Below are 72,089 nucleotides of genomic sequence, written 5' to 3' on the forward strand. Positions count from 1 at the left end.
ACTCTCTAGACCCTGTGAGGCTGAATGTGGGGAAGGGAGTTATTACTTAAGCCATTCTGACATTTCTTTTGTATTCCCTTAACACATCCATAACACAAGACATCATCTTCATCTCAGAAAATGACTCAAAACTTGGCTCTTTAACCCAGAAGAAGAAGAAAATTACTATTAAGCAAATAAACACCGGGAAACAAGAAGCCCAGAGAGGGAACCCATCATCCCTAACTTCCTTCCTTTATCTCCACTAAACTGAAGGCGTGGGGAGGATACCACTGACGTATACCATAATGCCAAAGCGAAAATGTAGATAGACTAGGATCTCACCTCAGAACAGGCAAGCAGGGACATTGAGGGGAGAGGGAGCGTGGAATACCCACATACTGCTAGTCTACAGAGGAATCATAGGTGGGCAAAGACCACCAACACGGAAAAGGGCAGAAAGGGATCTGAATCCTGCAATCTTTACACACCAACACCAGAGAGGGGGTTGGGGGACATGCATGCTTCAACGAGCTACACAAATCAAATGGTCACCCCATCAAACCTTCTAACGAGACAGACATAGTACAATAGCTAACTCGCAGGATAAACGCAAATATGGTACAAAGAACAAAAACGCAAAGATTAATGAGATGTTATAAAAAAATAAAAATACTAATCCAAAACTAGAAAATCTCAACTGTCCCCATGCTCTTGTCACACAGAAACCCACACAACCACTTCTCTGCACAGCAATCCACACGTACATCACCACACCGCAATAACAGACAAAAAACTCAACCTGCCTTCAACAGCACATGGGAACTCTCACTGATCCAACAACCGCACTCAAGCTCAACGCACAGTGAAAACCGAACTGAAGCTGCCAACAGAATATCACAGCTATCACTATCCTACTCCTGCTTCACCCTACTAACCCCACACCTCCTCTTTCAGATCCACCAGAGCGCCTGGGAACCACTTCCGGTGGTGACGGCGCACAGTACAAATACCTTTAACATAACATAACACACTAACTCATAGGATACTATACCCCCACTTTTCTAACCCAAACACTTTCCTACAATGTTACAGACAATGGACTAACACTAGAGGCGTTTACCTGGAAAGTCCCAACACAAGGGTCAGGCAGACTCAAACATTTGACAATAACAACACCCACCTAATTGCCTTTTTTTGCTACTCCACAGGGATAACAAGCAGAGCACAACAGCACTTTTCGAGCAAGGCAAACCGCACGAGGAAGCAGCTATTCCGGACCGGCAATTCAAACGCAGGAGAAAGGCGGAGAGACCTGGAGGGATGAAGAGGAGGGAATTGCCCTTGCCCTTTGCAACTCAGATCCATGAAGCCTCTGAAAGGGAAATCATAATACCGGGAAGTCCAGCTGGTGTGTGGTGTGACAGGTGTCAACAGCACACGGGGCCTGCTATGCTGATAGCTAAAGCGGGGAGAAGTGCTTGCCACTGTGGTGCCTTCCTTGACTCCCAAGACAAGAAACTCCAACAGTTCAGCACAGCCGGTGAGTCGGAGAAGACAGATAATAAAACCAAACTGTGCTGGGACCAAGGTTGCAGGCAGCAAGCTTGTTGAACAAAGAACATGTGTAATTGAACTTTAAAGAACCCCTCATAAAAGGTTCAGAAGCAAAGTGGTCATGCGATGCGGGGGTGCTCATTCGAAGGACTCAGACGGAAACACTTTTGGGGTTGTGTTGTTTTGTTGAAACTACAAAAACCAAGAGGCTTTAGGAGAGGCTCATGTGAAGTGTCAAAGTGGTCTTACGAGGGTCGAGTAAAACCCCTCGTACACTTGAAAGTCTTTGACATATTGGAGAAAACTGATTGAACTGTTAAAACGGCAAATGTGAACCCGACAGAGGAATGCCTGCTAGTTGAGATTAAACAGTGATATAACTGTGAACATTGTGACAACAAGTATAAACCCAGTTGAGGGATGTCCACAATGAATAGTTTAAAAACGGGCAAATGTGAACGCGACAGAGGGATGCCTGCAAATTGAGAGTAAACAGTTATATACCCCTGAGCATTGTGTCGACAAGTGTGACCCCGGCTGAGGGATGTCCACAATAAATAATTGTTTAAAAAAACATTGAGACTTTTGGATGATACAATTTTGAGTGAAAGGCCATAGTGAACGCGATTGAGGGAGACTAACATTGCAAGAAGAATCAAAGCCCGGCTGGGGGGGATCCAAGGGGCAAGAGAAATCGGCCAACGTGAATGATTGCCAAAGAAACTTTTGTTTTGTTTATGGTCCAGAAGGCCTTCTAAGGCAAGAGACTTTGTAAGATAGAGACTTTGCCCCAGAAGGTCCTGGCATAGTTGAAAGGAGCTATAACCTCATGCTGGCGAGGCCCAGGATTGTGCTGTGCTTCAAGGTCCTGCCTTGTCCCATGCTAAGAACGTGGGGAAGGGAGAGCCCGGCCATACCATCCTGATTTATCATTTGGTGAACACTTCTTTCTTTTCTTGAAAATATTTTCCCACACTATTTTGTAACTTTGTTGAAAGGATTGGCAATAGGTATTTTAGTATAGGCCCTTTAATTTGACAATACACCACTAGGAATGCCTTATTATTATTTGATGGTTGTAGCTTGCTCCCCTATTAGATTTAGGTTTAGATCAGGCATTTTTCTCACCGATTATACAGTTTAATGAACACCCTTGAACTGTGATCACTCGTGTCTGTCTTTACCATTGCCACCATGAGTTCCTTACATAATGCACATCCTCTATTATTTGTGGTAAGAGACATATTCACGGCACTGTTTGGGGGTATGCAAGTGCAGCAGGATTCTCCTATTTGTTTTACAAACGCCCCCTTCCATGGCTGTAAGCAGATCAAGCACATACCAGTTCTGCAGCGTCATTAACTAGATGCTCTCAGGTCAACCTTGATTGCATTAAATCCTTGTTCAGTTTTGTTCGCCAACTGTATCAGCTCCCACCTAGCTATTTGCAATAATTTGGCATTGGCTGCTGTTTGTCCTGCTTGTACTAACACAGAAGCAACAAATGTCTATTCTTACTGTATACTCTATATTGATCAGGTATTTCTTTAAGCAATTCAGCTGAATTTGTCAAAAGATAGTTAGACCTCGTTTTTCATTTTTTTTTTAAATCTTCTCCTTTTTCTCAGACAGGATCCGGCTGTAGTGGCAATGCGGAGGCAGTAAGTAGGTCCTGGGTGTGGAGTGGGGTCACCAAGCTCCATGGTCTCATAATTAGGTGTGCTTCAGGGACCACGAGGAGAGCTGAGTGCAACATGGTCAGCAAGCATAGCCCCTCCATGATGGTGGGGGGTGCAGAAACACCTGCTGGCCACAGACCCAGTACATGTCCATTACTGCTGATGTTCCGTTCTTGAGATCTTGAATGTGCATTCTCACATTGCACTTGTCATTGGTTCCAAAAGAGCCACTGACTCCATTATAGAAGCACAGTGGATGTTCCCTTCTGGAGATCTTGAATGTGCATTCTCACATTGCACTTGTCATTGGTTCCAAAAGAGCCACTGACTCCATTATAGAAGCACAGTGGATGTTCCCTTCTGGAGATCTTGAATGTGCATTCTCACATTGCACTTGTCATTGGTTCCAAAAGAGCCACTGACTCCATTATAGAAGCACAGTGGATGTTCCCTTCTGGAGATCTTGAATGTGCATTCTCACATTGCACTTGTCATTGGTTCCAAAAGAGCCATTGACTCCATTATAGAAGCACAGTTGATATTCTTCTTGTTTCTGCACCTTCACTGGCTTTTCCTTTGCTTCAATCCATGTTAGATTTGCCACACGCTTCCCCCAGTACTATTGACATGCTTTGTTTAACCTTTGAGTCACTTCTTCTTTGTGCCCGATACGTCCTCTTGCCATACAGCTTATCACAATCTCTTCACATATATTGGCCACGAAAAGCCACTCCATCTAGCAGCATGTATGGTCTTTCTAAGCACTGCAGGCTTCTGGTATTCCAGGCACATTGCTGTTCATCTGGAGACATCATTACAAGGTGTATGCTGTGCCCTTGAAACATGCTTCGCAACCTACATAGTGCTAATTAGACATGAAATTGAGCATCCAAAAACAGAACCTCTTGCGATATGAGTAACTTGGAAGCTCCGATGCGTGTGGCATTCAGGAGCATATATAACAACTCCCGTTTACCCTGTGTTTCCCCACCAAGCTAATGTCTGTGTACCAACTGTTACTCATCTCTGGATGGTGCGCGTCCTCTCTCATGCTGAAACCTAATCCTTCAAATTCATCATATTTATTCTTAGTTTGTCTTCTAAAGCATTTTAATGTGCTGCATATGACTTAGAGAACTTTGCCTCAGATAATATATCCATATTAATTTGGTGTGTCATCACATTCCCATTTGTTGGTGCATTAATGTTAATACCCTGTACTGTGTTATATGCTCCAGCCATATAAAATCACATACTATAGTCCTAAACCAAACATAAAAATGCAAAATATTTTCAAAGTGAAATGCACCAAGCACAAATACATAGGAAAAAAACACAGTTTTATTAGATCTTTTAATTTCATTTCGCACATCAGGAAGAGGTGCATCGATAAATACTTGTACTTTCATTATTAGAAAAAATGTGAAGAAAAAAGATAAGTTGCCACAGTAAAAAAGCTAGCACATACAACAAAACATAAATTAAAACATCACTCCATTAGTATAAATAATTTGTAAAATTCAGTGAAATGCCCTACACATTTCTGCTCACTCTTAGTAGCTACTACCCATGTACTATGGTCTGGCTTGTTAGTGGGGGGTACAGCATTCAGAGCCTTTTGGATATCAGAATGTTGCACCCAATATTGCAGTTCCGGGCCTTCACTGCAAATGGAGTGGCTTTCACAACGGTAAAAGGCTGGGTGTTTCCAGGTTCACTCCACCTGTGTATGAAGTTCCTAATTAAAAAGTGATCACCTGGAGACAACTGAAGAGGCTGTGATGTCGTTGAAGCGTTTGCAGCACTGGTTGTTTCTTTAGATCGCTGTGGTGCTATCTGTTAAGAAATAAATCTTATCGATTGAGCATCAGAGGCCTTCCTTACAGAAGATAAAGGTACATGCATATGCCGGCCTGTTACCATCTCATGTGGTGATAAGTGATGATCCTTAAAGGGCTGCGTGCACAAACTGAATGAAGCAAGAGGAAGACAGTGCACCCAGTTTCTTTTAAGGGTGACGCACAACTTAGATAATTTGGCCTTTAGCAACGCATTGATACTTTCCACATCCTCGTTGACCCTGGGGATGGTAAATTGTGCACATCTGATGCTTGATGCCCAGTTACGCAGTTACTTCATTAAACAGTGTGTTAAAGAAATGGGTGCCATTGTCTGACTGCAGCACATCGCAAGCACTGCAGCGAGGAAACACCTCTCTCACTAAACATTTGGCAGTGCATTTAGTATCTGGATGAGCACAATGACCTGCCTCAACCCACCAGTAGATGGAACAAACCACAACAATCATATACCTGCTCCCATTGCACTGCTGTCCCATATCAGTGTAGTCTACACTAAGATCCTGAAACTGCCCAGTAGTGTGAGGTAGTGTACCTTGTATCATTCTCAGTGTGTGGCCATTACTGTGGGTCTGGCATGTGATGCAATGTATCACCATTTTAGTAAGAACATTCTGTAGATTGGGGACAAACCAGTCCTCCTGTATATCTGCAGAAATGTTTTATTTTGACAAATGAAACGGATGATGCAACTGGTTAGGCGACCAGCAGAAATTTGTGCAGCATAGCAACTTTTACTTGTGCTTTCTTGTCACCACAACAAATCTGTGGGTATTGTGTGAAACCTCTTTCCTGTCATAGCTCCTTCTCTTCCTGCAGGGCCCGCCTTGTAATTCAATCATTTGTGCTATTGCAAGTGAAGTGTATGTTGCTGGCACCTGCTTGCATCCCCATGCTCAGAGATGTTAGGCACTGGAAGGTAAGCGGCTTGTTTGGCCAAAATATCTGTGCTGGCGTTATCAAGTGAAACTTCATCTGTGTCATTATTATTGGCGGTGCATTTGACCACCGCCATCATGGAGGGCTCGGAAATTGCATTGATCAGTTTACCCAATAATGCTGGATGTTGAACCGGGGACCCGCCAGCCCTCCGAAACACTCGTCTTTTCCAAACTAGAAGCCCAGAATGCACTGTGGTTGTCAACTAGGCCAAATCTGAATAAATGGTCACAGACAACCCTGAGATGCTAAAAGTGCTTCAATAAGCGCTATGAGCTCTGCTGCCTGGGCTGAATAATGCATGCGAAGCCTTTTCTGTGCCAGTACGACGTACTCACCATCCACTAAGCAGACAACTGCCACACCTGTATGCCTCAGGCCTGTCCCCTGTTCAATAGTTGCTGAACCATCAACAAAAAGTACTCCCTCCTCTCAAGTGGGCTATCTTTTGCTTTTGGTATGTCCACCTTCTCCCCCTCAAAGGTTAGACAGTCATGCCTAGCATGGTCTTCATCTGTACACTTTCAGGAAAGTAGCAACTGTTTTGTACCGCACTATGTGACTGGTTAAAATAACCTCATATGCGGATGCCTGCGATGTGGTCAACGTTGATTTAGATCGTTCCAATATAGCAAATACTGCATGCTCCATGTACAATGTTATGTAAGACCCCATGGTGATTGTGGAGATGTTTTCTATTGAAAGCGCAGCAGCGGCAAGTGCCTGCTTGAAGGGAACTGTCTCTGAATTAATGAATCTAGCACCCCACTGTAATAGGCCAATGGCTTGTGGCCCATGTGCTCTTCTGAGTAAGCACCACCTTCATCATCTGGCCATTAGAATGGGAGAACAAGTAAAGCTCTTGAGTGAAGTTGGGGGTTGCTAACAGTGGGGCAGTGGAAATTACCTCTTTCAGGTCATTAAAGCGTGTAAGCATGTCCTCTGTCCATGTTATTTTGTTGTCTTTCTTTTGTTCTTCTTTAAGGCCTTGCAACAACAGCCTAGTTATGCAGCATAATGTAAGATCCGCACTCTGCAGTAATTACACAGTCCGATAAATTTATGCATTTCCTTGACAATTTGTGGGTGGGGAGTACTGTGCACTGATGCAGCACATTCTGGTATTATTTTCTTCCCATGAACGGATATCAATATGCCCAAATAAAGAACATCCTGCAAACAATACTGTAACTTAGCCTTATCTACCCCTTATGTGCTAACAGCTGTAAGAGTGTGACAGTGTCCCTTTGGCACTGTTGTGCTGGGTACCGGGATATTTCCCAAATCTGCATGAAGAATTCTGTTGAAGATACTAGGGGATTCACAATACCCTTTTGGTAATCTCATGTGCTCATACCGCTTTCTGACATACTTAAACGTAGTGGGATGCTGAGATTCTGGGTGTACGGGTATGGAAAAGAAGGCATTTTTCAAATCTACAACAGTAAAATGTGTTGCTTGTTTTGGGATGATGCACAGAATGGTCACAGGGTAAGGAACTAACAGAAATTCCACCTGTACAATGTCATTCAAGGGTCAAAGACCCTGCATCATTCTGCAACTTGACCCTTTGCCTTTTTTATCAGGTATATAGCTGTATTGCATGGAGAGTTGGAGGAGACAATAATTTGTTGATTTAATAGTACAGAAATGGTATCCCTTATCCCCTCCTCTGCTTCTTTGGACAGTGGATATTATTTCAACCGGGGTAACACTGCACCTTGTTTAAGTGTGATTCCAATGGGTCCCACTCATTGTAAGAGGCCTACATTGTGGGCGTTGGTTGTCTATAACCTCTCAGGAACCTGTGCTAGGTCTTTTTCAGTGTAAGGGCGCACTGTTACAAGGGCCATCACAGAACACTGTATTTTACAGTATTGCACCATTATCCCACAGGGTATGCACTATCCAGTACTATTTCTCTATCATCAACACGATCCTCAAACAATTCGGCATCTTTACATCCTTTCAGGGTACTGTTGGCTCAATACACAATACAGTACCCCACTCACACCCATTTGAATTGGTCTCAATTGCCACAATCGTTTTCTCTGACACCACCAACCCTTGCAGTCCCAGTGAAAGTATGGTCCCTGCCACAAGCTCTGGGGTCACAAGAGGCCTGAAGATAAAATCAGATGGTATCCAACACACTTTTCTGATCTGGGGCTCGGCATCAAGTAAAACTGTAATCCCTTATACAAACATATCAGGTTGAATAGGTATGCTGCAAACCACCACCTCCCTTCCTCTGGCATGTATTATCAACATTGCCCTCGCAGCACACATTACTAGGATAGCACATACTATTCCTCGATCTGCAGGTTTGCTCGAGGTATCGCGCTGTAACAAATTTACTGTTGAGGTTTCTGAATATAGTAAAGGGGCACACACCACTTAGCCTCTAATTTTGATGGATACATCTTCTGTTAAAGGAACGTTGCCACAGCCCCAGAGAAGCATTGCCTGTTGAGGGTTTCCCCTGATAACGGGAAGTTTCCCTCACTAATGCATGATATAGTGGCACCCATGACGACCATTAAGATTAATTGTTTTTTTCCTATATCTGCACCCACAAAGGGTTCCTCATCTGGGTGGGTAGTCATAGACAGGACTGGGCATGGAAGAGCTTTCTGTGAGCTGTGTTAGTCAGGATATTTGTTTGTACCTGGGAACACAAAAGGGTTGCCTCCAATGATACTTACTCCTTGTTAGGCTTGCACTATTCCACTAGGGACATCATTGCTTCCGGGCATTTGGGAGCTATATGATTGGCTTGGCAACACAGTGTGTTTTGGGATGCAGGGTAGGGCAGACAACCGGTTTTGAGGGGGTTGTAGTTGCAGCTATGTATATGTTTGATATATCTCATATCGTATTGAGGTGGGAATCGGGGCACCAGAAAGTTCTGCCGCTGTAGTATTGGGCCCATGGGAGTGTACAGATTGCATCCTGCTCCCATCCTGCTTCTGCAATCCCATACAAAATGGCTGACGTTGTCACATCCCCAACAGTGAACTAGTCCCGCTCCCCCTCTCGGCCCCATTCCTCCAAATCTACCTTTACCCCCCTTTCTCCTTAAAACCCTCCTCTTCCATGCTGCTGACCTCCTTGGTAAAACTGAGGGTACTGTGACTGACACCCACCATTCCATTGCCCTATGCCTGGCCAAAACTCTGCTATTCCTGTGTCTGTTTGTGTTGTGCCTGCTCTTCTGTGTTCATTACGAGCTTTCCCTTCAACTGCTATTGCTTCTGTATTAGTTTCACTACCTCAGCCTGCAGCCTTCGTGCTGTTTCCTTCTCTCTGTTTTTGATACACTTACAGTAATGTATAATTATAGTCTGTATTTCAGCCTAGTCTTTCACCTCTATACCTACGATCTGTTAAATGACTGCAATCAAGCAATCCCACTAAGTCAGTAACTGGTCTGGGATGCCCAAGGGAAGCCCTTATTTATATATTTTTATGTCCAGTTCGTGTACTCTGGATGACAACCCTTATATAACACCCCTCTCTTAGAATCCCCCTGACCTCACTGAGCCAAGAAGTAAGTTTGTTTCACAAATTTAAAAGGTTTATTTGAGAATTAAACAATATATATATATATTGCACTTTTATAATAAATTAATAATTGATATCACACTTGTGAATATGAGCAGAAATCAGCAATAGGTAATCCTACAATAGCACAGTTCTGGTGACTTATGACTAGGAACAGGGGAATAAGGTATCAGAGAATGCTTTATGGTTTCAAGGAGATGCAAAGATGAATAAAAGGCAGTACAGAAATAAACTTGATATGATTTCAGCAAAAGATAATGTGATCACTTTTTCTTTGACAATTCACTCCCCCCCTATGCAATGTAAGGAGATGGAAGTGACACACACAATTCTCAGGAATACACACAAATGCAATACAAAGTTCCCGTTACCCCAGCAAGCTTAGAGGAAAACAGGTATGATTTTAAACACAGGCAAAATCCTTTTAAATGTGGTGGCAATGAAGTGAAAAATATACTCAAATTGCTTTTAATTCCCTATAGGAGGTTCAGGGTGAGTCATAGCTACTTTAAATTAGCTCACGATCACTTTAGCAATGCTCTATGAATGATTGTCAGGTTGCAAACAAATTTCAGCAAAGGAAAGCAAGGAGCTGCTATTTTGACACGTGAAGAAATTTGAGCCAAATAGCAAATCGCTGCAATTTACAGAATGCGTCGAGCGCAATTACGGAAAAAATTATTGAATAGAAAGTCGGTTCAGGGTCCGTTGGAAAGCTTAGAATCTTAGCTTTAAGATGAAAGTAACTTCCGCGCACCCCTGAAATACACATAACCTGCTGAAATCGCGTGTGAAACTTCCCACGCACCCCTGAATTTCGTTCGTAGGACAGACGGTTCCGGAGATACGAACGATTTTGTAAAGGTAGATTCTTGCAATTAAAATAAAGCTCAGAACGACAAATGACAGTTTTGCAACTTTAGAATGACAGAATGACACAATTTCTAGGATGCAGTTCTCAATAGGTTAAAATAGTTTGAATTAGATTATTTTAAACTAAGAGATTGGTTTTGCACAGTTCTGGCTGAGTACTCACACTATATTTGGACAGGAATGCAACTTCGTCACGGATCGGGTCAGGATTGGCTGCGGTTCTCTCGCCACTGGGTACTGGTTCTGCGCACAGCGATTTGGGACAGCTCTCAGCGATCTGGTCTGGGCTGGTCTCTCTGGATCTCTGGTCTCTCTGGATAATTCTGCCTTCTGGGTCTGGTACCGGTTCTGGCAAAAGTTCTTGGCAAAGAATTCAAAACAGCTCACCCGGCTGTTGAATAGTTTGCAAATGATTTGGAGGCCTGCTGAAAAAGGATTCAGCTTGTGGATTCAGGCCTCTCTGCTACAAGTTCTGGAGTTAAGCTCTGGTCTCTGGAGATTGATGGATTTGAAGTCTGGAGTCTCCCGGCAAAGCGTCCCCCAAGAAAGTGGAAAGTGAATGTCCCTGCCTGGGTTTCAGTGTTCCTTTTATGTCTTTAGAAAATGGGTGTGTGTGTAGGCATGACTAAGCCTGCCCCTCACAACATATCATTGGCCAAGTTCTGCTCTCTCCCTTGATTGGGGAAACTGAGTTGTGCGTCAGAGTGATGAGGTAGGTTTATGGTCGGAGGATCCTCCCCATGTCAAATTGCACACAAATCTATTTCTGATCCAAATACATATTTCCCAGATACACAAGTGGTTGACATTACATGTACATATTACTGAGTACTCATGGTACATTCTGTTCCAACTCTTATGTTTCTAAGAGATTGCATTAAAAAATTACAACTTATTTTCATTTTTAGTTGGTTTACCAATATCGGACGTTTACCAAAAATGGCACACATGTACACCGCCTTTCTACACATATTCCAGTAAATTTTCATTTTTCTAGCGTGAACCCAGTGTCTGCAATCTCCATAATTCATGGGGTTTTGCCTCAGAACATGGTACAGAGTTCTAACACCTCTTAAAATGTGCACAGAAAAATCACAAGAATGATGATGTTATTTATATAATTTTTACAAGTCTGCATTATGAATTATCCATCTTTTTAGATAATGGTGGATTTTCTGGTTTGTCCACTTCCCCCAAGCTCAGCTTGCTCACAGATGCAGTGCCCCTCCCATTTCCTTCCAAGAGGAAGCCATTTACAACCTCCCTAATTTAACATTTGCCTGGGCCAAGGACAGTGCTTTGTTTAGTTTCCTGCAGTCCCCAGGTGCCACTTCCCTAATTCAATCAGAGAGGTGTCATCTCCTATTGGCAGGGGCAGCGGAATGCAGCCAGGCCTGGGAACACAGCTGCTAATCAAGTTTCAACTCCTGTCGGGGGTAGTTGCCGGGCAGAATTCACCCTCTTCAAGCCAGGCTTCAGCCAAATGTCACTTTTGTTCCCAGTTTTTCTTCATCCAAATCAGACTTACAATTTTTACACATGGAGCTAGAACGCTGATTCTAAGTTCAAAACTATGATATTTAACAGTTGCAAAACTATGTGACACTCAACAGTAGGTCACTCATTTATTTTAAACATTTAGAATTTAGTGGCTTTCAGTCCAATTTAACTTAGACTGCTGACATCCACAGCTCAGCCAGTTTCATTATGAACATTATTTTAGGCTCTTTCTTTTCCCATATTTTGTATGCACACAAGTCTACCTTCTGCCAAATGTCTGCTGGTGTTCATTGAGATTTTTGAATATCTTGCAATGTTTAAAATAGGCATTTTTAGCTTGCATTTCAAAGAAACAAAGGTGATTGCAAAGCTCTTTTTGAGCCAACCGGCACTGCTGTTTTTCCTTTGGCACACATTTCACTCATGGCACTCCTGGCCCCTCACGCTCACACTGGTGGGTGGCAGGTCAGGCAACCATTTCTTGTGCGCAAAGAATGCGCGGTTCTCCAGGATTCTGGTGCAAATGTGGCCTTTTCCGCCCTCTTGGATTTCCTAAGCCCACACCACCAAGTGTTGCAGCATAATAGTCCAAACGTGGGTCATGACACCCAACAGATCTTATCAATAGCTTTCTCTTTTAATAACAAAATAAAAGAGCGGCACACTCATGCGCTCTGATGTTGTTAAAGTGTGCACCAGCATATTCATCTGTGTGGATTTTATATCTCCCACTGCTAAAGGGATACCAGCTGTTTGTATTTCAAAAGCATGCATCCATTTCCCAGCCACTGCAGTGAGGGGCGGTAGCGCTTTAATCAAGTCATTTTTGTTGATCTCGGCCTAAGGTAAATACTGCGTCCTCACAGGGCCTTTGGCCAATAATGGCAATTGTGTACCCACTCCACTTCTACCCTTCTTGGCGTCACACTCCTTTTCCTTGCCACTGTTGCTGGCCCTCCATTCATCTAGTCTGCACCCTAATATGCTCACCTTTCTTCCCTGAAGACCCTCAACTGTTCCAATTCCATTGATGCTGCCTTTAAAGCCTCTCCTAATGCCTTCTGTGGTTTTCTATCTGTTGGTAAGGCAGCGTTAGAATTTGTTTGGTATGGGGGCAGTAACACAGATGGGGGTGGTGCTGTGGCAGACAGGGACACAAACATTGGATTGGTATATCCGATGGCGGGAAGGGTCGAGTAACGACCTAATGGGGGTGAAGGTAACTGTTTTTCCTCGAATAATGCTTTAACTACATTCAGGGTTGGGCCATTGTCATGCTTGGATTTTCACTCATCTTGTTCCTCTATGTCCTCCACCATTTTCCCTAATTCTAAAATCAATTTCTTCCTTTCAAGCTTGTTACCTTTATATTTGGCTGTCAAAAATGTATACATGTGGCCGAATATCCCTCTGTAGTTTGTACCTGCTCAGGCCATGTGACAAGGCCCCTTGTGTCTCTGCTACACACTGCTGGTATTTCTGAATGTTATCCTTGTACAACATCAATGCACTCACTACACATATACTGTAATCAAGTATCTATCCCCAAGTTAAAATATTTTATGTACAAAAATGTCACAACATATGCAAAATATAGTTTGTCTTAAGCATTCCTACCGGTCCTTTGCTCCTGCTCTCCTGTCGCCCCTACTCACACTTCCTTTTGTTCCAATCGCTCCATGCACACACAAACACTTCCGCCACACCCAGTGTCCACACTACTACTTCCACAGGCCCTCCCTTTGTCCCCTCCTGCTGCACATTAAAAACAGTAGCCGGCCGATCCATGGAATTAATGTGTGCTGAAAATTTCGGCGCAAGCGTGCGAAAGCGTGGGGATCGCAGCGCAAGTGCGAAAAGCGCAGCGAATCCCGCGCACAGTGATTCATGGAAGTCCGTGCGCGTTTAAATCCCTGGATGTGCGCAAATATTCTGCATGGCGCACGCCGGCGCACACGTCTCCAAACAGCGTGCGCTAAGCGCACAGCGAAAGCGCACATAGCGCAGCGCACACAACACAAGTAGGCAGAACAGGGGGCGTAACACACGGAATGGGGAACAACGCATGAAAATGTGGGCGTCACGGGGGAAGTACAGGAGGCAAATGCACGGAACGCCCACACGCGCATCTACAACACGTATTCATGGAATGGAACGGTGCTAATGCGTGCGCCAAAAAAGACGCGCTAATCCAGAAACACATACACCAGCAGGAAGCAGGCGTACGTGGCCCGCACAGCATAAAAGTGTGCACAAACAACAAACAAGCTCAGACGCCAAGATGAATATACCATTCCTAGCAGCAGTGGTCAGGGGATACCGCAGGAGGAGGAGGAGGATAGTCAGGCCCAGAATTTTTACACCCAGAACCAGCCTTTTTGGGATGCCTGATGACCAGGTGTATGGGAGGTACAGGTTTCCACCTCACATAATACTCAACCTGGTGAGTGAGTGGGAGGATGACCTCACATCACCCAGCCTGTGCTCCCAAGCACTCAGCCCCCTGGAGAAGGTCCTCAATGTACTGCACTTCTTGGCCACTGGATCATTTCAGTGGACAACTGCTATAGTGGGGGGGGTGTCACAGGCCACGCAGTCACGCTGCCTACACCAGGTGTTGGCCATCATGACTGCACGCCCATCAGTGCATAGGCACATATACCTGCCCAGAACACCTGCAGAAAGGCAGGCTGCCGTCCAGGATTTCTACGGGGTGGCACAATTCCCCAAAGTGCTAGGTGCCATTGATTGCACCCCTGTGGCTCTACGTCCCCCCGGGCATCTGAGCACATCTATAGAAACCGCAAGCATTGGCATTCCATCAACGTGCAGGTAGTATGTGATACCAAGGGAATCATCACCTCAAGTATATGCCAACTATCCATGGTCCAGCCACGACAGTTTCATTTACAGAATGTCAACCCTAAACCGGGACCTAAAAGCTGGGTGGCATGGCGATACATGGCTGCTTGGTGAGTATAAATGCCACTGCACATGCATGCATGTCAGATACTGAGTAATGTCACAACCACACTAATGATACCCATCACCACCTCCCCAGGGGACAGTGCCTACCCTCTGAGCACCCACATGATGTGAACCACTATGCCCACGTCACGAGGGAAATGCCCGCGCGAGTCACTTCACAGAAGCGCTTATGTGCTAAGGGCCTTTGGTCCAATGAAACCGCGTACGTGTGCTAACGCGCTTACGTGCGAAGGGTCTTTCCTCGAATTACACGCTGATGTGCAAGATTTTCACGTGCTAAATCACTCCGTATCAAGCTGGTCACGCAACAACACATGGAAGACCACGCTCCGAATTACTGCCCCCCACAGCCCCAAGCACGCTCCCACCTACCATCTGCTGCTGCCAGACTGCCTGCTGCCCACATGCCCTGCTATTTGCTGCCTGCACGTCAGCCAGGGGTGCCGTTGCAGTGACCACCCCTGCTGGAACCAAAGACTCCGGACTGGGATACCATCGCTCCACAGCCCAGCCCAAGGACCCAGTTGCCCACCCACTCCTGCCTCTGGGGTTGCCATGTCGGGCACAACACCATCTGGCACCACTGGCAACCCCCAGCCAGAGAGGCAGAGGGCCACCAGCTTCAGTGCCAGGGAAGTTGGTGTCCTGGTGGAGCAAGTCCTGGGGCAGTATGATGCCCTCTTTGAAAGTTCACGCACGAAAATGAAGGATGGACCAGGATCTGGATGGACATCGTGACTGCCATCAACGCGGAGGGGGTGGCACTCCGCGACTTACATGTAAAGAAGTGCTGGGATGACTTCAGGTCCAGGACCCTCAACAAGGCCCGGCGCCTCTTGAAGGCAGTGGATGCCAAGGGGCACCGGGGCCACCTGTCCGACCACCAAATGAGGGTCCTGGAACACATATGCCCAGCGCTCCACGTCCAGGTCCTTGAGAGGCAGACCCGTCTGGAGTCGAGCGGTAAGTGTACATGCATATTGATTGGACGCTGTGCGTGTGGTGGTGTGCCAGTAGTGTGCAGGTTGCACATGTGTTTTCATAGGGCCATGTAGGGATGTGTATGAACAGGGGCATGAGGCTGCCACAAGTGAGTCCTCTTAGGTGTGAGACACATCGATGGTGTATGTGTTGGTAAGCATGCTGTACAAATGCAGGTGTGAGAGCACACATGTTTGAATTTCTGTGTATGTACGTTGCCATGGTTGTGGTGTCACACATGGATGGTGGTTCCTGCTGCATGTATCTGCACTGTGTACATGTGAATGTTTGTTTATTTGACAAGTGTGCAACTGTGATGCACCATGGATGCATGTGACACTGATATGTAGAAGGCTGAATGCCAGATGTGACATGTATGGTGATCGCATCACTGCGACAGTATGAGGAGATGTAGACATGCATGTAAGTGTGGTGGCGTGTGTGCATGTCTAGTGCACTCCCTGTGTTTCATGTGATGTCAGGCTCACCTTCGGCTGTTCATGCTGTTGTATGTATATGGATGTTGCTGCCTGGTGCAATATTGCTGTGGAAATGCTCATGTGTGTGAGTTGAAATGACGTGTGTCATGGAGTGTGATGCCATGTCTGAAGTTTGACACTGCCACTCATGTGCAACTGTCATGTGTGTATCAGTCCATTGTACAGTGCCCTCATGTCTGTGTTTTATCTCTCCCTGTCTGCAGCGTCAACTGATGAAGAGGGCGGAGAGGGTGCTGTGGAGCACAACGGCAGGGATCGCACCACCAGCCGGAGACGCAAGGCCCGGCTCCCCTCCCAGATTGTCATCTCGTCAGGGAGTGAGGAGTCTGGAGCCGCGTCCCAGGCCGCAGCTGCCGAGGGTAGGTCCAAGAGGCGGAGGTTGGAGGTGGACTCCTCAGCAGCAGAAGGGGCAGTTGAGACCCCACAGGGTCCAACGGAGGAAGATGGCACAGAGTCATCCAAGTTGGTGAGGGTGGTGGAGGAGGAGGCCGCGGAAGGGACACACACGGGGTCTGGAGGTGGTGATTCCACTGGTGCTAGTGGTGCAGTGCAGGGGCAGGGACAGGAGGCAGCACTGGCCGCCGCGGAGGTGCCTGTGTGCAGTCCTGTCCCCGATCCTGTCACTGCATCATCTGGCACCAGCAGGGATGCCTACGTCCAGACCCGTTTTCAGGGAGGGGATGAGCACAAAACAACTGGCCTTCCTCTCCCTGCGGATGTGGCTATCCGGGACCGTGTTGAGCCTGTCCTGGCCGGGATAGCGTTGTGTCAGCGGGGCATGCGAGGTGACCTGCGGTCTTTTCTTGAAGAGACTGCACATCATCTTGGATGCCTCTTTGACCACGTTAACCTGCAGGGACGGGTCACCGGTGCTGGATTCCTCCGTGTGCTGGACCTTCTTGCGACCCCCTCCTCACCTGAACACCCTACGCGCCAGTCGTCCTCCATGCCATCTTCCCACCCATGTATCACCTGGGTACCCTGTGGAGCTACCTCTGACCCAGCGGCCAGGCTGGTGGAGGACACATCCCTGCCACAGTCGGGAGTCAGACGTCCAGCAGGGGTAGCCACCACGACAACAGCACCCCAGCCGGAGGAGGACATGCAGGCAGCAAGAGCCAGGGCGCAGGCATAGGCACAGCAGCAGCAGCAACATGTTGGGAGCAATGATGGCTCGGGGCCTTCAACATCGGAGGGGCAGGCATCGGCCAGAGGGCAGGAGGACCCAGGATTCCAAGTGTCTTCCGTGTGGCAGCGGTTGGGCCACGCCATAGATGCGGAGCGTCAGCGGGCGGAAGAGGCACGGCTCACTATGGTCAGGGCAGAGAACTCCATGCAGAGGGCACTGAGGCGGGCCGAGTGCCTCGAGGCAATTCGCAGGGAGTTGGAGGTGAACATGTCATCATCCCTGCGAACCCTCGGGGCCATGGAAGAGGACCATCAAAAAGTGAGCCGTCGGACTAGCCCGCTGCCATTGTAAATAGTTAGATAGTGTTAGGTTTCCATTCTGTTTTTGTTTATTTTGGGCCGCTTGGACAATGCACAACATTTTTGTATATAGTTCTTTATTAGGTAGTGTTTTTTGTAGGTTTCATTTCATTTCATTTGTTGGGCTCATGGACCCTGGATTGGTGATTTGTATATAGTTGAACAGTGGATGTTTCTCTTTTTTATTTTAATTTCACCATGGCGCAATGGATTTCAGATATTTTTTTTCCCTTGGATTTGCTTTGTTGGACTGAGACTTTGGACACATTTTCATTTGGATTTCTTTGGATTCTGATTTCATATTTTTTATTCTTTTCCGGACATGCTGCATTTTATTTCTTATTCCCATTATTGAGTGTTTTTTTTCATTACATTCATGTTGTGTTCAATACATTTTTGTTTCATACTTTGATGTGTGGTATTCTCTCATTGGTTTCATGCATGTCATGATATGGGTTTTCACTTTCACTTGCACCCATTGTGTGTGTGTGATGGACATGTGTTCATGTACATACTTGCCATTGGGGTTGTATCATGTAATGGCCATTTCTCTGTCGGTGTATGCAATACTTGGTTGGGTCTTTGGGCTGGGGTGGCATGGGGTGTGATGTGGGTGGCCTGAGGCCCATGATTGAGGATCATCATGACGTGGGTGCTGGGAGACATGAGTGGGGGCCTGCTGGCAGGTGCCCCCCACTGCTGGGGGGTAGGGATCCTAGGGGACATGTGTGGGACATGAGTGGGGGCCTGCTGGCAGGTGCCCCTCACTGCTTGGGGGGGTGCTGGGGGACATGTGTGGGACATGAGTGGGGGCCTGTTGGCAGGTGCCCCTCACTACTGGGGGGTGGGGCTGCTGGGGGACATGAGTGGAGGCCTGCTGACAGGTGCCCCTGACTGCTGGGGGGTGGGGTGCTGGGGGACATGAGTGGGGGCCTGCTGGCAGGTGCCCCTCACTGCAGGGGGTGCTGGGGGACATGTGTGGGACATGAGTGGGGGCCTGCTGGCAGGTGCCCCTGACTGCTGGGGGGTGGGGGTGCTGGGGGACATGAGTGGGGGCCTGCTGGCAGGTGCCACTCACTGCTGGGGAGTGGGGGTGCTGGGGGACATGAGTGTGGGCCTGCTGGCAGGTGCCCCTCACTGCTGGGGGGTGGGGGTGCTGGGAGACATGTGTGGGACATGAGTGGGGGCCTGCTGGCAGGTTCCCCTCTCTGCTGGGGGGTGGGGGTGCTGGGGGACATGTGTGGGACATGAGTGCGGGCCTGCTGGCAGGTGGCCCTCACTGCTGGGGGGTGGAGGTGCTGGGGGACAGGTGTGGGACATGAGTGGGGGCCTGCTGGCAGGTGCCCCTGACTGCTGGGGGAGGGGTTGCTGGGGGACATGAGTGGTGGCCTGCTGGCAGGTGTCCATGACTGCTGGGGGGTGGGGGTGCTGGGGGACATGTGTGGGACATGAGTGGAGGCCTGCTGGCAGGTGCCCCTCACTGCTGGGGGGTGGGGGTGCTGGGGGACATAAGTTGGTCATCACTAGTGCAAGGTGACATGTGGCTTGGCTGGGGGGCATGCCCATGGTGGATGGGCTGCCTGTGGGACATGACCAGGGGTGCAGGGTAGTCCCCTGTGGTGTGGGCTGCCTGCAGGGGCCATGGAGGGTTTAGAGGGAGCACCTGGGAGGACCCACACTGCCAATTCACATGTAGGACTCCACGCGCACCACCGAAATTCACGTACCCCGCTCTGACAGCAAAATCACGTGTGAAACTTCCCACGAAGCCCAGTTATTCACGTACCCCACTCGCCCAGGGAATTTCGCATGTGAAATATCCCGCGCAACCCCGAAATACACGTTCCCCGCTCCAATTGCGTGTGAAACTTCCCGCGCACCCCAGGAATACACGTACCCCACTCACACAGGGCCTATCACGTGTGAAACTTCCCGCGCACCCCAGGAATACACATACCCCACTCGCACAGGGCATTTTGCGTGTGAAACTTCCCGCGAACCCCTGTTATACACATACCCTGCTCCAATCGCGTGTGACACTCCCCGTGCAGCAGGTACGTGTATTCAGAGGGGTGCACGGGGAGTTTTACAGGCGTTTTCGTGGTTGGGTCCTGTGCGCCATGTACGGGATTTGTGCGCTGTGCATGGCGCACGGGGAGGGGTTGGGGGCGTAACTGGCGCTGCTGCAGGGTCGCTGCGCCACTCTGCGCCACAGCTGGTTTTGGAAGCTAAAATCCATGAATACGCTGTGCGCGGAAATGGATTTTAGTGCACGCGGCTGGCGCAGAAATTCGCACTCGCACACAGTGCGCCATTCGCGTGTGCCACGTGTGTGCTGAATTCTATGAATTACCCCCTGAGTCTCATTCTACACATACACTTAGTACCAAGATTCACTATATTTCCACTACAATTCTGCTTCTACGGGTGCCGGCCTCCCCCTCCATTCTCTTAGCTCCCACACACCATCTCCTTCTACAACTATCTCGTCCAAAATTGCTGAGGGTCCTGGGACTTCTCCCCAACATATCTTATTTAGGTCAGTTGGTAATGAGGTTATCATTTTTTTGGGATAAATCGTCAATTGTGAATGTTTTGAATATGCATCCTAAGATTTGCAACTACTCAAAATAGACCTGCTATAATGCCATTTCCATTTAAGGGCATAAACATTCTGATAACTATCAAAAATAAACATGTTATGGGTCTAGGAGAAACTGTATGTATAAATAAGTTTTTGGTCTCAAGCCCAGTTTAAAAGTGCTGTTGTCATATCTGTAACAAATTACAACAAATATGGTTTGTAGTCGCCCGGGAGACTTGGCATCTTCTTAGGGTTCCATAGCAATGTATATATGTGAACATACTCCCCTAATGCCAGATTCATCTGCAGCGGGAGGGCCTCTATTCTTTATGAAAATAAATACTCTTTGAGAAAACTCACCCTGACTCCTGGAAGTCCCTCACTTTAGATGCTTTATGGTTTCTCATCTCTGTAACCTGGTCCCTGTTAAAGATCAAGGCAGAGAATGGCCCGGGGAATTGGCTGAGATGGAGAACCAATAACAGGGTGAGGAGCAGGAAAAAGGCAAAAATGACAAAGGTGGGTGGGTTGTTCTGGTGAGGTCAAGGGTGGATAAGGCAGATAGAGGGACCAGACAGAGGAATATCGGTGGATCAGAGTGTGGAGGAAAATTACTGAGAATGTGTGCAAGGTGAGGTATTCGTTATTGCGAGAAAGTGCTACTTGGGTGTGAGAGTGTATGGTGAGTGAAATGAGTGACTGAAGTTAAATGCAAGAGAAGGCCGAGCAATTGTGAGTGTGTGAGAAAAGTGAATGATAGAGTCAAAGGAGGGGGCTGTGAGAGAAGGAGGGGTAGAGTACAGAGAGAGAGGAGTGGGAAGAGATGAGAATGGAGACTAGTAGATGGAGAAAGAGCACAGTAGTAGACAGAAGAACATGAGGGGCACAGATAAAGGGGTAGAGAGAGGGATAGAAAGAAGAGAATGGGAGGAAGAGAAGGGAGGAGAGTCAGAGCAAGGCTAGAGCGTCAGGGCAAGGAGTAGAAGAACATGAGAGAATAGGCAGAGTGAGACCTGGGTGATTGATTCTTCTTGTGGGACCCCAGGTTAGTATCCACCTAGAAGGCCCTGGAGGGAGAAGGAGAGATAAGGCAGATGCATCTAGGCCTGCCTCACTAGCCACCCAAATGTGAGACTGTAGGGGTTACTGATCTCTTCTGACTACCTTGGGATTTAGGGACGATTTGACTATGGTGCAGGGAGACACTGGGAAGATAACAGGGAGGGAGTGAAACATTATTAAAATGTTTAATATAATCCTTGAACGGTCTCCTAGAGTTGTTGTGTTATTATTTATTTATTTTGTACCACAGCCCTCAAGCATCAGGGGGTACACAAACATAAAAGACCCAACACAAAAAAACAGGACACAATATAAGAAGATGGTCAGCAACAACAGAAACAAATCAATTATTCAAATAAGTGAGTTTTCAGGAGTTTCCATATTGGAAGCGGGTTCCTTTCCTGACATAGATTCATAGTAAAGAGTTAAAGGCTTTAGCTGCCTTTACTGGGAAAGATCAGACATTTCTATCCATGCGCCCAACTCTGGGACAGGAGAGAAGGTTAGTGTTGCTAGAGCGCAATGCTCTCCTTGGCTCATATCGAACTAAGCTTTTGTTGTGATAAAGGGGAGCCATACCATAAAAGCATTTATGTACCAGAGTGATCACGTTGAACTGTATTCTAGCAGCCACAGGCAGCCGGTGCAGTTATGTTCTGTCTTCAGAGATGTGGGCTCTGCGAGGGATATTTCTCACAATGCAGACTGCTTCGTCTGCACTAATTGAAATTTGTAAATGCTATCTTTGCTGGCACCGTCCAAAAGGGCATTGCAATAGTCAATCCTAGGCAAGATAGTGGCTTGGGCAATGTTTTCATAGCTGTTATCAGAGACAGAAGGCTTAATCCGATAAGAAGTTGCAGATGGTACTGTGGATTTGTATCAATGTTATCAATGTTACTATGATGTGCATAATAATAATAATTGGCTATTTATAACGATAATAATTGGCTATTTATAACGCGCTTAATACCCAGAGGTTACTAAGCACAGACCCGGATATCGAACCTGTGTTGCTCCACAAGGGCTAATGTGGTGAATTGTCAAGAGTGGCAGCGCAGGCAAAAGCACATGAACAAGAAGCCCTGGCAGGAGAGTATACCAGGCAACTCCAAGTGTGTGAATACAAGAAGCCCTGGAAGGGGGGTATACCAGTCAACTACAAGTGTATGAACATAAGGGAGCAGAGAGACACTGTCAGGAGAGTACACAAGGTATCCTGACAACTCAAAGGCCAAAGGCCAAAGAACTGGTATTGATCAAGTAGAAAGACAGGAATTGCTGTTTATATAGAAACTTGAAGAAGGATCCAAGGGAAGGGACACACCCTCTGGAGTAAGGAGCAATATCCTTGAAAGGCAATTTGTTGGAGTTACTTACTGCTTTGCCCATTTGAGCATTTCTAAAACACTGATGGCCACACACGTTATCCATTTCACTTTATAATTAATTTCCTTAGAATGTGAGGGTCAAAGTAGTACTTTGGACACAGGGCGATTTTGTTTTGGACATTCTGACATCGACAGATCCTTAGCTTTGAGTTTAGGTAGGGAAACACCTCGAGTGCAGGAACAGAGAGGCATTTTCCCAAACCCTTTTATTCATCAATACGAGACTTTAGCCAAAACCATGTCTAACTTGTGTCCGAGTTTCATTCCTGGCTCCTCACAGGTGGCACATCAAAGGATGTGTGACTGACATACAGCACCGCTGTGCTGGTTACCTATAATTGGAACATATCCAGCAAGGTGTAAGTTAGTGGCTGTCACATTTGTTTAATTAAGGATCAACTGTGCGCATGCTTGCATGACTAATACTAGCACATAAAGGTCTTTTTTCAGATGCATTTTGTCATTGGGCTTCTTTGCTTGCCTTTACTCCGTTACCAACCTTGGATTTATTCACCGGAATCAATGCAACCCGTTGTTAGCACCTACCCTGCAACGGTCAACATTCGCACAACCTCCCATTGTGCGGAACAATGTCACGGATTAAGAATGTACATTTGGGGTCGCAGCGGGTTTTTATCTTTTTTGCTGAACAGTTCTCTTTGCTTTCTTTCCCGCTGTCTTCTCTGTGTAAATTGGAGTCGCATTATGCAATGGAGTGTGGGAGAAGCACAGTGATTCTCTTCAGGTGGGAGGGCGCTGCATGAAGCTGCATGACTTAGATACAGAGATAACTACCACCCTTACACATTGACTCAGAATGCCTCTGCTAATACATTTTACAGATAAAACAATGCAACTGTTGCTGTGTTTCCCTGAGCTTTCCATGTGAAGTCCTGAGATTCTCTCTCGGGTGATACACAGTCATGCTTTCCTTCCGAATGGTTTGAATGGCTTATAAATGGCAGAATAGTTGTCTAACATTAAAAAAGAGTGATGCGTAGGACAAAGACATATCCTTCACTGATGTGAGGTCTCTTTGCTCTTGCCAATTTATTTATTTATTTATTGTTTGCTTGTTAGGCGCTTATACAGGAAGTAAATATTGTTTCCGTAGAGTCAAGCCTCACTGTGGGAGGCTCGAAACTCAACACAGCCGCTTCCGACTCCTGCCTCGGAACAAAATATTGTTTCAAAGCGCCCACTGGGCAACAGGGAGGGGACAAGGGGATGTAAAAACGATCGAAATACATAAAAATAATATAGTGGGAGGGGGAGACAAACCTACTATGCCTTGTGAGTGTTCAGAACGTGCAAGTGCAGAAGGGAGGGGGAATAGGATAGGTTCTGTTGTGCTCATGCACCACTAACAAAGGAACCAGCATGGCCTTCTTCCAATGCCTCACAGGTGTTACTCCTTCCACGTACTCACTCCATCGGTTCCTTCCTGGTGGAATTCCTCCCTCTCACAACACACCTCAGTGGATGCACTCATGCCATTCGCCAATCAGCATAAACATCTCAAGAGGGTCTTCTTATTGATAGTCGTATACTTTTCTCACATCCGTCTCAGCTCTTGAACCAATCCCTAAAGCGTGGCTGATATCATCCCCATAGTACTGACATTTGCATCCCTGCACAGAAAAAGCCAACCACTGATCAACTTCAACACAACAAACATCACCCTGCTTAACACCCCTCTTCTTTGAAAGTCTTAAAAGACTTGACTTTAGCTAAGTCACTCACCATTTCACTCATGACACTTGGCTGCAGTGCCCGGTGTTCAGGTTCCTTCAGTGTGTGCTCACCAATAGTGCTCTTACCTAGATCTCAATTTCACAATCTGTCTGTTCAAACGCTGGTGGCTCTTAACAATTTGTAAAGGTGCAACACCAAAGCAGGGATATGATATTAGGTGCCTAACTTACATTCCTTTGTGGCGGGGTTGGCGGTGGCGTTAAGGTGTGCGATGCCACTTATTTGAAAGGATCACGTATAGTAAGTAACACCTCAAAAACACATTTAGTCCAATGTAAAAGAGCATGAAGGCAGCAGCAATGACTGAATCTTTAGTTTCATTTAGTGCAGTTAGTTCAGGTTGATGGATTATTTAAACCAGCTGTGCCTAAAGATAATGTGGACCCCTGTCCAAATAGCATATGCAAAGATGTCCATATTTTCATACAATTTCTGCCCATAGACCATCCTGAGGTTTGCCTCACCAGTATATGCCAGTGCTACTCATATTATCAATGATGTGTGCCCAAAGACAATTCTGAGCCCTGTCCACATAATGTATGCAAGAGTTGCCACATTCTCATGCCAGGAGTAACTTACATACAAAAGAGGACAGCGATGCAGATGTTCCCGACTGGGACTGGGACATGCGTGGCTGTGTCCAAGGGACTGACTTAGACAAACCATCCACCTCCTATCCGTATTCTGCTTGCAACAAAAAAAAACAACATTCTGAAAAGCTGATAAAAAGGCACGAAATGTAGCATTTCTTTCCACCTGTCACTTGTTATAATTTATCAGATGGACAAACCTATGTCAAATTCTGATATCCAGGTTTAGTAGCTACCTCTATTTTACCTAAGCATAATACACTGCCACCGTACCCATGATCCTACATGCTACTCCCCATACCCAAGCTCCCTCAGTGACTTTATTTCCTAGTTCTGTTTCTTCTACCACCTTTTTGCCCTTCAAATCTTTGCCCCGTATTCTTCTTTCAGACTTACTCCAAGGTCCTGTTATCAATTGTCTCTCAACCAATGGCTACCCCATACCCACGATCTGCATAATGCTCGACCAATCCCAGACAAGTGGCACGTGCTCCTTTCCATCCACTTCAATTCAAAACATTCGCTCTCTCACCTCTTCCCCAGACGACTACGTTCTTCTGCACTAATGTCCACCTATATCACCTAGACTGTCACGCGCCCCTCTTACCATGTTGTAAGCATTCATAGACATCACCTCACTTTAACTTCTACTCTGCCAAATCTCAGATAAATTCAATAGCTGTCAGTAAATCTTGCCTCTTGTGCGTCCAGGTTGCTTCTAAAAAACCTTGACAAAGACATACATTTATTACACCATAAATGTTCCTTCATTTGGTATTTAAGTCTGGTCATGGTCTGCCACCCTGGCACGAGCACGCCAGGCTCACTGGCATCAATTGGCAACCATTCAATCGGATCCATGTGACTTCTCTGCAGGGCGCTTTTAATGAAGCTCGGATTCCCCGACCTGGCTCTGGCGCAGCAGGGAATCGCTTTGCCAGGCCCTACCCCCCACCCCCCTCTCTCTGACCGTCACCTGATGCAAGGGATGGCCGCTACGACCAGAAGATGCTCATCGCCCTCCAACTCCAACCCAGCTCCCTTTCAAGTGGGGCAAACCCGTTTGAACCCTGGACATCTAGCCCGCCGCAAGCCCCGCGGGTCCTGTGACCCCCCCATGCCTCTTCTTCTATGTCCCCTCACCCTGCACCCTCCTCTGCCATCCCTTCCTCCCACCATAACCTCAACCCCTCGCCAGCCCCTTAACTGGCTGGCCTGTCGCCTTTAGGCCCACGCAACACCTCAAGGTATTTCTAAGCATGAGTTAATTTGTTCATGTGCTAGGCCTGTCAGCCAAATTATTTTGACGTAAGTAGACATTTCCATTCAATCACAAACCATTTAACCTACAAATCCCTGAGCTGCCACAATATTAAGGCAATGTTTCCTCCTGCACCCCATCGCTGAAGCCCCATGCGCCTTGATTTAAGATCTTCTGCGCATCTGAGAAGTTAGAAACTGCAGAAGAAAATGCGTCATGTGGGAAGTTAGAAACTGCAGAAGAAAATGCGTCATCGTGGACATCACGTGTCTATCACGATCACGCCAAGGACTCTAATCTATAATGTGCAATGTAAGTGGCATCATCCACTTGTAGAGTCTGACTCACCTTCCTGTTTCCTAATGCTGCCTTTTTCCTTCCCATCCACACCTGCGTTTCCTAACTCCCAAAGGATTTAGCTCATTATTCAGTTGCAAGATGGTGTGCAAATAAACAACACAGACAAGGGAGAAGGAACCAAGTAAAAGGTCATTCACAGTGCATTCATACCAGTGTAAGAGTGAGGGTAAGGGGTTCGGGAGAAGAGAACATATATGAAAGGTGTTTGGACAGCAAGTAAGGTCAAAGAAACCAACAGCAGACATCATGTACTTTTCACTTTCAAAAACATAAGCGAATGGGGAAGGGGGGTGTAACTCTCTGGTCTAAATCTCATTCATTTCGTCATTAATGCTGGTAAGTTTGCAAAAGAGAACTGGGAATTGGTGATGGCTGGAAGGTTTTGAATGAATCCTAACCTCTCACATTGCTCTGACCAACTCCCCAGACCATCGTTTTTCAGCCTGCCAAGCCATTACAGAAGCAGCACATGCAAATCAAGCTTCGCCCCACCATCAAGAAGGGCAGACCAGCCTGAACTGCTAGGTCACACACCCTCTGCATTAGACCACAAACAAATACATACATAATTCAAGCTCATTAGCCATTGTCAGGGAGGTGTAACTTGTGTCTCGAGTCACAGCAAGCTCGGGACCCACGTCTGGGCATACCTGTCCCACTCAGGGCGATTTAGCAAAACAGAAAGGTGATCGCTGGACAGTTTTGCAATGAATCATTACCTCTGGCATTGCTCGGGACAGTGTGAACTCATGAGTCTGTAAGTCTGTTAACCCTTTTCTGAACTTTGTTTGGGATTGACATCAGCTTTAATGTTCTGTGGCAGGTAATTCCATAAGGAAGCGTCCTCAGAGCTGACTGAATCCTGATCTAGTTTCTCTTGCCGCAGTAGATATAAGATCATTGGTAGAGACGTATAGTTGGCTACCACCATGTATGGCTTGTAAATGATTCACAGTACCTTAAACGGGGAACCAATGAAGAGCTTTCAGAGGTGGTCAGATGTGATCCAGAGGTTTTTTGCACAAAAATGAGCCATTTTGCATTTTCTTATGAGTTGCAAAGTATGGAGTAGATATTTGGGGCGGCCAAGCTGCAAATATGCCTTTGTAATACCAGATTTACCAAATAGAACAACCAAACAGAAGCATCAGCTGTCTAAGAATATTAACGGGTTGGATTGATAGAGTTACCATACTTATTTTTTCTGGAGGAATGTCCTGGGGCAATGTCAGCGCCCCGGCTAATGGGATGTAGATGCTCTAAACAGTACCTCGTGGCAGCGTGGACTCAGATAGCATTAAGTGATCGGTGGTGTCTGGCCAGCTCACCATTGCGTGTCGCATGAATCAAACACAAGACTTGCTCTATCTCACTTTGGAGTACAAATTTGCCAGTCCCAAAGTTCTCGTCCCAAGAAAGAAAAAAAGGTTCCAACTCTCAACCACCTTTATATGTTTCAGAGGATTTCAGTGCACATCCCGGTCACTCGCAGTCTCTGTGGTTCTTTCAAATGTCCTCTTGCTTGACACTGGTTGCTGGTTGGATACAACCACATCCAGTTTCCTCATACCTTCTGTAGAAGTCACAGTCTCTTAGTTACAAGTTGCAGAACCAGCTGGAGTATCCTGATGGCCTTTTCACAGAGCTGTGTTTGCTTATACTAGCTTTCACAGAGGAGCTTAAGGGGGTTTTATCACCTCCCTCTTCTGGGGTTCTAGTTGTTACTCTCTGCATCACCTTTCTTCTCCTGTTCTGGAGCTAGCCTTCTGGACTTCTACCCACCATGGATTGAACTCTTCAGGTCGAGGCCTCACCGTGGGTTAGCATGCCTTCTTGTTCCTTCCTTATCTCACCTGCCACAATTTTGCTAGTGCTTTGTCTCACCGATTGGTTCCCAACCTCTTCCAGGGGTCTTTTTCCTACTTTCTCCTGATGTCTTTCTGGAACCACCACCTTATGTCTTGTTCAAGCCACCTCCTGATCCTTTCTCCCAACTAGTTTCTGATGTAATTGTCCTACCATCACCTGTTGTCCTTCCCCCACCACCTCCTGATGTTTTTCTCCTACCACTTTCTGTTGTCTTTCTCCAATCATTCCTGATCATTCTCTCATATCAGCTCATGATCTTTTTTCCCAATGACCTCTTATGTTTCTCCGACCACATTCTGATTTTCTTTTCTAACACTTCCGGTTGTCCTTCTCCAACCATCTCCTGATATGTCCCTCCTGATCTCTTGACCAATCACCTCCTGATATTTCTCCAACCACCTTGTGATCACTTTCCTATTCTCCTCATGATGTTTATATACCCACACGCTGATATTTCTCTTCTACCACCTTCTGATGTTTCTTATTCCCCTTTAGTATCCAGCAACTTCTGTTGTCCCCTGTCACCGTTCAAGCTCCCATTCCTGTCTCCATCTTAAAACCTCCATCCCAAGTCTTATTCTTACTGTCCACTCTCCTCTCTAATGAGATGGGGATTAAACACCCTGAAGTCAGATCCCTGGTGGTTGGGTTTACACCAAGGGTTTTCAGCTGATTGTTCAGGAATTTGAATCAGCTCACTCTAATTGTGATACCTGGATCAGGTGTGTCTGAGTCGTGAACATTTTCTATAATTTGCACGCAAACTGTGACTTAAAAACCTGGCTCGTCATCTCCCAACAGGATAGCGCTCCTCTGTGTGCATGCAAATGAATATTCAGCTTCTCAGTGTTTACGGGGGTCTATCAGTAATAATGATGTCATGGACCTTGGCTTTTTTTTCTCCCATGGGTATGGCTTTGTGAGACACTTGTAGACTGCAGCAGGGAGACAGTGGGCCTCATTATAACTGTGGCGGTACAGTGATAATTGCGCCGGTAGTGATGCCAGTGCCGGTATCACTGTACCGCCACATTACGAGTTCTGCTTGTGGGTGGCGCTCTGCACGCCAGGTCAGACCAGGCATGCAGAGCGGCACCCGCGAGCAGCACAGGATGGTAGCAATGGTACCGTTATGGACGGTAACGCTGCTACCATCCTCCCCATTCCCATTGAGCCCTATTGGTGCTCAAATGGAAATGGGGATGTACAGGCTCCGGGTCCCGTGAAAGGGGAATTACCTGGCCCGCCAAGGTCGGAATTGGCCAGTAATTCCCCTTTCGTGGGACCCGGATCTGGACCCGAGTTTGGGGCTAGCCATGCCATTAATGGCTACCTCCAAACTTGTAATGAGGCCCTGTGACCCTTCCCAGATGACTGTGCATCTTAAAGGGCCGGTCATGTTTTGTTTATAAAGGTGGCTGCCTTCTACCAAAGGTCATGGACTAAGTGAGGATAAATAGTGGACTCCCACCATACCACCCTGGGGCCCTCATCCACTATCCTGTGCGTGCCCTGGTCTACTTTAGCACCCCATGAGATGCCTCTAGAATGAGGCTGGGGACTTCATCAATGGTCATAGGTGCATTCATTTGATGGTGTATGGAAGGTAGGTTTGTCTTTACCCCTGACCCCAGCCAGTTCTATGTGTTGACGCTGTGTGAGGTGCACAGGTCAATGATGAAGCTGTTTTAGTGTGCATAGGCAACCATTCCCTAGGCCCCTCTGCAACAAAATATAGCTTCTCACTTCAGCTACATTGGTTGTACAGGATGGCAACTTTCTGCCCTCATACAGGCATTTGTTGGAGAGGAGGGCTGTGAGATGTCAGGCCATACCTGTGATAACAGTTTCTCAAACTCTTTTTCAGGGGTCACTTCAAAATGTTGTTTTTTCTCCTTTCACAATACTTGCATGTAATGAGTACCACAAGTTTACCAGAAAGGACATCCCCACATTTCTAATATTTAGACATAACACTAATCAAAATGTTCATTGCCCAACAAGTTTGTTTCTGAACATTATTTCTCAGAATTGATGTTGGAAATTACCTCTATCAAGCGCTTTAAGGCAACCATATTGCAAAACATTTTGAACACCGCTTTGGAAATCAAGGCTAGTCTAGGCAACGTTGAAGGCATGTGGATGAGTTAGAAGACAGAGTACATTCTTGTTAGGCTTCCTCCATCAGGATTGAAAGGTTGGTGCAAGACACATCTTCATTGTGGAAGTTGGTGGACAATCCCTAGAACAGGAAAAGGAGGAACAACTTACATATTTATAGAATTCCTGATGATTTTGAGGGACTGGATCCAATGATTTCCTTGAACAGAATTATCAAAATAAATTCTCGAGATGCCCCATAAAAATAGGACTGGAAATTCAAAGGGCTCTGTGGGTGCTGATCAGAAACTGCCTAAGAAAAAGGTGTTTCTTCAACTGTGACCAAAATACGGAAAAAGAAGAAGCAAACCAGATGGATCAAAGTAGACTATACCAAGATTTAGCAGCCTGAAATCATATGTTGGTTATGTAGGTAGAGTGTGATGAAGTGTTGGTTGGCATTTTATAGTGGCTTGGATGACTGATAGTTGATACACTTTGATATTAGGTACTTTGGAGCTGGGTGATGTAGACATTTAATGTCTAGACAGGCCAACTGAAACAAAATCCTATTACAATTCATTCAACTGCCAGAGTTTCTTTATTCTTCATAGGCAATGGGTCCCTGGAAGTGCACTGTTGAGAAAAGGTTCTGGTAAGCACTCCTACGTTCATGTCACCGATGTCAACTATGGCCTGTACTGCTCGGTAAGAATTGTACAATGGACGGTCATGGTTTCATGATGATCTTAATGTACTCTGTGATTTGATTACTATATTGATACAGGACCAGATGTACACTGCAGCGAAAGAAAGTCCCAGCTCTGCACTCTATGTTGCCGCCTCTCCTTCTCTCTCATTCTCTGACTAGGTATGATAAGGTTTTCTTTCACTTATTCCTCCATGTGGTGGTCAGGGAAGATCAATGTGATTTCAACCAGGCATGCCTTTTTATTGCTATTTCAGGGCTTGTTCTCTAATTGCTTTCTTACAGTTCCTACTTAGTAGTAAATCTTCTTGATATGGTAGATTATACAAGTCCCTTTTAATGTGAGTGAAGACAATTATAACCAGTTATGTATTAAGGGTGAGAAAAGCTCTTACAAAAATTATAACACTCCTAGAAATAGGAAAAGCTTTCAGAGAGGTCTTTAAAAACTTCAATCTGAATCTGGAAAAAGCTCAATCCTCTGTAAACCCAAATATATGTTTTTATCCTGGTGATACTCTTTGGAGGAGTATGCTTAAGGTGGAAAATGATCTTGGTCGGAAAAATAGTATTGGCAAAACTGACTTTTTCTGTTAGCGACTTCAAGTCTTAGACTTCCCAGAGTACTGGGATGCAGAAGAGGTCTGCAGAGGCACAGTGTTGCAGAATGCAGCCCATTAAGATTAATGACCCACACCTGAGGACGGCTGAGATGCATGAAAGGCCCCCTCAGGTGCAGACCATTAGACCAAGGTTGGAAGAAGGGGAGGCGGCCAAAGCAGCAGCGGCAGCAGCAGGAGATAATTAGTAGTAGTAGTGAGTGGAGGAGATTTGAATTCTCCACGAAGTAGCAGAAGAAATCGTGGAAGGGCCCAGTCCCCAAAAGAATGAAGGGAAATCCCAAAACTTTAGGGTAGCTATACACACTGAATAGAAGAGTGCAGGCACCCCTAACACTGGCACACCTACGTTCTCACCACCTAAAGGTTGTTTCTTGTGTAAGGAGCTGGGCCATAGAAAAGCCGATCCAGCTTGCAAGGGCTTACCCATGCAAGCCATAGTAAATGTTGGACTTGTGGAAGAGGCCATCATTAGTGTAGGCCTCCTAGAGGAGAACTTCCCAGTAGGCCGATGAGAGGCCGGATCTGGATTGGTTAAACTGAGTGGAAATCTAACCGGGACTTCATAAGAGATCCCAGTTCCCAATAATACTGATCTCTATTTAGAACATGTGTGTATCAATGGACACAAAATTCCTGCGGACCGAGACACCACGGCTAGCATCACTGCTGTCACGCGGCAGTGGGCACAACCAGGCCAGTATATTGGTGGGCCTGATTGTAGCATCAGTGGGTTTGACAGAAAGAGTAAGTGCCCCTTGGTGATAGTAGAGTTCACCTGTGAGGTGAAATGACCCAGCACTGTGTACCAGTGAAATACTCCATCTCTGTCCCATGTCTGTTCTGTAATGACCTTCCTGATCGCGAGATAGTCGCAGTGGCTACCCTGATCGAGGGTCAAAGATATCTCCAGATTGTACACTCTCAGAGACTTAGGGCCCGTAGTGCTGCCAGATGGCTTGTTGGAGGGACTGGCATGGCTGGTAGCCCTTAGTCCAGTTCCACAGACTGCTGAGTTGCCTAATCCTGTGGGAGATGGGCCAGTAGCCACTGAGGACCCCGCATTGGTAGCAGGGGACTCAGTGACTTCAGAGTTGCCTGGAGCAACACAGCAACCTGAGGTGGAGGGCCAGGTGAGCTCAGATCTGAAGGGCCAACTAAAGGTGGATGAGTTTGCATCAGCCCAGGTCAGACAGACTTCTTTAAAGCCCAGAAAGGGTATTCCACTCAGGCGGGCATGAGGAAGCAGGTGGAGGAGCAGGATAAGGGCGAGGCCCCTGGCCTATTCAAAGTGCACTGGGAGGATGAACTCCTTTAAAGTGAACCAAAAGACTCTGAGGACAAAGGCACCTGAAGGTTGGTGATTCCCCACTGCCAAAGAAAGTTCCTTATGGATTTGACTCACCACATTCCTTTAGCGGGTCACTTGGGAATGACTAAGACATCGGACCAGTTGTCTGCACACTTTTACTGGCCGCAGCTCAGCATAAAGGTTAAGGAATGTATCCAGTCCTGCCCGACTTGTCAAGCTTCTGGCAAGTCAGGTGGTGCCACAAAGGCCCCCTTAATTCCACTATCCATGGTTGGGTGGCCATTTGAGAGAATAGGCATGGGCATTGTGGGTTCTTTGGATCCTCAAACCAGCTCAGGGAACAGATACATCTTGGTGGTGGTAGACGACGCCACAAGGTTCTCTGTGGCTGTCCCTCTGAGGATCATCAACGCCCCTGTGGTTGGGAAGGCTCTGATTGGGATGTTCTCCCCCTGTTTGTTTCCCCAAGGAAGTTATTTCTGACAGCGGATCAAACTTCATATCCGCATATATGAAGGCTATGTGGGAAGAGTGTGGAGTCACCTACCGGTTCTCTACATCCTTCCATCCACAAAAAAATGCGCTTGTTGAGCAGTTCAACAAGACCCTGAAGGGCATGATGGGTGGCTTGAAAGAGCACCTGAGGAGAAAATGGGATAGTCTCCTGCCATGCATCTGTTTACCTACAGGGAGGTGCCATAGAACAGAGTAGGGTTTAGCCCCTTTGAGCTTCTGTTTGGACACCCTGTACAAGGTCCACTCAGTGTAGTGAAAGAGGGATGGCATAGCATCCCTCATCCCCTACAGGAGATGTGGTGGACTATGGACTTGGCCTCCGGTCTAGAATGGTAAAGTACATGGAACAGTCTACAAAAAACCTAAAGGCCAGTCAGAAGTAGATGAAGCAATGGCACGACCAAAAGGTCACAGTGACAGTCTATTCTGCAGGCCAGAGGGTGTGGATTATGGAAAGCCAGTGCCCTTCCGGACAAGTGGACTGGGCCTTACTGTGTGCTGGAAAAAGTCAGTGAGGTGAATTATCTCATTTACATGAAAGAACCTAAACAGATGTGTAGGGTATTTCACGTCAACCAGCTAAAACCCCATTATAGCCGGGATGACTTGGTATTAGTGACTGATGGAGAAACAGAGGAGGAGACCGATCCCCTTCCAGACCTTCTGTCCACTAAAGCCAGAGATGGTTCAGTTGAAGGTGTCAACCTTGCAACAGTCCTGTCAGAACAGCGACTAACATAATGTTGCTGGTTACTGGGACAGTTTGTCGGTCTGTTTTCACTGACTCCAGGTTGCGCACCCATGATGTGGACACTGGAGGCAAAAAGCTGGTGAAGAATAGGATTCACCAGATGTCTGATAAGGTTGGTGACATCATCAAGGAGGCAGTTTCCAAGATGCTGTCCCTAGGAGTGATAGAGCCATTGCAAAGCCCCTGGGCTATCCCAGAGTTACTGCTCCCTAAAAAGACCAGTGGTGGGAAGACTTTTATGTGGACAATAGGGGGCTCAATTCTGCCACAAAGACAGATGCTCACCCCATTCCTCGGGCAGATGAGCTCATTAACAGGCTTGACGCTGCCAAGTACATGAGTACCTTCAACCTCACGGCTGGGTATTGGCATGTTGGTTTGACAGATGGAGCGAGAGAGAGGTCAGCATTCTCAACCACAGAAGGACATTATCAGTTCACTGTGATGGCCTTCGTATTGAAGAGAGCCCCAGCCACTTTTCAGTGAATGGTTAACCATGTTTTGTATAGTCTGGTAAACTTCAGTGTCGCCTATTTGGACAACATTGCTGTGTTCAGCCACACCTGGGAGGATCACTTATCCCACCTGAAACAAGTGCTTCAGGTGCTGCAGAATGCAGGACTAACTATCAAGGCCATGAAGGTGACTTATCTGGGCCACCTGGACGGTGGAGGTAAGAAACAACCTCTTGTAGCAAAGGTACAGGCTGTGAAGGCTTGGAACACCCCCACCACACAGACGCAGGTGCGAGCCTTTCTAGGTCTCACCAGGTACTACCAGTCATTCATCAAGGGGTATGGGACCGTTGCCATGCCCCTGAATGACGTAACGTCCAAGAAAATGCCGAAGAAGGCAACTTGGACCCCCACCTGTCAAACCTCCTTTCAGGATTTAAAGGATGGATTTTGCAGGGCCTTAGTTCTGAAAGTGCCAGACTATGGTCAGGACTTCATTATCCAGACAGACGCCTGTGATTTTGGGATTGAACCACTGTTAGCCCAGCTGAAATCTCAAGGGGTAGAGCAACCTGTCGCCTACATTAGCAGGTGATTGACAAAAAGGGAAAGGAACTGGGCCATCGTTGAAAAAGAGACTTATGCATTTGTGTGGGCCGTAAAAAAGCTGAAACCATACATCTTTGGATTACACTTTATGATCCAGAAAGGCCACCGGCCTCCTCAATGCTTAATGGTGATGCAAGGGTAGAACCCTAAGCCTTTGCGTTGGGCCATATCCCTACAGGGAATAGATATGGACTTCCAGCACAAACCAGGCTCCCATCATGGAAATGCAGATGGCCTGAGCCGAAACTTTCGCCTATAGGATGAACTAGACCCTCAGTAGAGTGGTGGTTCACATGTTGTGGCTGGGGGGCATGTGAGGATTCACCCATCCACAGGGTGGGTGTGAGCTCGCCTGGCTTTTTTGAAAATTGTATATGAAATTGAATGATGGTAGATCAGCCGCCAGAAAATGGGCTAATCCGCACACATTTTCCTATGCTCATCACATGACATACACATACAATTTTGGTAACGTGAAATTTTGTGTCCGGTGGACACAACCTACAGGCGTCATCCCGCCTGTCTTAGTTGGGTTATGACAGCCAAAAGTACATCACGTCCTCTCAGAGTGGGGAGGGCAACACATTCCTTCTGCCATGGCCAGCCTAATTAACTATCAAATGTTTCATGGATATGCACTGTCCTTTTGTTGATCCCTGCAGAATGGTGGCAGCATTCAACATAATTAACATACTAATAGAGTATACTTCAAACACGCCCACATGGGGGCTGGCTGCAGAGGTTAAAGGCGTGGTCTAGTAAAAATGTGTATTGTCCCTATGGGTCGGCCATGTTTTTTTAAGCCTAAGTGGCTCGATTTTAGAAAACTTTCCTATGGACCTTACCCGAGTTTTCGTCCATTAAACGCACACAAAAACAAGCACCAGGGAGCCGCCATTTTGTGATAATCCTATCTTTTCCCCGATCGCCCTGGCTGACCTGCTTTTGCGGCACTAAATCAATCACTAAAGCAGACTCGTACCGCCCATTTCCCAACGCCAAAGCACGTCTTGTGTCAAAATTCGCTGCGCTTCAGCTAATGACGTGTCGCCATGGAAATGGCAGGACGCCTCTTTCCTCAATAAGTATAAACAGACCGTTTCACAACACACAGCAGCAGATTTTCGATTCCATTCCTCTCTCTGTGTTACTTTGAGTATTATGTGACTCGTTTCAGTGCTCTGGTCAGCTACCTTCGCCGCTTGTAGCCCGTGTGAACAGATACCAGTTCCACCGCTATAAATTATTTTAGTTTGTTTAACACACAATGGCTACAATAATGCCCTACATGTACGAGCCCGAGTATACCGAGGGGGAACTACTGGAAAGGGAAGCACGCGAAAACGATGGGGATTCGGACGGCAGTTGGGAGGACGAATCAACAGATGAAGAGCCTGGGCCTAGTCCAATGGACGGCGTCTCCACCTGGTGCACATGCAATCGGTGCGAGCTAATGCCAACTGAGGACGAGAACTGCTGCTGCCGAGAAAACTCAGGATGCCTGGCCTACATTTCGGAAGGCGAGCCACGACCGCAATGCATCACCGAGCTGCCAGACTTCAGGGCAGCCTGCCTCACACGGGCCGTGTTGAGAATAATGATGGTGCTTATGCACGAACTTCGCGCAACTGTTCGTCCTCGTAATCCGAGTAACGAGTAAGTATACTCTGCTTGTCATGCCACTCCTATTTCATGTTCTTCTACTATATCCAAAATTACATCTACATATCATTGTAACACATGTAAGTCGTTCAATAGCGTGCATTGTCTAGATAGCATTTGTCCGTGCAGAATGCCATTAGTTACAAGAATTGTCATTGACAACAAACGTTTATTAAACTTATCTTGGTCATTTAAAAACAGTTTGTTTCATTCCTTTTCACAGGTGGTACAGGCTGGTGGCCTATCGTTCCTTTACATGGTGGCTCCACGGGAGGCTTGGGCACCGCGTTCGAAGAGTGATACCCGCCTGTGCCGTTCATGCCATTAGAGAAACGTTCCCGAGTGACAGCGGTCAGTACAGGTGATTTTCTCTCGCTGTGCTGCAACCTGAACTGTACAATGTTTAAAGTCTTGTATTTTTGTGTCATCAAAATAAGATACAAAATAAAACACCACATATATTTTAACAACGGTTGTGTCTCCATTCAAGGATGGACGTCAGACATCTGTGCTCCGAATGGGTGAAGGTCTGGTCGCTGTGAAGCAGGGTGGTCACTATCTATCTAAGCTAACGTAACATATTCTCGATAATGCATGCACTAAATAACACTTGTTCAAAGTCTTTCAGTGGGTTATGTCTCTATAAAAGTCACACATATGTCTATACTAACAATTACCATTGGATTATACAGGCCTTGGGTCTTGGCCACTATAATACACTGGTTGAAGTGTGGGTCTGTGCTCACAAGAATCTCCGCTATGTGGCATTTGTTATTGATAAGCAACGATATACTATCATTGATTTAAAGACGATATACTATATATTGATATAAAGGCGGTTCGCGCCAGTGGATGCGCGCTGGCATGGGGGGCTGTCAGGGGCGCGAAAGGCCAAGGTGCCAAACTACATGTACACTTCAAAAGGTATCCCACGCCAAGGGGCCATCGGTCACATGGCCTCCTCAGACCCCGTGTCTCCAGCCAGGCCCCCCCTTGAAGCAGGCCGCCCCCCTACTATCCACATAAGTGTGTCTCCATTCAGCAGTCTTCCTGTGCCTTATCTGCACGCCCCAGGCCCATCCATCCCACCCCCCTGTATCAAAGGCGGTTCGCTCCGGTGGATGCGCGGTTGCATGGGGGGCTGTCAGGGGCGCGAAAGGCCAAGGTGCCAAACTACATGTACACTTCAAAAGGTATCCCACGCCAAGGGGCCATCGGTCACATGGCCTCCTCAGACCCCGTGTCTCCAGCCAGGCCTCCCCTTGAAGCAGGCCGCCCCCCTGCAATCCACATAAGTGTGTCTCCATTCAGCAGTCTTCCTGTGCCTTATCTGCACGCCCCAGGCCCATCCATCCCACCCCCCTGTATCAAAGGTGGTTCGCGCTGGTGGATGCTCGCTGGCATGGGGGGCTGTCAGGTGTGCGAAAGGCCAAGGTGCCAAACTACATGTACACTTCAAAAGGTATCCTACGCCAAGGGGCCATCCGTCACATGGCCTCCTCAGACCCTGTGTCTCCAGCCAGGCCTCCCCTTGAAGCAGGCCGCCCCCCTGCAATCCACATAAGTGTGTCTCCATTCAGCATTCTTCCTGTGCCTTATCTGCACGCCCCAGGCCCATCCATCCCACCCCCCTGTATCAAAGGCGGTTCGCGCCAGTGGATGCGCGGTTGCATGGGGGGCTGTCAGGGGCGCGAAAGGCCAAGGTGCCAAACTACATGTACACTTCAAAAGGTATCCCACGCCAAGGGGCCATCGGTCACATGGCCTCCTCAGACCCCGTGTCTCCAGCCAGGCCTCCCCTTGAAGCAGGCCGCCCCCCCTAAGACCACGACATACATATGTCATTCATTCACAAACACACCCCTGTTTCTAATACTTTATAAACCACTTGATATGTCTCATGAGAACATCTTTGTGATTTGCAAGTCAACTCCTGAACGTGTTACCTGGCAACCACTGAGATCTACGCTAATCTGCTCGTCGTCGTGCTATCCGTGGACTTCTGTGACCGCTTAGAGCAAACCCATCAGTGTGCTACCTGTGGCCACCCACCTATTCTCCTGCAACATACTGCTCTGCTTGCTGAATCCAACTGTTTGTTGGTCAAGGTAAGGCCATGTATCCTAGTCATATTTCGCAGATTTTTAAATTTCTATCTATTTGCGAGTTGAGTACACAATAGTGCTAGGTTCATTGGTCTCATTGCTATTGACTTGAGTTTCCATTGCTATGCTATCCATAGATCTATTTATTTTCATCTGTGTCTATTGTCATCGAATTGCACCCTTCGGGGGTCCAGTCTATAATGTAAGCATGTTTCCTTCTCGTGCAATACAGAACATCCAAGGGATGAGTCACATGTTCAGTTTTTAGTCACATCATTTATACATTTCTGAAACTTATGCAAATACTAAGCCGCACATAATGAACTGGTATAGTTCCTGCGACCAAAACAAACCTTGTATTGATCATTGTATGATTCATTTACTTTTGTATCAAATCTTTATTCTTGAAGATTGTATAATAATGTCGATATTTACTTTTCAGATTTATCAACAATGCCTGCCTGTTTGATTAGCGGTTGCCCTTCGAAGACCCATGCGAAATCTGAAGGCACTAAAATGCATGTATTCCCGAAAACTGTTGATCGAATAAGTGAATGGATCAGACATTGCGGATATCCACTGGATGAGCTGGAAAGTAGAGTCCAACAAGTCTTACAGGACAAGAGGGGTGATCGATACCGCTTCTGCAGCCGGCACTTTTCCTTGGACATGTACACAGCATCTTGGGTAACAAAGAATAAACGGCGAACGGCATGGAAATTGCTCGAAAACGCTATTCCCACTCTATTCGTCCACATTCCGCCACCGGTGAGTCAAGTGTCCGGATTTAGCTTTAGGCCTTGCGGTAGTGTGTAGGTATCCGAACGGATTAATTGATATTGTAGGTGTTCTATCTCTCGTAATAATTTCGATATTGATATGAGTGTATAGTTTTTTGAATAATGACATTTACCAATATATTCTTTTTCGATTTCATAACCCACAAACGCAATGTATATATATGGGAACAGGGACCTGTGCTGTATTGAGCATTTTACAAGTATTCTGTCGCCTTACATGGCTATTTTTAATATTGGCATTTCATTATCAATCATTAATTTACCTTTACAACTTCTTGACTATCCCTTGAATCTAAAGCAAGAACATTCTACATCCTTGACGTGGTCGCAGTTATCAACCACTTCTAGCGCGTATCAGGTAATCTTACTAGGCTAATCCACTACAGACTTGTTTTGTGCATGTCAAGTAATATTTTTATTTTATCGTGTAATCATTTTACCGAATGTTTGGTTAGTGCTTTCCAATTGATATACACCTTAGTTATCGTCCACTGGTGTTTGTTTTCAGTTATAATTAGTGTTATCCATACTAATGCAAGTACTGTCTTTCAGGGAGATGCTCAAGCGTCCGCCACATCTACAACATTTCTAGATGTTCTTCAACAGCAGGAGGTATGGATACTGACAGCTCCATCGAGCGTCATCATCAGAGCTGGAATTCTTGTCGTTTGATTGTTCTACACAATGTTTCATTCGTGTTTAGCCGTTGATATGTACCTCTGCTGTCGACCCCAGGTGTGTGTTATGTTTTCACTATTGTAATCCTCACTAATGCAAGTACTATGTTTCAGGCAGTTGATGGAGCGTCAACCCCTGCACTTGATGCAGAGCCTGACATTCAAGTAATTCCAGGGGAAGTGGAAGCGGGACCATGCGTATACGAATCGGCGCAACAGCTTTCGGAAGTGCGCACTACATTTGCAACATCCATAGATATTCTTCAGCAGCACGAGGTATGGATAATGACAGCTCCATCATGCGTGATCATATAACGTGATTCCATTTGCTATACTTCCTTCCCTATTAACGCAAGTGCTGTGTTTCAGGGAGACAACGAAGCTTCCACTACAATCACAACATCCAATTTAGATGATGCAGATGTAAATAAATCGGAGAAATAAGTCGATGAAATGTGATCATATTTGGATTTTCCTTGATTCTTTTGGACAATGCATCATTTGCGGTTATCTCTTTATATGTACCTGTGCGTTCAACCCCAAGTGTGTGTTATGTTTCCAATATTGAAAACCATACTAATCCAAGTACTGTGTTTCAGGGAGACGACGGAGCTTCCACCACAATCACAACATCTCATTTAGATGATGCAGATGTAAAGGAATTGTTGAAATAAGTCGATGAAATGTGATCATATTTGGATTTTCCTTGATTCTTTTGGACAATGCATCATTTGTGGTTATCTCTTTATATGTACCTGTGCCGTCGACCCCAAGTGTGTGTTGTGTTTCCAATATTGAAAAGCATACTAATGCAAGTACTGTGTTTCAGGGAGATGCGGATGCCTCCTCTCTAATAAAACCATTCATGGCAGTCCATGCAGAGCCAGATGTATGAATACTGACAGTTCCATCGAAATAGATCATCACTGGTCGAATACTTGTCATTTGATTGCTGCACACAATGTTTAAATCGTGTTTGGCTATTGAGATGTACCTGTGTGTTCGTCCTCACGTGTGTTTTATGCTAACAATATTTTGATACATAGTAATGAAAGTACTATGTTTCAGGGAGACGATGGAGCCTCATTCCGTGCTGTCTATGCGGATACAGAAAATATAGTCGTTGCAGCGCAAGAGGAAGGGAGGACATGCGGAAAACGAATCGGAGCTACAGCGTTGAAGGTCGAGTCAAAAAAGTTGCAAAGAAAAAAAAACCAAAAAAAGGTTGGTTACAAACAGTTCATAACTTTAAAAAAATGTTTTCTGCTGGGGACTATTTTATGTTTTTTTCCAGTCAATTCTACTACACTCCATCTTGTGTTTAAACTGAACATCCCTTTTCCAATCTCTCCTCCAGTTACCCGTGGGTGTCAGAACTATACACACACAGACAGTGAAGCGAATGAGAGATGTGGCTTGCCAGACCGTGTACACTATGGAGGAACTATTAATTGAGGCGAGGCGTGTTCAGGCTCGAGATGCTCATGTCCAATGGCCAGAACATGAATTAACTGTGTTTGGAGACTACAGCAAAGTTGCATTGGACCATTGCTTCAGTGCGACCGCACCACAACAAGAAGATGTTATTGAATGTATTGAAGATAGCTCTGAAGTAGTTGCAGATCAATTTACACAATCTACACCCGCCAAAAATTTGCCACCAAAAAACCTGTCGACATTGTTGTGTTCTCCCATCAATGTTGAAGTAATAGATGTCGAAATGACAGAGAATGAACCAGCCGCAGCATCCATAGACGCATCAGAACTTGATATCAGCGATATTACTTTCCAATGTGTTGAAATCTCCACAACGTCACAGGCCGAAACAACGTTGACGCAGGATGACAGTCTAATGAAAGAGAGCAAATACATTGTATTCGACAGTTGTTTGATGGAAATTATAAGTATGCTGAAATGTGTGCATTCCATTAGAGGGAAAGTATGTGGGAAGCCATTGATTAATGTGACTCGTCAAATAAAAGGCAGTAACGTCAAATGCCGCCTGTAGATTAAATCATAGGTTCTCATGGTCTGCACAACCGATGCTGGGGAAACTGCCAGCAGGCAATCTACTGTGTGCAGCTGCATCACTTTTTAGTGGCTCCAGTTTTAGAAAGTTAGAGGCTTTCTTTCAGTTTGTGGGACTCCATTTCATTTCTAAAGCGCTGTACTACATATACCAACGTGATTATCTGTTTCCGGCCATTAGTGATGCTTGGAAAATTGAACAATTGTCTCTAGCAAGTACATTCGAAGGCAAACGATTCAGGCTAGCCGGCGATGGACAGTGCGACAGCCCTGGATTTTCTGCCAAGTACTGCACCTACCACTTTCAGGACATGGATAGTAAGAAAATTGTGAGTTCGGTGGTCGTGCAGGTAACAGAATGTACATCGTCAGTGGCCATGGAGAAACTAGGATTTATAAAATCAGTGGAATATCTACAATCAAGGGGAATGCACATCGACCTCATAGCCACGGATATACACGTTTCAATTGCCAAGACAATGAGAGAGCAGTTCCCACATATTAAACATCAATTTGACCTATGGCATCTTGCTAAATCAATCAATAAGAAAATCTCGGCTGCAGGGACGAAAAAAGGTTTTGAAAGTATTTTGCAGTGGTCACATTCTATCACCAACCATCTTTGGTGGAGCTCAAAAACTTGTGAGGGGTCAGTGGAAATACTACTTGAAAAATGGCGGTCACTGATGCACCACTGTACCAACGTTCACCGCTGGACAGCAAATCAACATTTCCACCAATGTGAACATGGCCCTTTGTCCCCAGAGGAGGCACGGAAGAAGAAGTAGTTGATTCCATCTTCACCGACACACAAAGCCATTGAGAAGATTGTTTTCGACAAAACTCTATCAAGAGATTTGAGAGGATTGACAGAATTCTGTCACAGAGGAGATTTGGAGGGGTTCCACAATATGTGCCTAAAGTACAGGCCAAAGCACTTGCATTTTAGCTTTCGGGGCATGAAACATCGCACTCTACTAGCGGTCTTGGCCCATAACAGCAATGTCGGACGTGAACAATCTAGGACTAGGGGTAAAGTAAGGATGCCTCGCTACACTAAGGTGTTTTCAAAACGAAGTAAGCAATGGGTGATCAAACCAGTCTATAATGAAATGCAGTTCGCATTTGTGGAAGGCCTTATTGTTGCTGTGTTAGAGAAGCACAGATATGGAATTTTGGACGTTTCTGTGCAGAGCAGTGATCCATTGCTACCGAACATTGCGACTGTGCCATGCCCACCCGAAGCACAGCTTATTGTGAAGTACAAATCCTGGTTTAAATAATTGCAATACGATTGTCTTTTTGTAAATAAATGTTATTGTAAGTGTACCTGTAAACCTAACCCTTACCTTCACAATCATGGGTGGCGAACAAGCTGGGTGTCATCTTTGAATTCTCTCTATTCACCTCACATATGTGTATGTATGTATTTTTCCTCATGTCTCATCTCATGTAAATGTAAATGCTGCGCCCTGTTAACGGAGGAGTGGCTTGCGTATTGCAAATAATAAAACAAACAAACAAACAATAAATCTCACTTTTAACTCAACTCCTGTGGTACTTCATACTTTCCCTGACCTTCCGCCAAAAATTAAATGTCTCAATTTGGGCTGCAAAGCTCGCAGACAACGGGGACAAAATTGGGGCACTTAGAACGCGCCAGCCAAGCGGGCCGTGGCATTTGGGAGAGAAGCCAGTTCGCATTTGCACATTGAGGCGCACTACATAGACGGATTCTAAACTTCAAGTTCTCACAGATGCCTATACTATGTGATGTTACAAATAAAGAATGCGAAGGACAGCGCCCAGATGAGGCCCACAAGTCGCACTGGAAGTATAAGGGTCTATTGTTTTTTGACCTTGAGACAGGGACCATGCTGAAAGAACTACATTTGAAGGGGGTGCGCAATAACGTAAGAGACGATAAGGAAGAAAATTCAGAAACTAGACCGAGTTTCATTTTAGTTCAGTATACGAAAATCGTTGTCAAGAGCCCGGTCCGTTTTACAGACTGCATTACGAAGAGACACAATGGAAATTTCAAATATAGTGTAAGTAAATCTTTACACGCTTTTATACCAGATTGAAGATTTAATGAATGGATGCATGAATAAATGAATGAATGAAGAGCTAGGAAAAGCAAGTAAAACGTGTTCGTAGTGGGCACATGGGCATGCAGGTCCACTGGTCTCACCGATCTCGGTCCTTGGCCCAGCCACTTTTCCTGCACTGCCTACCTGCACTACGGGACTGTCTCTGTATCCTTCATCCCCTTCTCCCGGCATTTACCTTGCACTTGCCACCAGCTGGCCCTATTATCTAATTTGTATTCAACTAACCATGTACAGCCCTTCCCCATGCGCGATCAGAAAGACACCTGGCCTAGTAGGATTGTTGTCTGTCTGCCCTTGTTCCCCACCTGCCTCGTCACGCCTAGAAACACTTGAGTATAGGCGCGTTACAAATGCCATATCATATATAATATCATTCATCACGAATGTAGACTGTCGTTTATCATTGTGTGTTGGCCTCGATTTATTTCGTTACTTTTCGCATTGATTTTAGAGCCGAACATACTCCATTGAACTATCCTTGCAAGCAAATAGTTTCTGATCGGCTGTAATAAATAAAATAAGTAATATTAATGAAGATTGGCTGGCGAGACTAATTATAATTTTTTTGTTTTCATAACAGGTATTTGCTCCCCTTCTGCTACTGCCATCGGTTTGAGACACCACCAGATGGCTTTTACAGTAGACATCTGCAGCTTTGTGTGAACAACTGGAGCACACTAACAATTTTATGGGACGTTCGCCAAGGGCCCACATGCTATTACGCTGTACTAGTGGCTAGAAGCAACATATCAACCTTTACGATGGACTAGTGCCTAGTTGATGGAACAGCCTTGCGGTTCACTGTGCTTCCAAAGTGCTTCTTTTAAAGAAAAGCAACACCCTGTGTACCATGGCGGATACAGATAAAATAAAATAAATGGCTTTCGGAGTTCATATGGCAATTGCTGAATATTCTCTAAACATTTAATGTAAAATAAATGTACCGTGTTGCTGTTTGATTTTAAAGTACAGTTTCATATTCCGAATTGTGGCGCGCTGTGTTGTGAGATCGTCTGTGTTGGTTTCCGGGTTCTGTGTGGAGTCGTGTAGAAGACAACTGGGCGCGTTTGCCTACGCAGCACAGTAACATCACGGAGAGAGGCGGGGAATATGAATGTTTTGATAATTTCAGGCTCAGGGCGGGGGAATTGATTTAGTGCCGCAAAAGCAGGTCAGCCAGGGCGATCGGGGAAAAGATAGGATTATCAGAAAATGGCGGCTCCCTGGTGCTTGTTTTCGTGTGCGTTAATGGACGAAAACTCAGGTAAGGTCCATAGGAAGGTTTTCTAAAATCGAGCCACTTAGGCTTAAAAAAACATGGCCGACCCGTAGGGACAATAAACATTTTTACTAGACCATGCCTTTAAATAAGGAGACAGGAAACCCCAACAAACTTTGATATGCACTGTGTCAACCTGAAGCCAGCCGCCGCCTCTCTGTATCAAGGGCAGTGAACTGTCATGTCTGGGACAGCTGTTTACAGTAGTCATCCCCGCAGGGGGCCCCATTCAGAAGGTACAAGAATGTGGTTTGCAGAAGCCAGAAGGTCTGGTCACACTGCAGCTTGAAGAGAGACTTGCCACTTTAATCAGGAACCACTGAGAGCTAAATTAACCAGAAAGACTCTTTGATCCACAACAGACAAGAATATGGGTGTGACTTAGTATTACATGTTTTCACCCCTTTGCCTTTTCTGTTGCAAAGCACTCTGGTTGTGATCTCATGCATACAGGAGATTGTTGGGGGGACCCATGATTGGTTCATTAAGGTTGGCTTAGCCTACACCAATCACTGTGGCCCAATTGGATTTAAAAGGGAGCTGAGCCCCTCTTTTGGGCTGATCATCTGAAGAATTTGTAAGGAGTAGGAAGAAGAACTCAGCATTGTACCCTGGCTGAAGGTACAGTCTGCCTTACATCTTCTGCCAGTTAAGGAAGGCCAGGACCTCTAACAGGGAAGCAAGATCCCTCCCCAAAACATCTCCCAGGGAACAGAGAGAGAGATAATGAATCCAGAGGACCCTCCAAGCAGCTTAAGAACCGGTACCCACCCAGCACACAATGTTCCCTGCTAGGATCTACAGCAAGCTTCCTAGGTTGGAAATGCCAGAGAGTCTCTTAACCAAAAAAGGACAAGTCAGCTGCCTGCAACACTCTTCTCAGCTTTGGGCCATCCGCCATAAAGGACGACACGGGCCAGTGAAGAAGCTAGGAGGAGTGCATCAACAAGCATCTACCAACGTCCACCTTAAAGGACATTTTCAAGCCAGTTGAGCCCCTCAAGCTGCAACCGACTACACCGCTGACAGTTGTTACACTGCAGTCGCTAAAGCGAGATGCCTCAACCAGTGCTTCGGAACCTCCGACCAGCACTGAGACAATTATTCCTGACCCCAAGCCACTGTGTAGGTCAGCCTGCAGCTGTCTCCCATCTTGAACTTTGTTGTAGAAGCTGCAAAGCGCCCTGAAACCGAATCGATCCTGTCGAGCACCAAGAACTTCTACAGCACAAGGTACATTGTGGTTCTGTACCCCTGGTCTTTCTCTGAAGGCCCCTAGTGCCATTTTTGACTCATTGCTCCCTTTGTGTTGAAAACAAGTATCCTTGAACTATTACGATTAATTACTATACCGACTTCCCTCCTGTCAGTATCCAGAAAGCATCCCTTTTCCTTCTTCGAAACTGGCTGTCCTCGCATTCCTTTTATAGGATGGATTGTATTTTGTAGTGTGCTAGAACTGTCTGTTGTGATAATAATAAAGTTGATATCTTTTTGCAACCTTAATTGGACAGTCTCTTTTATCATTGGGTAATAACTGTATTTTCACTGTGCTGCCACTAACCAACAATCCATGATCTTGCGGAGATAAGTCTGCAATTCCTTTCATGTTACCAAAATTGGACATGGAGGTTAATAATTTGCACGTGTTTCCAATCTGTTCGGATACCTATTGGTGTAGTAGAGGTGTCAGGCTGATTTATGGTTTAGAAACCGATATTCATCTCGGGACTACTGGTGGCCTAAAAGTTGATTGGCACAAATGCAGCGTTCAGTAGTGGCAGGCCAGCAACGGATCGCTGGGGGAGACGCAAGGGCTCTGAGGTGCAAGAACCTGTTCAGAAGAGGTTGCCAGGCCGTGGCGGAGAAGTGAAGCAGATGAACTGGGAGCAGCGAGGTACATGGGAACGCACACCAACGGGGAGTTCACTGCTCTATTGTGACCCCTGGGCACTCTGTGGTTACCCATTGCCTGAATCCATCCCTATTGAATACCAAACTAATATAAAACAAACTATGGATTTTGACATATACCAGCTGATGTAAATCAAAGCAGTTGTCATACAGAAACTCCCAATATCCCACCTGAAGGAGGGGATTGCTAGATAGTGGGGGATAACAACAACCAACCACACAAGCAGGCAATATCTGAAGAATGGAATCCAAACCATCATTTCCAAAGCCAAAAGGGACACACATTAAAGCAATTGAGAAACAACCAGAGGTGCTTAAGAGAAAAGAAGATAACTGAGCCTCAGTGTGTCTGTGTGAAGAGTATTGCCCAGGTGTAGAGAAAGTCTTAAACCCACATTGCAAAAGCCAAACAAGTGTGAAGAAGAGGACGAGTTATTTCAGCTTTTGGTTAATAATACAAAGATGGAACAAGATTGGTAGGAGGGCTGGCCTTCTGATAAAAGAGGTTGCAGAGGAAGGAAGCATTGTCTGTCTTGCGTGTGTCAAACACTTAGGCGTAGTGAATTGCACCAGTTTGATTCTCGTGTCCACTGAATAAAATCCTAAACCTAATTGTGTGAAGCAGAAGACATTTTTAAAACCTTTGAAGTTGACCATTACCACAAAATTACTTAAAGGTAGTAGTTGAGCCTGGCAAGGGAGTATACCAGGTCTTAGAACTGTGTCCAATTGATTCTGTTTGGGCAAGAGAGTATGCCTGCACAGAGAACTGCAGCAGTTTATCTTGGCTGGCAGAAGAGTATACCAGACCAAGTGCATTGTATTTGTTTTTATTTATTAAGTTTATATAGTGCATTGGTAACCATTGGTTCTGTTCTGGCAAGAGTATACCTGAGCAAAGTGTTGTAGAAGTGGTAAACCTGGCATGAGAGTAAACCTGATGGAAAATCATAAAGTAATGTTGTGGGGTAAAGCTTGTGATGAAGTAGTACTGAAGTTGAAGTGTTTCCAAAAATATCCTGACAAAGAAATTTTTTTGAAGCTCATGAATTTCTGAAATATGGTGTTTGTTTTGATGACGCAGTACTGAATTTGAAGTGGTGCCCCTTATCCTGATAAATACATTTGATTTGGAGCTAACGAAATACTCATTGTTTATGACAATAAGCTGTCTCCAGACCTGAAATACAAGTGGAAAGAACAACGCTTTGTTAAACAATTGTGAACCATCTTTGGAATCCAAGTTGGAACTTGGTGTTGTCTAGCTGGATTAGAAAGAGAACTGAAGTGGAACTTTTTGTTATGATAAAGGATTTTCGTATCCTTTTTGTACATTTAAAGACATACCTGCTTAAATCTGGCGAAGGGGAGTTCACCCAGGTTTTCAGAAGAAGCAGATATTGTGGTGTGACGTATACTGTTATATTTGTTGTTAAACTGCCATATATTTCCTTATTGATTTATTGTGTATGTAAGTATGAGGGACATAAAACTTTTGTTGTAAAAGTGTTTTCCTTTAGTTTGTACATTTAAAGAAAGACCTGTTTGAATCTGGAGAAGGGGAGTTCACCCAGGTTATCAGAAGAAGCAGATATTGTGGTGTGACTTATACTGTTATATTGGTTGTTAAACAGCCATATATTTCCTTATTGATTTATTGGGTATATAAGGGTGAGGGACAGAAACCTATTGTTGTTAGAGTGTATTTCTTTAGTTTTTTAGTCAGGGAAATCCTTGTCATGGTAGGGATAGTGAGGTGTTTATCCAACCCTTTGAGTTAATAAAATGGCATCTTTTGAAAAACCTTCACAAAGTTAGCCACCTCACATTTCTGTCCACTCACACCGCCTAGTGTTCTCATTGCTTGCTGCTTCCAGCACTTCTGCCTTGCTGTTTGCTTCTTTCCTGGAACGTCCATTTCACTACGTCCCTTTCCTGGCTGCTCTTGGATATGTCTTGGATAAAGTTGGTGGGTGGCTATGCAGTATCTTCTTCCTAATTAATGGTGTATAGAATGAGGGTACCACATCTCATGGATTGGCTTCACTGGCAATCAGCTTTAGTTTTTACTCTAACCCTTTCCAATGGTTTTCCTAAATGTAATGCCTTAGAATGTTCAGGGCTTATTCTGCCCCAAGAACTGCTCAGAAGTGCTGTTGCACCCTCTGCAATAGAAAATGTGAAATAGAAATAATTCAAGAAACAAATCTTAAATATATTTTATTTTGTTGTGTTATGGATTTGATTAAACCATATACATGCATTGCCATATAAAATTACAAAATAATACAATTCAAGACTCTATCCATCAATGTATCATTAATACAATACAATTTTACAAATTCAAAGTACGGTTCATAATAAATTAATTAACAGTATACAGAAATAACAATTCTTTTGAAGGCCTATGTCATCAGGCTAAGTATGATAGTCACTTGTTTCGTTCCTCCCCTCCCTTTCTGCACCCCTCTCCCTCACCTCTTGTTTTTCTCCGGCTTTACCAGAAATGTTGTCAGGCCTAGTATGGTAGTCGCTTGTCTGTTTCCATTTCCTTCCCACTCTCCCCCTCCCTTCCTTATCTATTTCTTAGCTCTTGCACTATCTGAAATGTCATCAGGCCGAGTACGATAGTTAATTTCACATCCTTACTGTTCATGGCCTGTAAGAATGTCATCGTATTTTCCCTTGTTCCCTCCCTTGCCTTGAAGCGCTTTAAAAACACATTGTGTATAGGCGCTATATCAATAAAATATCATATCATATCATATCAAGGGTCGTAGGTCTACCCTCTTCTGCGATCTCCCAGGCTTTATGGAAATCTTTCTTTGGCTAGCTCGCTATACATTTTTGTTATTTTGCTAGCTTATTTCGCCCCTTCTTTTCTTGTCAGCCTTTCCCTAGATCGACATCTTTTGTAGCGCCATGGTAACCAATTGTAGGCTCAAACGCAAAATAAAATCCCCTCACCACCACGGCCACCGCCATCCCAAGCACGAACACATGCCGGAAACATTTTGGAGTCGACACATTTTACTCCGTTTTTTTTTTTTTTAAAGAAATGAACTTTTGTTACCTATTGCCAAATCAACAAAAGAGCTGCTCTACAGAGCCTGTCATTTCTAAAGGATTTTTCTGCAGCATAAAAAAAAGAAAAAAAACAGGAAAGAACAAATACTGCAGGTGATTCCCTAGGCAACCGGATCTCACTTAGCTTGCCGCGGAGTGGCGTCCTCCTCTTCATGTGGGTGTGTGCTGCAGCCCCACTGGCATACTAATGTGAGAGTCATGCACTGTGTGTGGGAGGCAAGCCGCGCCGCTAGCAGAACATGTGTCCTTGCACCACCAGGCAGGTAATGCCAACTAAAGGGGTCAGTGTTCTCCAGAAGGCTGCAATGCTCACCACCTGATTGTGATCCTTCAAGGGTACACACAGTGCCATTTGCTGGCCATTCATTGGTGGGTGGTGCATCCTAACCCGGGCTGCTTTTTTTTTCAGATAGGTTTCCTTCGCTGATTTTCTTTAAAACGATATAAATTCAAAGTGTCGGTCTTTTCTTTTAAACTCTTCTCCATTATTTCAAAGTGTCTTTGTGTTCTTTTGTTTCATGGCTTATTTATTTATCCGGTGATTGTTGCAGTATCTTGCAAAATGTATATGCACTGCAGCAAATAAGTTACCAGCAATAGTAGAAGGTGGCAAAGAGAGGTTATTTGACAGCAATCCACTTTAGTTAGGAAATTACTTTATCATAGTCTTTGCTTCACTTCTCCTGACAGGTTTTCTTGTATTCATCGTTCTGAGCCGGACTATTTTATGTTACAGAGTAATTGTATTTAACTGCTCTTATATTGCGTAGATTTACTTTGGCAGAGGTGATTATGGCTTTCACTCCCGCAGTGGAAAAGGCGCGCCGCTTGGGCCTCGGCACGGGCTGTTAGCAGCCTATCTGCCACCCTGCCGCAGAGAGGTGAAAGACCTTCGCACCCCAGGGTTTATCCAGGTTTTTTTAGGGAGTTGAGCTCGCAGCGTAGTGTGCAGCCCATCTCGTGAGAAAATAAATGGCCACAAACATAGGAAGATAGCGACTGGAGCACAATACTCCGGTGCCAAATGAAAGTGGGGAGCGAGGGAGGGAGGGAGGGTGATACGGAAGTATCAGGAGTGGCCTTGCTTGGCTTTGGCTGAGTTCCTTGCTCTCCATACGGCAAATATGCTGTGCCTGTGAAGCCTGACAGGAGGTGGGAAAAAGCCCCAAAGTAGCCCAAATCTCTGAAACGAGGCTGAAACGTGCCCAAAGTAGCCCGAAGTCACTATTAGCAGAGCGAAGCAGGCAGTGATTACTGAATCGCACCCTGGGAAGACAGTTTCTGATTGGATGAACTGTCTTCCCCTGGTTCGAATTAACATTATACATTATAAACACAGGCATAAATCAAACCATTCTACGGCTGGATCACAGATTCTAGGGGAACCACGGAGGAGACAATGCAAACATAACTTGTGACCCAGGATTAGGGCGACCCGATTAAAAAGTAAAAAAACGGGACAGGGCAACTACATAAAAGTAGGACTAATTCTTGAAAGTGGCTGTCAAGACACTCGACTTCAGTAGCGTTTGGAGGAGAAGGGGGTTTAAGTGTTACTGTTCAAATAAACATATATTAGAATTAATTTATCACAAACTAACACTATCTGAAGGTGTAAAATGCAGCATTTCTTCTGTACGAGGTTGTGCATTCCTGCCTCACAGCTATGAAAACCTACTACAAAAAACCAGGACCACTGCAGTTTCCAATGGGAACTTAATCTTCAGAAAGGGGGACAGAGCAACAAATTCCGGGATGGAAAATAGAGAGAGGGGAGAAAGTAAGAATGTGAAAAAATGTAAGAGAAAAGTCAGAAAAAAGGAAACAAGAAGAATCAGATTGAAAAAGAGAAAAAACAAAACAACCAACCATCGAAACAAAGGGCCTCATTACAGGTTGTTGGTGCAGGGAAAAAAGTCACGGTAATTACGTAACCACCAATTTTCCTGCACTACCAAATTGCATGTTTGGTGGAATTACCATTTTGGCGGAATTACTGAGTCATAATAATCCTTCAAGTTTTCTCCAAAAATCAGCAGAATTACAACTAAGTAATTCTGCCAAAAATCATTTGGTCTCCATGCTTTACCGCCACTTGTAATCCCGTGGTAAATCCACAGGACCAAGTGGCGGTAATGGTAATTGTGTTTGGCCATACTCTGGCCGATTTACTGCTGGAATACTGCTAAACACTTAATGAGAGCCAAAGAGTGAAAACAGAAATGGGAAGGAGAGATACAGAGATTATTTGTTTAATTATTGGGTATTTGTAAAGGCGCTTATACATCAAGAAAATTGTGTTTCAAACTGCCCACAGGTCAAAGGCAAGGGAACAAGGGAAACAACAAGACAATGGAATAAGCAAATACAAAAAAAAGAAAAAGCGGTCCTACTAGGCCTGGTACACATTTGAATCGTGCAAGTGCAGAGATAGAGAAGGGACAGGGGAAGGCGGAACGTGCTAAAGGGACCACAGAGGGGTGAAATGCCAGGGAGACAGTCAAGGCAACAGGTAAGTTCCAGGCATTGACTACTTGATAATAACAACAGATGACAACAACAGTAGAAAAAGAAACATACTTTCTAAGAAGGGAAGGGAAATGAAGATGCAAAGAATGGACAGTGAATCCCACATTTGGATCTTTATGCTTTGACTATGGTGCAGGTGCCTCATCATAGCTTTGGTGGTATCTCGGTAGTAAATCTGCCAAGATACCACCAAACGAAATTCCTGTTAGCGGCAATTAGTCCGGCAGTATTACTGCCGGATTACAAGTGGCAGTGACAATGTTAGTCCCCATTTATTTGGAGTCCACAGGACTCCATGGGACATTTCGGTGGAATTACTGTGGTGGTAATTGTGCCGAAATAAGGCAGAACATTGGTGGATGAGCTGGAGGTGAATCCTCCAACTTTCTGCCCAACTCATAATTGGGCAGTGCAGTAATGTGGCAGTATACGGTAATACCGCTGCATTTAACCCACACCGCCCAACTGGTAATGAAGCCCAATGTACAAATTAAGAAAACAAAAGTTGCAAAGTTGCAAATCTGATAGTTGCAGTTTCTGCAAAGGCATTGTGTAGGCTTTTGCCGGCATTCACCATTTGCCAGCTGCAACCATCAAATACCCAAGTACTAACATTATTTGCTCCTGGATTGCTGTCCTATACCAGCTAGTGCCATTGAATGTCCAGGTGCTCTTACCATTGTCAGGGATTGCCAAGAAATACCAAGTTATACACACAATTACCGGGAACGGTCAAATCAGGTGCCTGAGTACTCAAGTTAATTTCACGGTGTTGTGAATGGGAAGTGAAACATTCCATTACGGCTTCCGCACAGACCCCATGCGGACATTATGAAAAAACCACAAGTCACCTGTAGTTGCCATTGGCTATGCTCCATGCCTATGGCCAGTGGTCACTTTGCCCTGGGCATGGCCTCCACTGCATGTGGATATTTTTTTTTCATAATTAAGTATAATTCAGCCAATTAAGGCTTTTTATCCTTAGTTAAGATCAGAACACAATTAACAAGTATAAAAATGTCAGAAACATAACAATACACAATTTTACATTATACTCTCAGGAATGCGTGATGGACAAACCAATAACAAATCCTATGACCCAGCCTCCACTTCCTCCTCACCTGTCAGTGCTTCGTCAGATGATTCTTCAGAAGATATCTCCCTTCTGGCTCTCCAAGCGAGATCCGGCTTTTTTGGGTGAGTCTTAGGATGAGCCCCGCCGGAGGCCACCCTGCCTACTAGCAGCCTGCTCGGCAGTGGGACCTCCAGGGGGCCCGCCCCACGACCAGGGAAAAGCAAGGCTGAAAAACCTTGCGATATTATACGGCTGCTGATCTTGAATGCAGGTAATGCCGTAGGGCAACAAGGAAGGAACCACAACAGAAGGCACTGATGAAAATTCTTTCTGGGGAGTAACACCGCCGTTGGTTGGTAGGGACCACAATTCCCAGAAGGCACTCGAGTAAGGTATGGTCACTCTGTGAAAAACCTGAGTCAGCAAGGCAGGCGGGTAAGGCTACGCTGAGGGCAAGAGACCCATAGATGGAACACAGAGCGAGCGGGTAGGCTAAAGGCTCCGAGCGAATGCGGAGCAGAAGAAAGCTCTGAGCAAACGCGGAGCGAAGGGGCGTGAAAGTGGAAAGCTGACAAAGGCAGAACGAGCGGCAAGAAAGAAAGGTGGGTGAAACGGGGCTTTTATAGAAGAGGAAAACAGGTAAGCAGCATGCAAACAAGGGAAAGCAGAGCCACAAGAAACGTGGACGGAGAACACAGCGTGTAAACCCGAGGTAGGAGGGTTGCAACGCATTGTTGCTTCTGTGTGATGCGTATATGTACGTGACGCAACTTGCGCGACTAGAACGCTGCATTCGGTTCCACTCGGTTAGCCCTTCTTCCATTTCCACCATAGTTTCCAGGGTCTATGAATCATGACAGTATGACCCCTTCTTATGGACACCCCTCCTGGTTTGCCCGGATGGTTTTGATGAAACTGACGTTGGAGCGTGGGTGCTTTCATGTTCCTTGCTGGTTCCCATGATCTTTCAGTCCAGGTATACCCTTTCCAGAGTATGAGATATTGGACTATTCCATGTTTTTATCTGGAGTCCAATATACGGGAAACTTCAAATTCCTGGGTATCATCAGGAGTAGGTGTCTTCTTCCTAATGTGCCTTTTATATGGGTCGAATTTGTATTCCTTGAGAAGAGACGTGTGAAACACAGGATGGATTCGACGTAAGGAATACGGCAAAGAAAGCCTAAAGGCTACAGGATTCACACACTTCTCAATGGAAAAGGGTCCAATGTATCTTGGGGAGAACTTTCCAGGATAGACCCATCTCGGAAGATACTTGGTTGACAACCACACCTTATCACCGATTGTCCATTCAGGATTGGGTCTTCGGCCCGTGTCGGCCCATTTCTTGTAATTCTGGAGGCTGACCGACAGGATTTCTTGAACCTTCTTATGCGTGTCTTTGAGTGTGTGCATCAGCTGATCGATGGTAGGTAATGAGGTGGGCTCCAAGGTGGGAAATGGGAGATGACGAGGATGGTATCCATAGGTACACTTAAATGGACTTGTACCAACCGCTGAGTGCATTGTGTTGTTATAAGAAAACTCATCTACCAGTAAGAGTTGATGCCAATTGTCCTGGGTTTGGTGACAAAAACATTAGAGATATTGCTCGAGGGTGGTGTTTAGACGCTCTATTTGTCCATTGGACTCCGGATGAAAACCTGAGGATAGAGCTCTTTGGATCTGCAATTGTTTGCATAGAGTTGTCCAGAATTCGGAGGTGAACTGAGTACCTCTGTCTGATACAATAGTAAGTGGTATTCCATGTAGACGCACTATGTCTCTGAGAAAGGCATTGGCTGTATCGGAAGCTGACGGAGTGCCCTTCAATGGAGTGAAATGTGCTAATTTGCTAAAGGAATCGACGACCACCATGATTGCCGTGTATCCTGCCGAATCTGGTAATTCCACATGAAATCCATTGATAGGTGTTGCCATGGTCCTGAAGGAGGTCTTTCTAGTTGAAGGAGTCCCAAGGGTTTTGCCGTATTATACTTGTTCCTTGCACAAGTGGGACAGGAGGAAACGTACTCTATGGCATCCTTAGCCATCGTGGGCCACCAAAAATGTCGGTGTAATGACTCCAGGGTGGCTGATTGACCCTTGTGGCCCGCGGTAGGTATATCATGACACCATGGTCTTGGACCTGAGTTCCTGAGATGGCAGATACAACCCTTCTTCCTTAAATCAAAGGTTCCCTCTTTGCGTCAAGAGAGGAATAAGGGTGGTAGATGGATTCTTCTGTGCTTCAAGAACATCTTGTAAGAAAGTGTTTATGGTGCCTATGAAGGTTTTCCCCTGCAACAAGAATTTGTGACCTGAGTACTTTCCTGATTCGTCCCCATGGCTTCGAGAAAGAGCGCCAGCTAAATGATTTTCTATCCCAGGTAGGTAAGTAAGTTCTAAATCATATTGGGAAAAAAAATATGCCCATCTGGCATGGCGGGAATTCCTGCATTCCATTTGTTGCAAGACGCTAAGATTTCTATGGTTGATGCAGACCTGAAAAGGATACCTAGCCCCCTGAAGAAGATGCCTCCACTCCTCACAGGCTTGTCTGATGGCAAGGAGTTCTTTTTCAATCACAGAATAGTTCTTTTTAGTAGGGTTGAGAGTTCTCGAATAGTAGGCGATTGGGTGTTCCAACTGGTCTTCTTTCTTCTGCAGAAGGGCGGCTCTGAGGGCCTCATGGGAGGAGTCTGTTTCAATGATAAAGGGCAGTGTTTGTTCAGGTTGACTGCGTATCGGAGCGGTGGTAAAGGCTTATTTTAGTTGATTGAAAGCCTCGGTCTTCCAGTTGAATCTTACCCCTTTTTTTAACAGGGCTGTAATGGGTAGAACAATGTTGGAGAAGCCGGTGATGAATTTCCCAAAAAATTGGCTCGGCCTAAGAACCGCTGTACATCTTTTACCGAGATGGGAGTGGACCACTGAGAGATTGCCATGACTTTACTTGGATCCATCGTCAATTAATTTTCAGAAAGTATAAAGCCCAGGTACAGAACAGAAGAGGCTTCAAACTGGCTTTTTTCTGGTTTTGCTAATAGATGGTGTTGCCAGAGTCTCTCCAGTACATCCCTTACGTCCATGCGGTGCTGTTCAAGTGTTTTTAGTACACCAGAATATCATCCAAATACACCACCACCTTGGTATACAATAGATCAGAGAATATCTTATCCATGAACCTTTGGAATTGAGCCGGGGCATTAACTGAACCGAAAGGCATCACCTTATACTCATAGTGACCAAGGGGTGTACGGAAAGCGGTTTTCCATTCATCTCCTTTGTGTATTCTCCGTAAAGGATATGCACCCCAGAGATCCAATTTGGTAAACCATTTTGCTCCTTGCACCGCCTCCAGGATATCTTTGATCAGAGGCATTGGATAGCGGTCTCTGATTGTCTGACTGTTCAGGCCACGGTAGTCAATGCAGGGCCTAAGCTCTGTAGTCCCCTTCTTGGGGATAAAGAACAGGGAAGCCACCGTAGAAGAGGTTGATTCTTGTATGAGACCGTTTTGAAGATTGGTGTCTAGATATTCCCTCAAGGCGTCTTTCTCTGGTAAGGACAATGGGAACATTCTTCTGAACGGGACCACTGCTTCCGGTATTAATTAAATTTTGCAATCTTCTAGTCTGTGAGGTGGAAGAGGCTTGGGCTGGATGTCGGAAAATACATCCAAATATTCCTGATAGGCTGCAGGAATACAGTTCACACTCCCGATGGGTAACGTGCCATTTGCTTGAATCTGCAGTTTCTTGGAACAGACAGGTATGGAAACAAAGATTAGAGCGGAATTCAACTGTATTAGAACTCCAGTCGATACCAGGGTGATGTCTCCTTAGCCAAGGGATTCCCAATATCACTGGGAAGTGGGCTGCACTTATAAGGTCGAACGCTATTCTTTCTCTGTGGGTCATCATCCTGACTGTTAACTCATGAGTCTCTTGTTTGATGGGACCCGAAGACAGGGGGGTGTCAGCTACCCCTTCCATAGGTATCGGTAGATGCTTTCTTCTTCTCAGGATGCCGTGCTTCCTTGCCCATTCATCGCCCATGAAATTGCCAGCTGCTCCGCAGTCAAGCATGGCAAGGCATTCACCTTAAAGTCCTTCTTCCATTCGATTTCCACTTTGAGAATCATGAGCTGGTGTGAGGCATCAACAGCTACGGGTGGATTGGTAACACAGGGATTGGCCCTGGAGACCCCTTCCATGTCCCTGTTCACGGACGGGGTTGTTCGTTTCCCGGGACAACTCCCTCAAAAGATGCTTGTCGAATCCACAGTACAGGCACAGACTTAAGTCTTTACGCCGTTTTCTCTCAACTGCTGTTAGAGGGCCTCTGGTAGTCCCGATCTGCATAGGTTCTTCTGTCTGAGGTTTGCTCTTTTCTGATGAGGTCAGCATACAGGGAGAAGGAAGATGTGGAGTAAACAGCCTGAGTCGCCTTCTTTTTGCCCGATGTTCAGAGAGCCGGAATTCGATTTGTAGGGCTAGGGAAACCAGTTCTTGAAATTATGCAGGTCTGGTGATCCTTGACAGCTTGTCCTTTATCTCATCCTGTAAACCTCTTCTAAATAAAGTCTGTCGTGCTGAGTCTGGCCATCCAGTTTCCTGGGCAATCCACTGAAAGTTGGTTACATAAGTCTGTGCGTCCGATGTACCTTGTTTGGTGTCTAAGAGGTTTTCATAGGATGTATATAACACCTCTGGCCTGTCGAATCTGGCCTGGAATTGTTGGATAAACAAAAAAGGGAAAGCAGAGCCACAAGAAACGTGGATGGAGAACACAGCATGTAAACCTGAGGTAGGAAGGTTGCAACGCATCGTTGCTTCTGTGTGACGCATATATGTACGCGATGCAACGTGCGCGACGAGAACGCTGCATTCGGCTCCACTCGGTTAGCCCTTCTTCCATTTCCACCATAGTTTCCAGGGCCTATGAATCATGACATATACCTCTATTAAAATAGGGAGTTTTAAAACGTGACATTTCACAACACAACTTGACTAATTTCATATATAAATATCTCATTAAAGGCTAGATATTAAGACATCAGTATCCAACAGCATGTCACTTTTCAAACCACATACTAAGCACACTCGGATTTTTGTTTGAACACTTTGTGAAGTTTTGTTCCGGTGCAGAGCTGAATTAAAGAAGGATGCAAATAAAACATTTCCCATAGGAGAATATTGTGGACATGCTGTGCAAAACCAGCTGAAGTGATTATTGTAACACCTTGACAAGAAGTTGGCAGTTAGGCTCACTGTGCTTGTCGTAGTGGCCAACCATCCAGAACTGGCATGGCCACATTGAATGCTGCTGTGCTTGGGGGTCTGCGATGTGGCTTCCGTTGATGCCCATTGGGCAACGGGGTATAGCAGCATTGCCTGGAAAATTGCTGAAGGCCATGTTCCGGACACATAGTCCAGTGAGTGGCAAGCATTGGCAATGTCAATAGTTTGGGTGTTTGGTTTTTGCATTTGACATTTGTGGCATTTACATTTCAAGGCTGAATGTAGTAGATGCTTGGGGTCAACATACCGAGTATTTCCAAACATGTCTGCAAGACACATAACATAAATAAAAAGACATAGTAGAAAGGTTGCTGTTTATTGTGTTGTACCGATGTCTTTTTACTATGTCTATTATTAAGGCTACGTATCAGTGAACAATAACATGCAGACATGTTTGGAATAATTAAGGTAAATATTCTGATTTCAGGGTGATCCTCTGTGAAAGGGAGCAAGCAGAGTGTGCTAGTGTGGGATGTAGGGATTGGTGAGCATGGCCGTGGAGAGGAATGGGGGAGTTTAGGCAGGGAGGGAGGCTGGTGGTCGAGAGGGGTGAGTTTGAGTTGATTTAAAGAGGGGTGAGGCACGATGGGTGCATGGGGAGGAGAGAGGTGAGGCATAGAGTAGGATGTGTGGGTGGTGGTAGAGAGAGGTGCGGTAGGGTGGGTAGGTGTTGAGGCAGTCAGTGTGGGTAGGTATGTGTATGCAGGGTTTAGGCACGGTGGGTGGTGCATGGCGTAGAGAGGACTGACAAAGGGTTTAGGTAGTAGAGGTGTGAGGCAGGGTGAGAGGAGGTAGAGAGGCGTGAGGCAATCAGTGAGTGGGGGTGTAGAGGGGTGAGGCAGGTTGCGTAGATAGGGTTAGGGAAGTGGTTGGGAAGCAATAGAGGGAAGTGAGGCAGAGTGGGGAGGTGGGGCTTGAGAGGAGGAGGCATGGTGGAAGGATAGCTCAGGGGTAATGTATTTGTCTTGGAAGGGATCCCGATCCCATGCTTAGAAACCACTTGTTGGTATTAAGCATGTTATAAATGAACAGGTATAGAAGGGCGAGGCAGAGGGGAGGGTGGAATAGAGGGGTGAGGCAGAGTAAATTGAGGTTTAGAGGGGTGAGTCAGAGTGGTGGGTAGACAGGGGTGAGTCAATGTGGTTGGTTGTGGATAGATGGGGGTGGGGCAGGATGGGTGGGGGCTAGATAAGGTAGAGGCAGTGTTGGTTGTTGAGAAGAGAGGGTTGATGCAGGGAGGGTGGGCGTGGTATAGAGGGTTGAGTCATGGTGGGTGGTTGTAGAGATGATTGGAAGGTTGGGTGGGTTGGTGAAGGTAGAGAGGGTTGATATGAGGTGGATGCATTACTGAAGAAAATTTGAGGCTATATAGAGGGTTAATGAGGGTTGGGTGAAGGTGGTAGAAAGAAGTGAGTTAGGTTGGGTGGGTTTTGATAGAGAGCGCTGAGTCAGGGTGGGTGTGTCGGTAGAGCTGGTTAAGACTGAGTGGATGCGGATCGAGGGGGTTTCATACATAGTGGGGGAGTGGTGGTAGAGGTGGTTAAGACAAGGTTAGTGGGTGTGGGTAGTGAGGGTAAATGCAAGAAGAGTGGATTGGGTATAGAGGGATAAGATGGGGATAAGGGTAGAGAGGGTTAAGGAGGGATGGGGGAGGAGGATTAAAGAGGGTTGGTTGCATGGGGTAGAGAGGATTAGGTAGGGGGGGAATGGATGTGTAGAGGGAGGGACAGGTGATTGGATGGGGTAGAGAGGGTTATGGAGTGGTGGATGAGTTGGGGTAGAGAGGTTTAAGGAGAGATGGGCGAGTGGGGAAGAGAGGTTTAAGGAGGAGTTGGTAGGGAAGCGAGTATTAAAATGGAGTTGGTGGTTGTGATGGGTTGTGGTAGAGGAGGTTGAGTTTGGTAGGGTGGATGGTGGCAGAGAGGGGTAAGGCAGGGTTTGTGAGTGGGTGGTGCTAGAGAGGGGTAAGGCAGGATGTGGGTGTAAGTGGCTTGCAATGGTGGCTGTGGCTTGCCATTGGTGATCTGGACTGGTTTGCTCTGTGAGAAAGCTGTAGACTTCGTTTTAGACGCTACATGTTAGCAACATTTTGGTTGACTGCCGCTTTAAGTTCTTACAGTGAGCAGCTCGGTACCTGCAAGAAGAGGAAGGTTTCACCACTTAAAAAGCCTGTCTGGCGTGGGAGCGTGCGTAAGTGGGTGTAAGTTGTTTGCAGTGGTTCACGGGGTCAAGCGGGTCATGGTCACGTCCTCCTTATAATTCCAAGTAAGTGCTTGAGGGGCATTCTTACTTTAGCAAATCTCAGTGTGTAAATTATTGTTGACATTCTACCACTTCCCTCCATGTCCTGCGTGACACACATGTGCCCCTCTTTCTAGTATCCCTATTATATTGTCATTGATCTGTCCATAGTGCAACCATGTCCTCCACTGTCTCCTCTGACAATCTCCGGAGCAGTAACAATAACATTCTGGTGCAGGCCCAGGTTCTGAATGAGGATATCTGCTCGCAACTAACGGGCTCAATTGGTGCACAGCCTTTGATTGGTCTGGAAACGCTGCCACTAATAAAAACTCAGCCCCAATCAGAACTGACATAAAAGATACCTGCCGAGGGATTTAATTCTAATGATTCTGCATCAACTCGGAGTGGAAGTTTGGTACCTTCTGCATCTGTTCGAATAATTCCAGACAAATGGGCGGGGTTAAAGCAGGAAGTATTGTCGAGTTCAATCCTTTTGGATGAGTCTTTCCTGCGTCTTTTCAAGGCCCCGGAAGAGAAAGCTCCCTCTACTACACTGCCACAGACCATCCCTGCTGACTATTTCTTTCCTAGGAACGTCCAATTGCGCAGAGATACTAATGGTTCACCGAACCTGCAATTTTTCTGGCCTACTTCATCAATTCTCCGATTATGTGACAACATCAAAGATATTGTCCAGGAGAATGCTGTAAAATGGACATCTATTGAAAGAAAGATGCTACTCTTTACAGAGTCTCATTCGTCCACTGGAGAACCTACCAGGAAAGAGCGTTGTTTGACCTTTGGGAATAATAACTTTGATCTGAATGAGGTGGATGCCATCAATAACCCGACTCCTTTACTGAAATGTACCGATCTCCTTAGCTTTTCACCTGATATTGTTTTGCACAAACCGCATTTTTGTCTCACCTAGCAGTAATCCGCATGACAATTCTTTTTTTTATTATTTTTATTTACAAGTTAACAAAATACAAAATAATACATAGTTATGCTACTAAATGGTGAGAAAAATATCATATGGATCAGATAACCAATACAACTATTTACATTGAAGGATACAACTACTATCACAACTGATTCCGTACCACCTTCCTAATCACCCCAATCAAACACCCACCCCTTTTAGATACATTTCCTAATAATATACAGTTTAGTACAATGACAGAAATCTTCCCCATAAGTTTTTAAACAATCCTTTTTTTGCCTCTCTCTTATATAGTACCTTCTCCACTTCTGCCAATGCATGCATGTCTGTTGTCCAAGCTTCAATCTTCAGCTTTAAAGCAGATTTCCAATTGCTTAAAATTACTTTCTTTCCAATCATAGCCCCTCTGAACAACCACTTTTTCTGACATTCAGTAAGATCATCACTCCCCAACACCACTGTTTAAAAGTCTAGAACAGGCCACCCCTCAATCACCTTTTCACAAACTACACCTATCTCTCTCCAAAACACTCTCACCTTCCTGCAATCCCACAACATGTGTTCCAGGGTACCTGATTCATGTGTACATGTCCAACAATCTGAATCCTCCAACATACCTCGCTTCCACATTCTTTCGGGTGTCCAATAAACCCGATTTAGTATCTTAATCTGTATTGATCTCTCTGTAAGCCCCAAAGAGCATACCCAGACATTCACACACATTTGTTTCCATAACACTTCCGAGATATTCAAACCAATTCTTCTCTTAATGAGTCATTACCCTTGTACTCAGATACAATCATATTGTAAACACGGCTGTCTAGTCCACCTTCCCTCCTATTGATTTCCTTGTAAACAAGACTAAGTTAAGCCTTTTCTCCAAATCAATATCTCCAATCGCTCTTCTTAGTTTTCTGTAGTCAGAAACTTTGAAATTCTCAATGTTATAACTCATCTGTAATTCACTCGCTGCCATCCCGAGCCCATCCTCATACAGATCAGCTATCCATTGAACACCACCTAAAAACCAATCAGCCCAGAATACCACTCAGCCCTCTATTTTAATAGATGGATTCATCCAGACTGACGCTCCAGGATCTTTAAAAGCTTCCACTCCCAACAAGTCACACAATTTCTTCCACGAGGTTCTCAAACATGCAATCAATGGATCTCTCCCACAACTTCGTCTCGAGTTTGAGGTCAAGATAGCTCCCAGAGTCAGAAGACCTTTGTAACTAGCTTCTGCCAACACCCATTCATCATTTGAATCTTCCAAAAAGAGAACAAACAAATGAAAAATATACGCCAGATGGAAGGCTCTGAAATTAGGTACCCCTAATCCACCTTTATCAGTGGTAATTGCAACTACCATAACTTTAACCTTGGGGGTTTCTTATCCCATAGGAATGCTTGAATTAGTCCATCCAATTCTTTCCAATACATGGAAGTTATTGTCAGAGCAATCATACTCAGTACATAGTTAATCTTCAAGGCAGAAACCATTTTCAAGGCATTCACCTTGCCCCAGAGGGACAGTTTCAACAAACTCCATCATTCCAGATCATCCCTTAATTTATAACATACTATTTTCAAGGCATTCATATACCATGTCTGAGATTTTAGGTGTCAACCAAATATCTAAATATAACAATCTGTCAGTGCACCATCTTAATCGTAATTCCGTTACAAATTTTTTATCACAAAAATGCACCAGCGTCAGTACCTCAGACGTTGTCCAATTTATTTTGCAACCGGAACACAAATGAAACTCTGTTAAAATGTCCATAAGTGCCGGTATTGAACGCCCAAGTCCCTGGGGACTAAAAGCATATCATCAGCAAACAACCACAATTTTTTCTCTAGTCCCCAGCATGACAAACCCATTATCTTACACTCGTTCCTGATGGCCACGGCCAGTGGTTCTATGGCAATAACAAATAATGAGGGCGACAAAGGGCATCCTTGCCCAGTTCCTCTTTTAAGCGTAAAACTGTCGGATCATATTCCATTGGTGTTTACCACGGCTGTTGGTTCATTATAAAGTAATCTAATCCATGACACAAACTTTCCTCCAAATCCCATCCCATCAAGGACTGAGAAGAAAAAATCCCAATTGACTCTGTCAAAAGCATTCTCGGCGTCGAGGGATAGAACAGCAACATCTCCCTGCTGTTCATTCACCCTGGAAATCATATGTAATAGTCTCCGGATGTTACTTGAGGATTTCCTCCCTTTCACAAAACCCGATTGGATTCTGTGAATTAATGATGGAAGTACATTTTCCAATCTTAATGCCAAAAGTTTAGCCAGGCTCTTGTTGTCATATTGATAAGACGTATTGGCCTATAGCTTGTGGGAAGCTGTACAAGAAGTTGTACATGTGGATTTAAGAACCTCACAAATTGAGATTTCATCAGTTGAAACAGAAAGTGGTATGGTAATAGAGGTGTCGCCAAGGATCAGGATTCATAGAAAGAAAAAGAAAAAAGGGCAACAAAATGTGAACAAAACATACAGCATAGTATTACTGATCTAAATACATAGCAGTTGGGGATCCCGGAGGTCAATAATATTGCTGACTTTATCAGAAATGACAACCAGTGAAGCCGCTCTTTCTAGAAAACAGCAAAAAAAGAAGGCGGCCAACCAGGGAGTCGCTAAACAGAAAAAGATTATGCCTCATCACGAGTTGGGTCTTGGCCATTAAATGCAGCGGTAACGCTATTATGGCCACATTTAAGGACTGGCCCAATCTCGAGTTTCACCATAACTGGAGGCACTCACCTCCAGCTCAGAGCTGGAAGTGAATGCACCGGTGGAGAGGGTGTTTTTCAGAGCTATTGGCACCGGCGCAATTTGCACTGGCGCTAATGGCGCCCCCAGACCTGGACCCAATGGGGAATGGGGAATTACAGTTATGCTGCTACTCGTGATCCGACGCAAATTGTAATGCTAAATTGCATTGGCTGTATCCCAGCACAATTAACGCTGGGATAAAGCCAGCCTGCTGATGAGGCTGAATTTCTGGTTCCTAAAGGCCTTCAGCTCACCTAAATGAAAGAGAAGAGACTGATGTCATCAAGGATACTGTGTCTCTTTCTGAACCTCAACTATTTTTGGAAACTACATCTGAGGAGCAACCTGGTGTGCCACAGAATCAGCCGCACACTGACCTTAGCCCCCAGCATAGATCACCAAATGTACAGTCTGCACGGGTATCTGTAAACCCTTCTGTTTAGGAAACCGAGTATCGCTTACACATTACAGTTTCAATAAAAAAGTGATTGACTTAGAAAACGTGCACATTAAGACAGGGTGAGTGAGTGAGATTAGAGAGGATTTAGGCAGGGTGTGTGGGTGTAGAGAGGGTTAAGGGGGTAGTGAGCTGGGTAGAGAGGGATAAGAAGGGGAGGGCGAGTGTGTTATAGAGGGTTATGGTGGGGTTGGTGGGGTAGAGAGGGTTTGAGTAAGAGAGGGTTGAGGAGTGTACGTGGAGAACAGATGGTTAAGTAGAGGTGGATGGGTGATGTAGAGTGGGTTGAGGTTGGGTAGGTGGCTGGTGTAGAGAGGATTATGGCACGGTGGGTTGGTGGGGTAGAGAGGATTACGGCAGGGTTGGTGGGTGAAGAGACACTGGACGCTGAATGAGTGGGTGGGGTAGAGAGGGTTAAGGTGGCGTGTGTGAGGGTAGAGAGTATTAATGGGCTGTCAGGGAAAAAGAGAGTTAAGGAGAGGTAGGTAGGTGGGGCAGTCTGAATTTTTGGTTAGAATGTTAGGGAGGGATGGGGTGTTGGTAGGGTAGAGGGGATTCAGTAGCTGTGGATGGGTTGGGAAGAGAGGGTTAAGGATATATAATGGGTTAAGGTGGGGTTGGGTGGGTGGGATAGGGAACGTGGGGCGGGTTGGGTATAGAGGTTGAGACTTAGTGGGTGGGTGGGCTACAGAGGGTTTATTCAGAGTGAGTGAGTGGAGTAGAGAGGGGGTCGAGTGTTTTATGGTTGACAGTGTGGGTGGGGAACATAGAGTGAAGGAGGGGTGGGTGAATGGGGTAGAGATTGTTAAGGAGGTACATGTTGGTGTGGCAGAGACGGTGGTTAAGCAGGGGTGCATCGGTTGAGAATAGGGTTACAGCGAGGTGGGTGGAGGTAAAGAGGTTTGGTGCAGGGTGGGTGTTGGTATTTTAGGTGGGGTGGGTGGGATTAAAAAAGAATGTTGAGCTGTGGTGGATGGGTGGGAGTAGAGAGGATTGAGTCGTGGTAGGTGGGTTGGGTTGTGAGGGTTGAGGAGTGGTGGGTGGATAAGTGAGGTAAAGAATGGGTGAGTAGTTGTGTGGGTGGGGGTAAAGACAGTTGAGGCTAGAGACAGTTGAGGCAAGGTAGATGGTGTCATTAGAGAGGGATGAGGAAGGGCAGTTGAGCGGGGGTAGATAATGCTGGGCAGATTTGGTGAGGCTTTGAGTAGAAGGGTGTGACAGGGTGGATGAGGTATGGGGCAGAGAGAAGTGAGGTATGGCCTGCAAGGCATGAGGTACAGAGGGAACTGGTGGGTGTAGAGAGAGGTAAGGAAGGGTGCACATGTGGGTGCAGGGAGGATTATTGTAGGGTGTGTGAGGTAGAATTGGTGAGAGTGTATTTGGGTAGAGGGGGAAGGCAGCGCAGGTGGACGGAAGTAAACGTGCAAGGGATGTTCGGAGGGTGAAGGGTAGAGGGTGCAAAGTAAGGTGGGAGGAAAGGTGAGAGGGTGGTGGGCAGAGGGTGTGAGGCATGGGGTTAGGTGGGGTAGATAGTGTGAGGCTGGGTGGGTGTGATCAAAATGGAGCAATGAGGAAGGGTAGGGGTAAATAGGACAAGGGAGGTTAGGTGGATCCTAGTGCAGGAGGTGAGCCAGGATGAGTGGTTGCGTTCAAGGGGGTGAAGATGGAGGGGGTGGCACTCGGTGGGTGGGTAGGGCACAGGTACAGTGAGGCAGGGCAGGATTGTGGGTGTAGATGGAATGAAGAACGGGGCAAGAGTGTGATACAGGAGGTGAGATAAAATGGGTGGTTGTGTTAGATGGGTAAGGCAGGGTGGGTGGGTGAGTGTAGTGGGGGTGACAAAGGGTGGAAAGGTAGGGGGCAGAGAGTGCAAGCCTTGGTGTAAGGATGGGGGCATACGGCATGAGGGAGGGTGGGAATGTGGGGTCAGAGGGTCTGAAGCAGGGTGGGAGAGTGGTAGAGAGTAAGGGGCATGGTAGAGGTTGTGAGGCTGAGAGGGGCTAGAGGATGTGTGGCAGGGGTTGTGCATAGAAGGGGTGAGGCAGATTGAGTGGAAGAGGGGTATAGGGGAAAAGGCAGGATTTGTGGGTGGGAGTATCAAGTGTGAGGCAGGGTGGGGATACGTGGGGACAAGGCGGGTTAGGTGGTTCCTAGTATGGAAAGTGAGACAGATGGTGTGATGCCGGGTGGGAGGGTAGAGGAAAGAAAGGTAGAGTGTGTGAGGAAAGGTGAGAGGGAGGAGGGCAGAGGGTGAGACAAGGTGAAAGCATGGGGCAGAGGGTGTAAGGCAGGATGGGGCAGTGAGGCAGAGAGAGTGAGACAGGGTGGATGGGTGGTAGAGAGTAAATGGTATGGAAGAGGATGTGAAGCAGAAAGGGGGAAGAAGGATGTGTAGGTGGGAGTTAAAGGGGTGAGTCAGTGAGGGGTATGGTGAATGAGGCAGGGTTTGTAGGTAGGGTATCAGTTGATAGGCAGGGTGGGGGTAAAGGGGGCAAGGGAGATTAGGTGGGTCTTAGTGCCGGATGCGAGACAAGGTGGTGGTTGAGTTTGAGGGGATGAAGCAGGGTGGGTGGGTAAGGTTAGAGTGTGTTACTCAGGAAGAGAGGGTATGGGACAGAGGTTGTGCGGCAGGGTAGGATGGAGGGGGCAGATGGTGTGAGGCAGTGTGGGAGGGTCACGGCAGAGGGTGTGAGGCAGGGGATGTGAATCAGGATGGGCGGAAGTTAGAGATTATAGGGCGTGACAGAGATTGTAAGGCTGAGAGGTGGCAGAGGATGTGAGGCAGAGGGTAGGTGGATTTAGAAAGACTGATACAGGGTAGGTGAGTGGTAAAGGGAGAGAGGCAGGGTTTGTGGGTGTGGGTATCGGGTGTGAGGCATGGTAGGGATAAATGGGACAAGGCAGGTTATGTGGATCCAAGTTCAGGAGGTGAGGCAGGGTGGGAGGTTGGGATAGCAGAGGTGAGGCATGGTGGGAGGGTGGGGGTGAGGTTGTGAGTCAGGTGGGGGTAAAGGGGATGAGGCATGTTAGGTGGGTCCAGGAGCAGGAGGTGAGACAAAGAGGGTGGTTGGGTTAGAGGGCATGAGGCATGGTAGGTGGGTTAGGGTCAGAGGGAGTGATACAGGTAGAATGGACTGTGCTGCTGCCTAGGGTGTAAGGCAGGGTGTAAGGGTGGGGTGTAGAGGGATTGAGGCAGAGTGGAGGATTGAGGGCAGAGGTTGTGAGGCAGAGTAAAATGGTGGGGCAGAATGTCTGAGGGCAGGGGCAGAGTGTGTGAGGCAGGGTGAGAGGACAGGGGGCAAAGGGTCTGAGGCATGGGAGGAGAGGGTGTGATGCAGGGTGGGCGTGTGGGGCAGAGGGTGTGAAGGAGGGTGGGGTAAAGTGGATTAGGCAAGTTGGGTGTGTCCAAGTGTGGTATTTAGTTTGTTTATTTTGCATTTGTAAGGTGCTTATGCAGCAAGAAATTGTGTTTCAAAGCACCACCTAGGTGAGACAGGGTGGAGTGAAGGAGGGTGGGCGGGTGTGCGAAGAGGATGTGAAACAGGGTGGGAGGGTCATGGAACATATGGGGCATGGTAGAGGTTGGTCGGCTGAGAGGGGTAGAGGATGTGAGTCAGGGGAGTAGCTGGGGTAGAAGCGGTGAAGCAGGGCTGTGGGTGAGGGATAAAGGGTGAAAGGCAGGATTTGTGGGTGTGGGTATCAGTTGTAGGTGGGCCCAAGTGCAGGTTGTGAGACAGGGTGGGTGATTGTGTTAGAGTGTGTGTGGCAGGATGGGTGGGTATGGTAGAGGGTGTACTAGGGTGCGAGGGATGGGGGCCAAGGGAGTGGGGGGAAGAGGGTGTGAAGAAGGCTGGGAATGTTGGGTGCAGAGAATGTGTGGGTAGAGAGCAGAGAGCAAAAAGGATGTGAGGCAGGGTGGGAGGTTGGGGGTAAGAGGGTGTGAGTAGGGTGGGGAGGCAGAAGGTTTGAGGCAAAGTGGGATGGTGGGTGGCCGATGCTGTGAGGCAGGGTGGGCAGCAGAGGATGTGAGGCACAGTGCCGGGGGCAGAGGCGTGAGGTAGCAAGGGTGTAGTGGCAGAGAGCATGTGGCAGGTTGGGAGATGAAGGATGGGGGCAGAGGGTGTAAAACAGAGTGGAGGATTGGGGCAGAGGGTGTGAGGCAGGGTGGTATGGTGTGGGACAGAGGGTGTGAAGCAGGGTGGAGGGTGGTGTAGAATATGTGGTATGGTAGAGGTTGTGAGGCTGAGAGGGGGTATACAATGTGAGGCAGGGTTAGGCGAGGGTAGAAGGGTTGAGGCTGGGTGGGTGAGGTGTAAAGGGAGTGAGGCAGGGTTAGTGGGTGGTAGTATCAGGTTAGAGGCCTGTTGGGGTTAAAAAGGATAAGGCAGGTTAGGTTGGTCCAAGTCCAGGAGACAGTGTGGGTGGGTGGATTATATCAGTGCTTAATATGTGGAGGTGTTTGGAAGGGCTCAGCCCCTGCACTTATTTCTGAATCCCAGGACTTTTCATTTACATTCAGATTGACTGTGATGTGATGTTTTGGCAATGTTGTCATTTTAGCTATCAATCACAAAAACAACAATGTTGTCAACGTCTCTGCACCCCTCGGCCAGTTGGTTGTTATTCCTAGCTCTGATGGCCCATGCAGGCTGGGCAGTTCAAGGTAAGAATTTGTATGAATAACCATGAGTTGCAAGGTGCGAATGCTAGCCACTCGTGCTGGGCATGCCTGCACACTGGTACATCCGGTTTGCATTACCTTGGTGCAGCTCTGCTACTGTACAGCACTGCCACAGCATGATCAGTAGATAACAACAGGACATTCACCAGCCAGCAACACCAACACAGGGGAAAGGCTGTGCTGAAGAGAAGTGCTTACATGAGTGTAAACCTATACAAGAAGACTTAGTTGCACAATTTGACAGGCAAGTTGATCAGTTCTGTAATGATTTAGCCTGCGGTTGTCCATCTATTTACCCCAGGAAGAAAGCATGTATGCTCTTTTTTCTGTGGATAGATTCTCAGCATGTTACACTTGCCACCTTTAGAATCAAGGCAAAATGTGAACAATGATATGTGTTGAAAGAAGGACTTAAACATGTATCTTATTTCAAGACAACTAATATGTTACTTTATTTTATATTGATTATTATCTGAAATTAGTACCCTTCTAGGGGATGTGGCAGCCTCCAAGCCAATGAGGAGGCTCGGAACAGGGTCTT

This window comes from Ambystoma mexicanum, chromosome 5q (assembly GCF_040938575.1).
Source record: "Ambystoma mexicanum isolate Mex_15411 chromosome 5q, UKY_AmexF1_1, whole genome shotgun sequence".
NCBI lineage: Eukaryota > Metazoa > Chordata > Amphibia > Caudata > Ambystomatidae > Ambystoma > Ambystoma mexicanum.